Raw genomic sequence first — 61,833 nt, 5'->3', positions numbered from 1 at the left:
CATGTGACCACATTCCTGTTCTGCTTCCATTAGGCAGCATGAGGAAAGAAACCTTTTCCTTTCCTGTGTCATCTGCTGGAATTGCTCTCCTGCCCCTTCCCTGTGTCATCCCTGCAGTTCCTGTTCTGGCAAACAGCCACCATGAAGGAGCTGCACCCCAAGGTGAAATGAATATAACCATAATTAACAGCGAAGCATGCAGGGGCCCTTCTGTGCCTCCAGGAACAAACACACAAATACTTGGAACTGCCTGCTCCTTCCAGCCAGGTTTCACTGCACAGCCAGAGCCTGCCTTTGAGGAGTGAAGGGGATTAATAGCTCACACAAAATCTTCCAGGTGGCCCTGTCATCATCTCAGCTGTGCATGATGCAAATTAAAACAAGGTGCCTGGTACTTGCCTGCCTCTGTATCACACACAGGGCTGATTGATGAAAATCTCACCCAAACAGACACTTGGAGATTCTGAAAAATGTATCTCTGTTGTTTTGGAGAATCTTCAACATCCTTTAACCAAAACTGAGATTTAGAGATTGCAATAGATACAGGCATCTCTCAAAGGGAAAGAGCACTGGTGTGTGCCACTGTAGGAGCTGGTGGCTTTCCCTGCAGCAAGCAGGAATTGTTCCTGAGGGTGCATCCATCTTGCAGGCTCTACCTGAACAGCCATGATTTCAGGAGGCAGCACCAAGTCTTGCTCCCACGAGGGGATCAGCCCAGCTCTCTCCTCTAAAATGCAAATATGGTGAAGATCCACTGCCATGGACACACAGGTTTGTTAGTCCAAACGAGACATTTCCATCAAGCACTGGGCAAGCACTATCCATCAGCTGAATCAGAGGTTAGGAACCAGAGTCACACTCTGCACATTTAAGTGGAAGGACAAGTAATTAGGTCACTTAACACCAAGATAGTAGCACTTCAGAATCAGTTAACAGCTATCAAATACTTAAAATATATGCTAAAGGAGAAAATGGAGTTTGGCTCTAATTTTAGACTGATATCCATGACATTTCTCAGCTATCAAAGAAAAAATATCTCACATCCTGGCATGTGTAGAGTTCAAACCCACTATTTCAAAAGGCCTAAGAGCTGGATGACTTCAACTCCATGCAAATTGAAGTAATAGAGAATGGAAGTTCCCAGACATGTACAAACCAAGAGAGCAGATCAACAGAAAAGCAAGGAATTGTAATTGTAAAATAAATAGTAATTAGGAAGAAAGAGCACAACTGCAGGAAGATTACAGATTAGAAATGAGCTGTCTGAGTAGCCAAAGCAGCATTTTCATTATTTCCTGTACTCTTAGGGGCACCAGACCAAACTGAACTGAATTCTTTGAACTGGAAGGCAGTGAAGGCATCTTGCAGCTCATACAGTGACAATCAGAGCAGCAACTATTTGTCATTCATGATGTAATGAGTCTTACCACAATTCATAAAGATCTTCAACTTGTTCCCAAGTTACCTGCACTATAAAGAACAATTAAAGGTATCAACTACATGTGAGCAAAGCCGAGGTGAATTTCAGTACAAGTGTTTCTACTCCCTGGTACACAATCTTGTCACAGTTGCAGCTGGTGGATTTCACACCAAAAAAACCCTGAATGTGCCACAGCACTGTGTCAGATGTTCTCATCTGCAACATTAAAGGACTTGAATGACAACATTTTGCAGTCTTCTTCCAATCTTTATTGTGCATACAGAGCCAAGATCTTCATCCACTCCCTTACCAGAATAAACAAGAATTTGTTTTAAGTTTTACAAGCCTTGCTGTGCATTTGACTGTAGTGCTCCAATATGATGTTTCTGCAGCAATCCTCTTAGCTCCCAACATGGTGAATGATAGAAACATGTGTTTAAATATCTTTCAGATCCTCCAGGGAAACAGCTTTTTTATTCTGTGTAGTTACCAGGCTGAGCTGTAATGAAACACAAGCAGATGATAGCTTCTTAATAATTCTTTGTAGGATCAAAGAAACAGTAGCACTTCCATGCTGAATGTGTCATGAAGGAGAAGGAACAAGCACAGGCAGTGTGAATTTGGGATGAACAGCAGAATTTACAAGGTACTCTGTAGATGACTACTGCTTTTGTCTTACTTCAGATACCAGAGAATTCAAGATGATAGGTAGCAGGAGGACACTTTAAAAGACACCTGCAGAATAGAAACGTTTTAAACCTCTGCAAACATTAGCCTGCATTTTTTATGTTTCTGAATTACTATTATTTCAGAATGAGCTAAGATTTACAGTCATTGAGCTGACCACAATAAAACTCTAATTTCTAGGCTGCCTACTAGTCTGGCTCTAGCCTGTATTTGATACAATTTTAAAGTGAAGGTGGATAATGAAGTGAGAACATAAAGTCAGAAAGCAGCCCACAGATTAAGAACAGAAGGAATCATCACTCAATCTGATGGAATTCACATGTGAACATTCAGTCTTCTGAGGCCTAGAAGAGAATAAATACCCAGCTTCAGAAGAGTGGACATTCTTGCAGCACTACTAGAGACCTCCATTTCTCCAGCCTTTGGCAGGGACAGTGCTAGTATGCCTTTTTTTGGGGTGGACAGAAAAAGGAAGAGGCTTGGCATTGCAGCTCTGAAGTCATAGAGCAGCCAAGCCTCTGCAGTAACCTCTGCCAAGAGGGCAAGGCAGTTCTGAAGGCTGGCAGTAAGATCTGGGCAGCAGTGAAGCTTCTCAACATCAAATCTCTTTGTCATCTTTCAGAGAGAGCCTGGTGAGGAACAGCTAATTACCAATGTTTTCAGCAACAGCAAGACCTCTTCCTCTGTGGGCACTGAGGCCATGAGTTTATTCCCTAGAAATGTGACATAAGCACGTTTGGGTTTTTATGGGAAGACAGCATCTCAGAAGCATTAGAGCTAAACAGATCCACATAACGAACCCAAAGTTAAAAAAAAAATAAAAAATTCCTCTTTCAGAGCAAATTTTCAGCAGCTGAATAGACCTTGTCATGACAGAGAGCATTTAGAGCCAGGAACCACAGCTTATGTTATGACAGCTTGGCAGCTATGCCCATTTTTTCACTGCTGTTGAGAAAAAAATGCCATTTGTCCTAACGGAGCAATTTAGGTCAGCCAAACATTTCCTCTGTGCAGCTCACATGGGGTCACCCACATTAACAAGCTGTAATTTGCAAATGGTTTTCCTAAATCACTGTAAAAAAAAGCAGGAGGCAGAAAGACCATCTTTACTTAATAGGAGGCCAACTTGAGTAATGAACTTCCTTGGCAAAAAAATGAACTCAGTGTATAAACCCCCTCTGGATTTTCTTCAAGCTGCACAGCTTAAACATTATGGAAAAATTAAATACTGAGACACATACACTATCTCTCCTTTACCTTTCCAATGGCTTGGAAGAAAACAAGCATTCCCTACTCCGTCTGCACAATTGTTATCACTGCAGGATGACACAGCCAATGGTAACTGCAGTGGGACTGCACTCCAGCAGAGCTGCTCCATGCAAACAGGAGCTGCAGTTACTTCAGGGCTTTGCTGACTTGCCATTCTGAAGCTGGAAATGCCTGTACACCTTCATTCACACATTTTGAACCATGCAGGTTTAATTCATGTCAAAATGCTTTCCACAAACAAACCTACGCTGTCACAAAGCATCCTGTCAGAAGGTGACGTCCAAAATCCAAGCTTGTTGTTATGCCACCAATAATGATCATAAATTATCATCTCTCCTCAGGAATGATGGCAAGTGAGTAGTTCTGCATGTTGAGTGTGCTTAGATACCATGTTTTTTGTGAGCTCTGTACCTGTTGGGAGGCTGTGGCTGCTCTCTGTTCTGCCTGGCTCAGTCGTCTCTGAAGCCTGTTGATGTATTCCCGATATTCCATCATTAATGTCTCATCCTGTGGAAGGAGAATCTCTCATCACAATGCCAAATTCTTGTGACTGAATCTACACATTCTGTAGCACGAAAAGCTTAACACAGGAGGAACACCAGAAGGAGAATTGTTTTCCCCTTACACTAAAAGCCTGAAGACAAACTGCTGACACATTATAGAGAACTTCCAGCTCAAATGTGACATCATATGACTTCTCCAATCAATCAGAGTAATCTGCAGAGGAAGTTTTACTCCCTTCAGCATGGGGATGCATAAAAACTGGCATTTTAATTCAGGTTATTTAATCCATGCAATCTTACAACATAAATGTTTTAGCTATACTTGAAAGAGGAATATCCTGGATAACACAAATGGGATGATAAACCTGCTACAGATCTCCTCTGTTCCCTTCAAAGAGTCTGTAAAAAGCCTTTCTTGACCACCCTTTACTCACAGAAATCTGTTCTCCCATCAGCCCCATTCTTCTCCTCTAAATAACACAGCAGAACAGAAAAACAAGACTGAAGGATTTGTCCTGGATAGAGCTGGATGTTATCCCAGATTTATAAGGCTGACAAGGAAAGCCCTTTTCTAAAGTGGCCATCAATTATTGAACAGTGCACATTCCAAAACAACCCTGCACTTAATCTTTAATGGACAATGCTTTTAGCCATATGCATATATGGACACAGAATGTAATTTCTGTTGAGAAGAACTCAGTGTCTATAAGCCGCGTTATCCATACTGCCAGAGTGCCTGCTCCTGTCTAGAGGCTTGCATGGATTCACAGGCAGAAGGTAAGTTCAGAAACATTTCCTGAATTTGTCCAGAATTGCTAGATTAGTCACCTAGAAAGATCATTTTTCCTTTCACTTTTGTAATTTGAGAGTAAAGTTCATTTGTCTTCCTGCCATTGGAACATATCAGTCAGCAAGAAACAGTGAGGCTTCCCAGTTATTACTGACTACCCCTGTCAAAAATCCTTAATTTTCTCTAAACCAGCAACATAACTCACCTAAATAGGTTTCTGCTAAGATCTTAGTGTATGCACATCAGGTTGTAATGGAAAGTAGCTGTCACATCAGTCATTATCTTACCTCAGTTACCTTCTCATTTGCTATTTCCAGCTGGGAAATGAGCTGCTGGCTACGGAGTTTTTGTTGACGCAGCTCACTTCTGGGAATCAGAAGAAAAGATGCTGATTAGCAAACAGTAGTACTTTAGTTATTGGAACATAATTTCAGAGATAGTTCTGTGAATTGTGGAGGCTTTTGGTGGATTTTAATTACAGGGTTATTCTTGAAACACCGATTTCAAAAGCACCACACAGCACTTCTGCATGCTGTGCATTCAAAACTGTAATGGCAGAGGAAAAAGATGTATTTGTTGGAATCAGCAAGACTTTGTCAAGAGCACTTGACATTTTACAGGTTTTTTTTGTTTTGTTTATTGAGTCTTATTTTGGAGGCACGCTATCTAGTGTATTATAAATATAAGCTGCATTTTGCACAGTAAGTTCAATATTGAGATTAACGTTCTAATTAGTGTTCCATAACCAAACCTCAATGTAGGCATTTAAAAAGGTGCTTTGAAGTACCTAAAAATAAATCATTCTGTACTTGTGAGACAGACAACAATGTGACACTTTGTGAGGAAAAGGAAAATACCACCTACTTCAAAGTGCTCTTTTTTCATACTGAATGAGTTTCAGTGATCCTCACTTTACACAGTATTGAAGACAAAAACCATCTGGGTTTTAGCAGACAATCTTTGAGCTGGTGCTTAGAGGAAACAGTTCTTGCAGAAAGAGGGATGACTCAAGACACAACTGCAGTAATTTTAGCCAGGGACAGATGCAAACCTAAGTGAGCTGCTCTAACCTCTGACCATTCTCTACTCCATCACCTCACCTTAAATGCTCAACATATTGCTGAAACTACATGCACTGTAATGCAAGCTAAAGCCTTTATTGTTTTTGAGGGAATGGAGGTAAGGTAGGAGATACTCTAGCCTCTGATCTTCATCTTAAAAAAAACTCTGCTATTTTAATGATGACACTTGGTTCTCAACACTAATTTAGTTCTATAAACTTTTAAGCTTAGTATTTCATAGAAGCTGGAAAACTGCAATATGGCACTTGAAATACAAGGCTGCAAGGTGTCTGTACCATCAGGTCACCACTACAGCTGCTGAGGAGCTTCCACTCACCTGTTCTCAACCCACCTTCTTAACCCCTTTCCTCAGCCCCAGGCAGATAACACAAAAACAGTTCAGCAACTTTGAACTTCCATAAAAATGAAAGCACATAGGCAGATATTTAAATGATGTTAAACAGTTAAAATTATATATAGACTATACCTGGTACCACATGTGAACACTTTTATATTAAGTAAGAATTAAAGAGGGATCAAGACTGCAGGATCAAGACAGTATGTAACACTATTTTTGTAATTTGTCCTCCTGTAATCAGTATCAAGCACCAAGATGAGGCATTTTCAATATAGGAGACCAGATTTTAGGTGCCCTAAAAATTCCTAGTTACTGAAAACAGCCTGTCTCCCATGCTTGTACTGAGGTGTGGAATTAGCATGCTTAGCAGCACAGACCATAAACAGGGTTTACAGGCTCATACATAGCTGTGATCAAGAAATTATTTTCATAATGAGATCACACTGAACACATATTTAAAAGGAAACAGTTTAACCTTGTAAGCAGAAGGAAGTGTGATGGCTATTGAGCTAGACAGTTGATTCATTCTGAGTGTTAACCCTCCCCCAAACACACCTTCTGAGATCTCAATATTAGAACTGAGCAATAACCCCAAACTGCTGGGTAATTAAATCAGCCCCCACTGCACACTGTCTTTGCTAAGTGAGTAGGAAACAAAAGGTGAGCTTCTAGCATTTCAGCAGACGGGTGATAAATCCACCAGCTGCAGCAAGTCCTTTCTGCAAAGCTCTCATGACAAATATAGCATGTGCCAGCTGTTTTTTTTTTTGGTTGAGTTATACTATAATATGCTTCAGTTACTCTTAGTAATTATGAATTTTGTATACTGCCAGTACCTGCAGCTGTCTCTCATCCCGTTAATTTTTTTCTTTAATGAACATCTTAAAATAAGCAGCTATGGCTGCCAAACATTACACAAGTGCAGCCAAGAATAATGTTTTAGAAAAAAAGGCAACTTCTTCATCTCGAGATGCCATGTAATTCACTCCAAGTACTGTACAGGATGCAGGGAAAAGGAGAAAGCAGTCATGGCCAGCACTTCATATTCTGCCACCAAAGAAGGTCATTCCTCAGAGGCAGATTCTTTTCAACCACAGAACAGATAAAAACTGGGAACTCCAAACCCCACACATGCCTCCCGATGAGTCAGGGACTCTAACTGTGACAAAGAAATGTGTCAGAGGCAGAAGCTGGAACAAAGACACCCAAAATAGCTGCCATCAGATGGCTTAAGATAAGCAAAATCTTTAAATATAAAAACAATATAGCAAGGATTCCCTTTTTTAAGTACTGACAATTATAATGCAAGTGTCTATTAGGAAAATGATACCATTCAGTACAGTTGTTCAAATAAACGGGTTTATGCTACAAGTATTTTTTATTTCCCCCCCAAAAAAAGGTTATATCTTGCTACTAGACAATAATGGCAGAAGAACAGGATTATTGATTTATTAGTTGGTTCATACTGTGTATTATTATTGCATTTTATTACTTTTGAAATGAAACAGTTCAGATTTTTAAAGCTCCTCAAATGCAATGTTACATGGAAGCAAACTTACCAGCTTTATAGTTTAAACTGATGTTTATAAATTGTTTCATGTACTTTTTTGTAGAACAGACCTGTGTATAGCTATTTCTACCCCTGTTCAAGCTAAACTGTACCTAAACTGAGCAATCATCCATGTGTCTGACAGGCAAAGCAATATCCATGGCAAAGTGGAGAGAACTGCCAATTTTCAATCAAGTTTTCAAGTCAGAGGATCTACCCTTTTCCCTGTCTGCTGTTGTCCAGATCTAGTCCACCGAAGGGCATTCTGTGGTAATTCAGTCATTTGATTCAATATAAAACTTTATTTAGCCATGTGAATCTTATCCCTGCTCAACAAAAAGAAGCTCTTGGTGTTGGCCACTGGTGCAGAGTCTGCAAGGGTTTATCTGCTAACCTGCAAAATTCTGTTTACCTTAAGACTTACTTTCATTCTCAGGATAAGGACATAAAATTCGACAAAAAATACTGATGTGGCAATGAGATGGGATAAACCAGCTATTGTATCCGTGCAACATTAAGTCTAATTTGGACTTGGTTATTTAGATTACTTGAACAACATTCCTATATACTGGGGGAGGGGGGGAAAAAAAGGAAAAAAATAAAATCAAATAGTAACTCAGGTGTCAGTTAAACAGTGAACATAGAATACTTAAAATATTCACCAAGACTTAAAAGCCCTTTTTGATAGTTTTATAAAATTTCTATACTTCTGGTTTCCAATTAAACCCCTGTAAAGAATAGAAAAGATGACTTTTTTTTACAACTTTTAACAGTGATTGCTCATGTTATACTATTTTGCAACTATTTTATAATTGTAAACATTTGCTGTCTAAGTTCACTTCAGCACCTATAATTAGAACTCAGAGTACATTTAAAATGGATGAAATCAGAGGTCAGAACATTTTGGTTTCTGACTCTGCCAGACTGGATAATCTGTAGGAATAAAGGGAATAAACTTAGCAGTGAGTTTTTAGCCATGCTGCCAAGAGCAAAGTTTTTATTTGGAATGATGACCCATGTGACAAGTAGCACTGACCTTCTTTCTCAGTTACCTTCAGGGTTGACTGAAGGTAGAAAGGTCCAGAAAAGCACAGAATAATTTTCAATGAAGACTGGAAGTATCAATTTATTTATCAACATTTCTATTGACAGGTTTTTCACTGATCTACTAGATGATGTTATTCACATTACATGCTCTGCCATTACAGGCTGAAAAACTTACTTTTACTTCCTAATTTTTTATAAGATCAAAAATCAGCTAACATTCACTGATGTTGCTTCATTCCTTAGAATTATTTAATGTCTCCTTCATGCATATGGATTACACCTCACCAACAAAACACTGCAGATTTAGAACATGACAAATGAGCAGCACAGAATGTGGAAAAGTTAGCAGCTGCTGCTGGTAAGTTTAATAAAGAAGCCAAAATGTTTCAGACACCTTCCCATGGGAAATAAAAGCAATGAGGACAGAACTGGAAAACCATCATGACTTGAAGGCAAAGGAATGGGAAACACCTACACTAACAAATGGGACACTGAGTCAGTGTTTGTGAGAGCTGCACTAACAGAAACCTCCTGCTGAAATGCAATCCAAAATGCTTTCATGTCAACTAGCTCCCCCATAAACATGCATAGGACTTGGTTAGGAAGTTTATAACTTCCTAAAAAGCCACTCAGTTATAAAACACATTAGGTGTGCTGCAGGAGTAATGATTCTTGTTAAAAACTGTATTTTTGTTAAAAAATGGAATTCTGCTACATGTCACCAACACAACCTCTGCACTTGCTCATGTATTTACATGAATCCTCCTTTCTCTTGGACACCACCATGAGGCTTGGTGAGAACATTTCCTGCATTAGCCTCAAGAGACCTTTCAAACAGAGCCTTTAATTAATAATAGATTAATTCATCTATTACCAGCACCAGTCTGTTATTTTGTGTTCTTACTGAAATTTCCTTGATAAATGCATTTGCTCCAAAATTATTCTGCTTTTTAAATAATCAGGAACTTGATTGTAGTTCAGAACAGAGTTAGAAGTGATTTGCTGCTCTGTAGTTGAACTCAAAATGTTATTGTGAGAGATGAAAATAAATATGATAATTATTCATTTATAATATAAGCAAGGACTTTTGTGCTGAATAACTACTACAGTATAATTCAGAAGCTAATTTCCATACCAACTGCATTCTGCACTACATTGCTGGCTATCTGGTAATGCATATAATGTGAAAAATAAGCTGGTTTTAAAATTTCCAGATAATACTGATAAGGTTCAGTGAGGCCAATTGTCACCATAATATCAGAGCATCACTGCATAGATTTAATATTAAATTCCTGATGTCAGTGTAAATGAAACCTTCCTGTTTCTGCTGCTAGCTTCCTTCCCAGGTAGAGCAGATGCCTGATAAAGACTTCTATTTCTAGCTTATACAGTATGAAAAAGCATAACATACAACATCATATAATAAAGTAACTGCCTTAGCTTTTAGACTTGCACCAAAATATCTACTGAAGTCACATACATAGGGACATTTTCAAAATCTGCTACCCATTTTTCATCCAGGTTCACAAAGCAGGCTTCCTTGTATTTTCTATGTCAGCGTTTTGCTGCAGATAAATAAGGTCTAAATCTTTTGGTCTGCTGTGACAACATTTGAACATTGAACATTAAAGGTTTTAGAGAGAAAACAGCTGTTTCACAGACAGCTTTAATTGTTTTGGAAGTCTGCAATTTTTCCCTTTTAATTGGAACTTGCTGAACTACATCCAGGATCTAGTGATGAACCTAGATGCTCAGCTGTGAGTTTTGGTATTTTGATTTACAGAAAATAAACTACAAATTCAAGAGCTAAAATTTACCTTAGCAAAGTAAATTGCTTCAAACATATCAATTTAACAGAGATGCACAATTTAACAGAGATGAATTTTTGTTCTTAAACCCACTAAAAGATAATGCAATGATATATTCCGTTCTAACCACTTTAATTTTTAAAGAAATGAGACTTATGAAATCAGGCTTCCTGGTTTAGCAGTTACTGTGTACCAGTGTGTCAGCCTCCTCCAATTTTCAATCAGTTTTGAAGAGGAAGAGATCTTGAGGGCATAAACTTCTATGCAGTTCTAGAAAAACACCAGCCTAATTTAATCTCAAATTAATAGTCTACTTGATCTGACTAACAAAGTTTCCTGAGCCTAGAAATGAAATAAAGCATAGGGCAAAATTGTGAAACTGAAAATACTCTTATATTCTGTGCTGCAAAATACAAGTATCAGCCTAGAAACACAGATGAATTAAGAAAAAACTACAGTTTACACATTGTAGTTTACAATCTACAGTATTTTTTCTTAGGACAATCACACAACCTATTTGTATCTTTATTCATGACAGCAACTGCCCAGAAGAGAACATCAGGTGTACCTAGCAAGAGGTTTCTGTCCAGTTTATTTCAGAAATCTGAAGACTCACTCCACAACTGATATTATGGCTTTTCTGAATAGGTATAGAAGTGTTCATAATCCAAAGCTAAAATTCTCTAAATAGAGTGTGCTGTATAGTGAAAGAGAAAACCAAAAGTAATATATTCCATTTACCTTTCATCATTACAAAAACCCACACATTATCAACAAGATAATGAAACAGTGAAATTATTACTTCAGTGCTAACTTCACAGAGAACATCAAAAGTTCTCTTTACATCATTTTCTTTGCTCTGCTGTAAGCACATCTTCAAGTCTGGATGGTTTACTCCTCATGGCTTTTCACCACAGGTTTCCTGCCATACACCAAACAGCATCTGAAACACACCTTGCAGAAGAGGAACAAAACTGCACTTACTTCAGCTTATGGATCCTGGCTTCTGTAGTTGCAGCAAGATTTTTGGTTTCTTCTTTCCACCTGTTTGTTGCTTTTTGCTGAGCCACTAAGAGGCGTCTGAGCTCAGCAGTGGACTTGAGGCTGCTGTCCTCCATCTCCCTGAGTCGAGCTTCATAGCCATGTTCTTTCACTGCATGCTCATGCTCCATTGTTCTTATCTACAAAAAAACCCCACAAATCTGGTACGATCAAATCTCTCACTCTTTACCTTTTTTTGTTTCAGTTGTTTTGCAATGCCTGAGTTAAATTTATAAACAGTTGTTGAAAGCATGTAAGATACAATAATTAAACTTCTAATTATATACTGAGAGATATGTGTTCCCAAGGCCAATTTAAGCGAATAGTACAACTGACAATAAAGGATAATGAGCTGTGTATGCTTATTTTTGTAAGTAATCTTTATTCTTCTCCCTTGTGCTTTCTCCACAGAAACACGTTTGTTCTTTTTCATCTAGCTAAATGTGCTAGGAGTTTCTTAACTGCATCTGCAATCCTTTGTACATCAGAGGGAAATGAAAGCAGGCACTGAATCTTATCTGTGACTATAATGGAAGCCTGTCTGATTAAAAATGAGACAGACAAAGATTTAGTACATGTTTTATGTGCTTTATCTGCTATATATATATATATTACTACCTATCTGTTACAAGATTCTGATCCTTTGTTTAAGCAATGGGTTCTGGAGCTGGACAAGATCTCCGGTTAAATTTGACATTTTTCTTTATCTTGTAGTGCAAAGTGGAAGCCAGATTTGAGATTGTCCCCATTCATAACTTGTAAAACTGCTGACTGAGGTTGTCTTCATTGCTCCACATTCTTAGATCTCTTTTTCGGTGTCTTTACACTGCAGAGGGGAAAGTACAGCTTTATATGTTCAGAAAGCACATCAGGGATCAAAGCTGTTCCTGTCTCCAGAAGCCACAGGTACCATGAATCTGCTGAGGTTATTTCTGATTCCTCATCCCACCTGCAGTCTGCTCAGGTGCATTTAGTGAATATGTTCAAAAGGAACAAAGCAGCTTTCAGCCAATAATCTTGTTTGTAGCTAAGCATAGAGAAGAATGTTCTCTGTCCAGCAAATACAGAGCCCAAGTTTGACAGCCACACTATTAAATTATTTATTAGTTACACACTGCTCTGACAATGTGGTGGACACACAAGTAGAAGAACACTCTGGGCAGAAAGTCAGACAAAGATTTCTAACACATTAGAGCTAATAAATAAATGCAGATCGGGAATTGCAATATTATTTAATCTATTCCTCTTATTTAAAGCAACAAACATTTGGGGTCTTCTTACCAAGGAGAATCTAATACACATTAAAATACACATTAAAATTTAATTAGCAGATATTGAGTTACCCAATGGATTCTGAGGACACACAAAGCTACAATAAAATTATTTTTAAGCAGCAACCAGGAAGCATCACTGAAACTCTCAACCTTAATTTAAACATTTAATGCTCTTGTCTTAGAACTGCTGCCTTATTAACCAAATCTCAGTCTTACATTACAATAAAAATAACATATAAAACATACCTTTATTTTAGCCTTTTGTTGAGCCTCTACTGCCAGTTTTCTCAAACCCTCCATTTCTTTTTGCAATTGTTCATTCTCTTGCTGAAGTTTTAGCCTCTCTTCACTGACAAAAGCACTCTTCTCCCTTTCTGAATCCAGAGTGCTTTGCAATTTACAGATCACTTCCTGGCAGTGAGATTTCTCTTCCTCACAGCTAAAAGAGAAGGAAAGTCTTGCTGCAGAAAAACTGAACCAAAGGAAAAAAATATATAGACTGGGAGCTATGCACACCTCAGAAAGAACTTTATCATGCTGATGGAATTGATAAAATCAATCTGTTTTAGAATTATGGTATCTTGATACTATGTCTGCTACTGAATAAAAAGATTTGGCAAACCCTAACACACATTCAGCAATTTAAATAGTCTGAAATAATTTCCATTGCTTTCTCTTGTTCTGTAAACATCTGTAACATCACTTACTTCATTTCCAGTTGTTTCAGTTTATTTTGTATTGTCTGGAGACTCAGCTGAAGGTCCTCTTTGGCAGCTTCTGCAAGTAAACACTTCTGATGCAGCTGATCAAGCTTCCTACTGTCAGATTCTTGCCCTCTCTGTTCCCTGGAAATCTGAAGAGCAAACTCATATGTAAGGTTACTCCTCATGGCATCCTATTGTCCTATGAGTTAAAATAAAACTGGTTTTCTATCATTGTCGCTGCTACTTGGAGAAAAAAAGAAAGTTTCCGAAGATCTGATTGGGCATTCATTCCATTTTCTGTCTATTGATCTTAACTTGAATATGTTCCAGCATTCTTTTGGATTATGTTAAACATCTCTCTTTTAATTTTTACACTTTCCACAGAACTTCTTTTTTTTAGTTTGGTGTTGCAGCCTTAAAAGACTTTCTAGATTAAAAAAAAAAATCCAAACAACCTTAAAGTAAATATATGAAAGTTTACAATTAAGAAAAATCTACTCAAAAAATAAAATAAGAAAGTTAGGGGAAAACACATGAAAAAGGGAAAAAATATTTTCTTTCTGAAAGAGATCTGAAATGTGATATAAAAATACATACAAACGCCTTACCATTTCAAGTTCTTCTTCCACTGCTCTCTTTTCTCTAATGGCTCGTTCAATTTGGCTCTGTTTTTCTCCACATTCCTTTTTTTAAAAGTTAGTTTTTAAATAGATTTAATAAATCAAAATAAAAAATCCAAGAAGTGCTAAAGCCAAACCCCTGCCCAGCATAAACAACATTCTTGCTACTGTTATGGATGCATTTGATTATATTTACCTGCTCATTATTTTCTCTATATGATCATTCAATATACAGACTAAGACACATAAAATAAAATCTTTAAAAAATAAATTTAATGCATAAATGGATGCATAAGCACCAAATTCTTTTGATCACCTGCATCATTTATTACAAGTTCCTGGTTCATTCAAAAATATGATGACTGTGATCCACAGACTCTCTCTCAGGATACTTTATCAGCTTTCATATACTTCCTTTCTACACACATAACTACAGGTAAAGACGGAGGGCTGACTTTAGTGTATCTCTGAAAGAAGCAGAGATACTTAAGAAATGCCATCACATGGGAAATATTTCCTAGAGCACAGATCTCACTGTCAAAATGCATGTGAACTCATCTCTGGAGACGTGCAGAATGTAACATGCTACAGAGTAATACAGGACTGTCCTAAAAAATTACTCATTAATCACGTGTTAGTTGACCTACAATACTAAATTCTAGTAAAAGTATTTGATCAGCAAAAACTAGAAGTCTCAAATGTTTTGCTACTGAAGATATTTTTAACAGTCAACTCCGTACCATCTGAAGAGCTGAAACTTCTTCTGTTAGTCGAGAAACCTGCATGTTACATTGCTTCTTTGCAGTGTCGACCTGCAAGCAAAAACAAAGCAAAACTAAAAAATTAGTCCCACAAACTGTTTTTTCATCTTGCTTTTTGACATGTATGTATTTGTAGTCTGTATGTGGTGCATGTATATGAAGTATGGAAATATCTGGGACCGCAATAACTGACAAATCTTATGACCTAAATGTTAGAAGAATGATTGTTATAAATCCATACTACTTTAACTGAGGGTGTTTAGGAAGAATAAAAAGCACAAATGAAAACACCACAAGTGTGGTGTTTCACTCTGAGGAAAACCAAAACATCTTCCCATTCTTTGTAAACATTGTAACTTACTTCCTTTCTAATTCTCGCAGCGGTATCTTCTGCAAGCTGAGACATTTCATCCTTCAGTTTTTTGATCTCTTCTTCCTTTTGTTTCACCCCAAAGAGTGCCTGGAAGAAAAATAATAGAATGAAATATGACTGATATTTTGGTGTGATACAAAGAGCAGCAAGAGAAAAACCCACACACAATCACTGCTCAAAAGGCACCTTTTTTTTCCCTTTTTACTTTGGAGTAGCTGACACTGAGACTAAACAAGAAAACAACAGTAACGAAAATATGTTTCACTAAATACACGTTCTTGTAAACCACAACCACGCAAAGAGTTGGTGTCAGTAGATGCCTTTTTCTATTGGGACTTGGAGATTTTGGCTGTGCATAGAATTATACTGAAGAAAGCACAAGAACCCTGAGTAAAAGGCAAAGCTACTCTCCAGTATTCTATCTGGGGCCAGGACCTGTAATTAAAAAAATGCTGACAATGATGCATGCAGAGGTCTCTGTTAGGAAACTGAGTACCTTTATACAGACACACACTCCTACATACAGCCAAGCATTTTATACTAAACCAGTTTAATCACTCATTGGATAAAAAAGTTTCTTTTAAGGCCACTCCACATGTCTAGATTTCTTTGTTGATGACTCTGCACTTTCCTTGTTTCCTACGTCTTGTCTGAAACAGTTATCAACTCATAACAGAACTTTCCTTTTTATTTTGACACCACCAATTTGTTTGTAAGTATTTGGTAAGAAACTCTGAACTCTTGTCAAAAATTTTGGAAAATTCGTGTTCAGGTACAGTATTATCACTTGGATCACCTTTATCCAGGCACTCAACATATGGTTTGAAATGTTTACTGTATGACATGTCTGAGTGATGTGTGGTCACATCCCAGTTTGCTCTCTATGCATTACTAATCTTAGTACAACACACATAAAAGAAGCTACCTTGTGTATCCTAAATACCCTCATTTCTAAGAAATACCTTCATTACAATGACCTACCTGACTTTTTTCCAGGTTAGCTTCTTCCAAGAGCTGTATGCAATCTTGGACTTTGGCAACAGCCTCATATTTCTCACTTTCTAGACTGGCAGACTTGGCCTGAAGCTCTCTGATCTGTTCCTCCAGGGCTGCTCTTTCTGTTCTCAGCCGTTCAGCATCTTGAACAGTCACACGTAATCTACAAGACAGTAGTAATTTAGCCATATGATTGTTAATTAAGACATTAACCCATTCAAACTGAGCTATTAGGAAGTATCTGTTCATAAATTGCCCAAATTGCATTGCTTTCTGCTTGTTTTTGGGCAGAGTATTTTGAATTTGATATTAATTGAGACCTAGAAAGAAACAGAATTACAGGAGTTAACTCAGATATCTAATCTCAGGAGATCCTTAGAAGAATCCCAGTGATATCCTGGGATACATCACTGAAAATGTTCTATATTAAACCAGAACAGAACAGCCCCAGAAGAAATAAATGTTTTCCTCTGTGGAGGAAATGGAATAATTGGATGTGGGCAATGAAGTTGCAGATATAGTAGTACAGGAAGAAAACCACTGGTAATTTTGCAACAGCTCAGGAATTCTTATTGTTTATCTATGATTGTCAGTATTGGGAGGCATGAGAAAACACAAGAAAGCCTCAGGGGGATCATCAAAAAAAATCTCTTTGTTACTTTCTAACATGTTTGTCATAAAACATACCAAGACAGACAACCACTCTCTGTTTGCATGTGTCCTGTTTGTTGGAAACACACAATGAGCTCTCTTTACCTTATTTCTAATTGTTTTATACTAGACTGCATTTGCTGCAAGCGTTTGTCACATGCTGTTTCTCTCTCCTGGGCAGATATCCTGTCTTCTTCCTGGAAAGAACAAAAGTATTATCCAGACATGACCTGAGCTTCCCTGAACAAAATAAAAATACACTCACATCAAACAAGCTAGGTAAGAACTTGGAATTAATTTACCATCAGCATTCACAAAGTGACTGTCCATTCAATTGCAACAGAAATTACTCCTTTCTCTACAATACCTTTCTCTCCACTTCGCTCTGAAGCTTCTCTTTCAATTTCATTATTTCTTCAAGCTTAGCATTTGCTGCCTGCCCATCTATTTTGGCTTGCCTGTGTATAAACAAAACAATTATTATAGAGGGGAAAAAAAACCAACTTTATTACAACTTGGGTGAAATAACTGTGAAGGGCAGGCAAATTTCAGAATACTGTTCTTAAAGGGCAGAAGAGGTTTCCTCCTTCTCACTCTGTGGCACAGAGAGAGGAAAACCAAATTCCAAAGTCCTGTGGAAATGACTTCCTAAAGACAGATTATGAGGAAGTTGTATGCATTGATTAAAGAAGGAGGACTAGGCAATCAAAAACTTGAAGTGATTCTATAACTTAAGTATAATTAGTCACAGATACTTAGTAGAGAAGTCTCTTGCAGAATTAGATTTCACTTTTTAAAGCAACAGGACTAGGAGTTTAAGAAATCATTATACACTTCTAAATAATTTAGCTGACGTGCTTTGTAATCTGAATGGTTTTTGCAGGCTGAAGGAGAAGAGGAAAAAAACCCATGGATTAGTTAGTAAATCATGTTAATGACTAGTGGTTCTTCATCCTCAATAGAAAAGTCTGTTGAAATAAGCAACTCTCCTGCTCTTCTGGCTTGGGAGCAGAAAGACACAGAGAGCCTCCACCTGAGGTGTAACCCAATTATTGAGGCTGCACATTAGGCTAAATTTAAAAACCAGACTAACTCTATGATCAAGTTAAAAGAGAGCAAACATGTATTAGATTAGCTCATGCAAACTGAAATAGTCACATTCTTTCATAGTCATGAAAGAAGCTATAAAATATTTAATACTTCTAACAATCAACTTCAAGGAAATATTGCTTAGAGAAACACTGATTTTGAATTAAGGGCATAGAAGTCAAGCACACTGTACCTACGTGAAAATCTTAAGCGAAATATACATAATCCAAGCAGTTTTACAGCAAATACTTGATTTCAGCCCAATTAATTGGAAAAGTTAACATGGTTACAATTTCTTTAACAAGCAAAAACTACAATAAAAACATTATTCCTAAACACACAGACTTCACTGCAGGTCCAAATCTTTGGCCTTACTCCATCTGAAACACTGCATCTTTCCCCTTCAAGAAGTACTGTTAAATTCAGAAAGACACTGAACTGCCTCCTGCCAAATATTTTAGAAGTATTGTAAAACAAAGTAAAAATTCAAAAGTCAGCATAAGAAGGGAAAAATAAGAAAAACATTAAAAGGTCATAAAAATCAGGACACTTTAAGTCTTAAAAATGCATTTTAACAACCAAATTCAGATTCAGATTGAATTCAGAGGTATGCATTTTACAGGCAACAAACTGATTCTAAAGATGCAGTTGTATTTTACACTGTACAATATATCTTTAACCTAATCTTGGTATGTTATCTCTTTTTAGGAGGTTTAAGATTCTGAAATGCAGATCCATGCCCTAACAATGCCAAGTTTCTTAATTTGTGTGTTTTATCCAGGCCATACAAACTAAATTTAAACCTAAATTCTCTAACACACAAGTTGTTTGGGGTTTTTTTAAATCTACTTTTGAATTCCTGACTTAGTACTCTATTGCCATAAATCATGTAAAGGAATTAAAAGGATCCCAAAGGATTAGAATTGTCTGCATTATATGCCAAATAACCCCCACAGACTATGTCTTCATGTTACAGAAGCAATTGGTGAAAATATTCCAGACTTCTTGGAGAACCACTGCAGCACTTTGGGACTAGATAGAGCTGCTTCTATTGACTTTGGGAGTAAAAAAGAGCATTGTTTTTAGGAGTGCAAGGACTCCTCTCTGACCTGAGAGGAAAGCAAGCATAATCAGTGCCTGTAATTAGTGATGGATAATGACTGAATTTATCTTTTTACTCTCAGTCCATAAATCCACTGCTGAATGAAACAAAATTTTAATTTGACGTCAACCATTGCTAATTAAAAGAGAGAACAAACATAGTAAACTGGCATTGAATAGACTTCAGCTGTAAACACAGCAATTAAATTGTCATAGATGTTATTTCTCCTTTTCCTTGATATGCTTTAGGAATGTAATTAACACTTCTTCTACCTTTAATTTTCACAGAACCTATGGTTTAGAGCTCTTTATTGTTAAGGGGTGAAAGCAAATTTTATTAAAAAATTAAAACTAGGAAGCTTGTTTGAACATTCAAATTTCAGAGCTGTAATGAGTAACCATATAACTGGCTTTTGAGTGAACTGTATTCTAATGAAAACCTATTTTCAGAATCAATTGTGTTGTGATACTGATACTCTTTTTCTTTCAAATCACAGGTCAGATGTTGACTATTTCAGGGAAAAGCTCCACCAAACATTAACTGGAAATATGTTACCATAACACTAATGATGTACACATCTTACAAAATTCAGAGACAGTTACTGAAACCATTGTAACTATGAGCATGAAATTAGCTTGCAGTACAAACAAGGCCCATGATACAGCAGCAAGGTAGGTAAAACCATAGAAAAGATCTTAAGTATTTTTTGTAACTGCTTGGTTTATACCTCAGTTTTTTTCGTAGCTCCTCTAGTTCCACATTCTGTTCTGTCACAGTTTTCAGCAACTGCTGATTGGTCTGTGAAATAAAGACATATTTGCAACATGTTCATTATAGTATTGAAAATGTTATACATTCAGAATTGTTAGAGGACATTTCCACAGAATATAATATCATAAAAAGAGCCAGCAAGGTCTATTTAATGCTGCAGCTGGTCTTCAAGTGGCAAGGTTTATGGAAAGTATTTTAGAAAGGGGAAAGCAGAGGGATGTTCCTCCCCTTCTTTCTCCATACTCTGGGAACTTCATGAGGTAAAAACTGTAGTAGCTCAGACCTGTCATTTGCACTTCCATCTACTATAGGTGTCTGGAATCCCCTGTGACACTGAGCACCACAGCAGACCATGCACTGCTGCAAAGAATTCGTGTGTTTTAGGGCCAAGGAACAATAAGCAACCGTTCATCCTTCATTCTTTCCCATGCAAACCATAGTGTTGGAAGTGTAATTCTCCTTCAACCATCTTCCACTTAAGAATCATTTAATATTTTTATGAAAACTAGCCTTTTCTAAAGTTTGCATATGCCTCACGCTGAGATATTAAAGATGACCACAACGGCAGGCAGCATTCAAAATGCACAATATTCTCCTTTCCCCCTCCACTCTCCTATTAATTGCTATGTTCGGATCGCTTTTTTGACTGTTGCTAGAATTGTTTTCAAGCACTTCCTCCTTCTAAAATACCTACTCTGAGTGGTAACAGTTAATTTCAAGACCATCATGGAGTACCCAAAGTAAAAACCCGATCTTGCCCACATTTATTATTTTGGTTTTATTAATATCAGTGAAATGTCAGATAAAATGAACTCAGATAATCAATGAGATGTCTGCAAATTTCTGCAGTTTACTTCAGTTTTTACTACCCTTACATGTTTTAACATCAGCAGGGAACACTGGTGCCTCAATACTGAATCTCATTTCCACAACATGCATAAATATGCTGAACAATTCCAACCTGAGCACATCTAGGAAACACAGCTGTTCTATCACAATAAAAAACATGACTAAGTAATGTGTCTCTTCACTTCCTATTTTTCAGTTTGTTAATTCAAACAAAAGACTTTATCCCACGACATCTTTATGTATCTTTGGTAACAGATGGTGCCAAATGTTTTTTGTATCATGCAAACAAATGGATTATCTTTATCTTAAATATTGTCTTAACTCTTTTCTTAGATGTGAGGAGAAAAGGTTTCAGTGATAAAAACTAAAGAGTAGACTGCTAGAGTAGGTTAGGAGCCTTTTTGCACTGCCAGTATTCAAAAAAACCAAAAATCACACAGGAATCATGTCTTTCAAAGACAAAGCCGCTCAGCCAAAAACTTCCCCCCCTTTTTCACCACAATTTTTTTTACAATATTAAAACTGTTTGTCAATTTTGGAAGTCCTAGGCTAAAGCTTAGTGACTAAGAAGTCACACAGTCTGCGGATAAAGCACTGGAATATTATTAGAGCACAGAAAAACGTGCAAAAAGGTGACAAAGACACTGAACACAGCAGTACCAAAATAAGAACGGATAAACACGTGCCTGAGCTAGCATATGCAAGAGGGCACAATTTAAAAAATGTTTCCTTTGTGAAGCTGTTTTTGAATGTGTAAGTGAAGTACACTAACCACAAACTGAGTGTAAGCTTACCACTGAATTGTAGAAGGAAGAGCTCACAGAAAATTTAAAGCTGACCTCTCAACCACCTTGGCCTGGTGTTTGGAGTTCAGGAATAAAACCATCACTTATTTTCTGGAGTTTGGAAATTTGAGTGGCACAATTTCTTTTTCAACCAGGTATATATGAAGGACTTTTCACTTTGGTTTTATACTTAGGGGGTCTAGTAGGAAAATAAATAAATGAATAGCTAGTTCACTCTTCAGAAGGTTTTACTCACCAACTCTATTTTCTCCTTTTCTATGTGCAGTTGCCGAGTCAACTGCTGAAAACGAGTCAGTTGATTCTAAAAAAAGAATTCAGAGTTTCTTATTATAATCATAAAGAATGCATAATTAGAAAGCTACATAGTCAATTGAAAACATTTTCAAAAAAACTATACACGTAGCAGGAAATTCCGTGTGTCTTTATAGATTTCAGCTAGATTGTTTTTAGCTGCTGACCTCATAATCCACAAAATTAATTTCCTACTGAATAATGTATCTAATTTTCACTCAGTTACAAATTGCCTCCTTCCAAAACTCACATGCACTTACTGTCAAAACATAAAAGTACACATGAGCAGTGCCTTTAAAAAGCCACACAGGCTGTGATGATACTACAAGCATTTTTGCTAAGCAAAAACCTAACAGACATGTTCCCCTTAATTCAAACATGCCCATTATGGACATTTTAATTTGCTGTTTGCCATACAGAATGTCTTGTGTCCATACAAAAAAGAGGCTAAATTAAGCTCTTGAGTCCCTGAACATGAACTCTGCCATCCTAGGAGATCTTGCATAACACAGAAAAACCTTCTGCAGCATGCCAAGTGCCTTCAGAGCACAGAGAGGACTGAAGTCCCTAAGCTGAAATATCTAATCGTGCTCATTAGAAATATCTAATCGTGTTCATTTAACAGTCTCAAGACCAAGTACATTATAGAAACCTATTCCTACCACTCCCTTACCTACTATATCCAGTCCTTATGAAATCCTCTCTCCTCTCTGCTGTCTGTCAATTCTAATTCTACTTCTAACTGACAATACAGCATGAGAAACAATCTAATAGAAGAAACAGGAGCAGAAGGCTGGAACTACACAAAGAGTCCTCTTAGCTTTTCCTCGCAATAATCATGAAACCTGACAGAGTACAATAGCTGCACAGATACTCATTCTGTTTCTCAGGAAAATCACATTGCTAAGGTGAACTTAATACCACAAAAACCAAAAAATCAGTAAAAACTATTTCTGAGGTGAGCTGTAACCTCAGGAAGTTACAGTGACTGTCTGTAAGCCAAGTGTATTTGAAAACAGAGAGAAAATATTAAAAGAATTTGTACGTTCTTTTTACAGGCCTGGAAATGCATGCAGCAAGGTAACATACAGACACCAAGTTCTTAGTTCTTCACACACTGAGCATCTTTACATAGCTCATCAAAGCGGAACAGCTTTTCTAAGATTTCCTGAAAGGCTTTCCCCAGACACAGCAGAACAGAAACAGACTGCTGACCACAAACTAGCATTAGAAAAATACTAGAGAACTTGATTTTTCATCTGTTTGCACATCCTTCCTTCATGAAAAACAGCAGGAAATGGAGACTACTTGCCCAGCTATTCAAACACAGGAGAACAGATAAAGAAAAACTTTCACCTCAGAAGTCAGAAATCTTAAGCAACTTTTTCAGGTGTTTTTCCGTGCCAAGGATTTCCAGCCATGCAATTCAAACACAGGATTATTTATATGCACATGCATATTTTGTGCACATGTATATATATAATATATATATGAAAAAAAAGAACAAAAAATAAATGGAAATTACATTCTGCCTTTTCCTTTCAGCCACATGAATCTGAGTTTCAGTCAGGCGCTCCTGGTACTGCTGCTGAAGTCGATCGTGCTCTTGCAAAAATGTCTGCCAGAGCTCAACTGCTTGGTCTTTTTCCTAAGGCACAGAACAATATTCTGTTAGAGCACATTTATCTTCATGTATCCTTCTCTAAAAGGACACGTCTTAACTTTTATTTTGAAGAAATGCCATTACCTATACTTTTCTCTGCACATATTTTTTTAATTTAAATTCAAGTGCAGAAAAACAGGTGCTTGCAAGTTCAAATTTCACTTCCAGTTTTCTGCTTTTTTTTTTTTTTAAAGAGCTCAAACTTTTACAGGTCTTTAAGGTAGGCCTACAGTGAAGATAATATTCAAATATCAATATTCAGCTGTCAAATTAACTTAATCATACAGAACAAGATTAATATATTGCAATCAGCTGAACAAAATTTGCTTGCATTTTCAGATTTAGATATTTTCTATAGCTCACATACACTTCCCTCCTCATATTACATTACAATAGTTTTGATTAAAATGACAAGCTACTACAAAAAACTTGAACAAAATATTTTATTGAGTTGCTGATCATGAATTCAACATAAGGATCAAGTCAACTAGGTAAAATTACTGACATGAATTGATACTAAAAAATTATTTTATGAATCCAGGAAAGGAGTTTCTTCAGGTCTTTAAGTTCAAGAGGGCCTCAAAACAGTCTCAATGAACTCTGAGCAAATGATTTCAGAATCAAGAAATAAAACAACTTACCCCAGTCTGCCAAGGCACAAGAAGAGAAATAAAACAATATAAATATTTAATCTCACGTACTTGCTTTGCCAGCCGTAGTTGTTCTTGAAGGGTTCTCACTATGCTTTCATCTGCAGGAATATCAGTTTCCAGATGCATAAAAGGGAGAGCATCCAGTTGCTTCTCAAGAGGCTCTTTCAACTCTGCATGCAGTCTGAAATTCAAAGAACTAAGTTCAGCAAAGTATTTCTTTAATAGGGATTTTTTAACAACTGAAACATACTGTACCTTCCACCTTTACACATTACTTCCTTCTAAGCCAAATTTAAATCAATTAATTTATGTTCTATGAACACAATGGACAGTTTGGAATAGTTTCACATCTAGTTGTTTCAGTGACATGGTAAAACTCCTATACCTGGTGCTGTAATCTGCATTAAGCACCTAAAGACTCTAACATTAAGATCCTGGATTTACTTAGTAGCTGAAGATTTCAAAGATTTCAAGGTCCTAGAAAACAAACTTTATACTGTTTAGAAATAATGAGAAACAGCAGCAGTAACATGGGAATGCAATTATTTACCTTTCATTTTCCTTGATGACTTCTTCCAATTTTAGTTTCATCTCACTCATTTGTGCCTGACACAAAGATATGCAAGAGTAAGCACTCATTTAAGTTACACAAACTGTGGTAATACTTTCATCCTGTATTTCTGACTGATACTGTAAAAGATGGACAGTTTAATTAAGCATAATACAATAAATGAAAGTCAATTGCTTTTTTAAGGCAAGTCACAGGATGACACTTAAATTTAACAGCTGCCAAGTCCTGTTATACATCAGCATTCAGAGATTATTATGGACATTAAACTTAACCTTTTGAAAGTCTCATGGCTCTTACAGATAGATTTTTAATTAACTCAAGTTCTTTTAGGGGTAGAGTGCATAACTCATCTTTTATGCTGTAAGCATTTGAGAAAGGTTTAGGAATTAACTGAGGAGAAACTTCAGTTTTATGAATCAAACTGGCTGCTTTGTTTACTAGTGCAAGAAAGCCGTAGTGCTTCTATTGCCTTCTGAAATTGGTCAAGCTGGAAGACTATTTGCAAAATCATTGTGATGGACAGATCAAACAAATCAAGTGCATCAAACCAAAACCAGTGTGTAACTTCTGTATGCAAGCCACAAGTAAAAATTGTTTCCTGTATGCCACAGGTTTTAACATCACTTCGGTTTTCACTCGTGAAGCATTAAAAAGTTTCATTTAGTGCTGCCAAAAGGAGGATGGTTCCCTTGCAGCTCAACCCTGATTACACTGTTGCAATTTGGACAATCTCCCAACCCTTTCACAGACAGCTCTTCATTCCCCTCGTTGAGACAGCCTGCCGTTCAGCACCTTTGTCAAGCAAGACAAAAACTAGTGGCCTACATGTTCAGACCACTAAGAAGATGCAGTCTGAAATGTTAGGAATATCCCTACCTGATAAAGCTGCAGCTGTTCTCTCATTTCCTCCACGTGTTTCTCATACTCTGTGATTAAAGTTGACATGCTAAGGAGTCGAAACACATGCTTAGAATGAGCTTTGTAAATGCTGAAATGCTCTGGTAATTAACTCCTTTTAAAGAATTAATTAATTAATTTCTTAGTCTGGAGACCAGAATATAACAGTCACTTTTCTTGAGTTCCAAGCTCAACATTCCCCAGAATGAAATGAACAAATTGAATTACTACTTTAAAATAATGATCATTAACAGCAGAAGTCCTACATAACAGAAATAGAAGATACAATAGCACATTATAAATTACCGTTAATATGACATTAATATTTCATAGATTCACACAAAATCCCAAATATTAGAAGACTAGACTTCCTTGCTGCTTTCACATGCAATAGTAAAGTGGCCTAGAAGACAATGCAGAACACCGTAGTTCTAGATTTTTTCTGTCCTAATATTTTCATAATTGATACCAATCCTCTGGAAAGTCTGTATTAAAAGCTAACATGAAAAGTTAGCTTATTTTTCAAGAGGAAATTACTGTGATCATGAAACCATTTACTGATAAACAACTCTAAGATTGTCAAATTATAATTTTAAAAAACATCCACCTGATCTCAACAGACAGCAGGCACCTGTGTTACCTAGATCAGTACAGTCTTACCAGAACTTTTGTTCATTATCTCAGAATTTACACTAGAGAATTCCTTCATTCATCTCTCACCCTTTATTTTACAGATTGTGGAAGCAAAGTCAGTAACTTAATTTACTGAGTAAACACAATACCACCCAAAAACTATTTTTACAGTAACACCTCTACAAACACATGTATACAAGACCTGGTTCATGGAAGTGTAAATATTTACCTGGGTATTTACACTTCCATGAGCACATGACAATTTCCTTCAAATACACTGTAGCATTCCCACTTATCAGTTACCTTTGGTCCATCATCCTGGATCCTGATGGGCCATCACCACCAGGGGCATTTTGCTGTAATGGAATAATTTATTTATTGGTACTTGTACATAACTGTATGGAGTTTTAAACTTTTACATGAAACCCAAAACTGCACACTGTATTCTGCACACAATATGCCACAGAATCCCTTTCTGGCTTATGTTCAAAAGCCCTCAAGTGCTGGCCCAACATGAAAAAATAATGATTCTTTTTCCTGGAGATACGCTGATCTAAAGTATTATTTCATCTGAGGGAACTTGATCTTAAAAGAACAATCATAAGTTTGTGTAAGTGGCTCATTTCCAGGCATCTCAGCATCAGGAAAGTGGTGAAGAACTTCTGCACAAGCTTTCAGACAGGCTTATGGCACCCAGCACAAAAAGTTACCTCACCATGAGACCAATCTCTGTGGAAAAGGAAGTCTACAAAAGTGAAAAAGTGTACTAAATTACAACTCAAGTGATCTTTAAAACGTTTAAAAATGCACCAAAAATGCCATAATTCACTGTTAGGGCAGTTTTGTTCTGCTGTTGCTGGATTGTATAATGGACCCAAAACAGGGCCAGACAACACTGAAGCTGTGCTCTATATTTGCAAAGCTGCTTATCACGAAACCTCATTAAAGAAAAAAAATCTTACTACTTACACCCCTGAGTTCACATACCTGCTCAGAAGTAACTTGCGGAATCTCATAGGTTTCATGGTGTTCATGTGCCATTTTTAGCTGTTAATCTGAAAAACACCATGTTTGAGAATCATGGCTACAACATAGACCTTTATCTACATAAACGCGACTGGCAGTCAGAAATACATTTAACAATATAGTGCTTCAAGGGCAAGAAAAGAGCTTCTAAAATTCTTCTATTTAGCACAGCTGTCAAAAAAACCCCAGGACTTGAAAAAGCCTACAGAAACTGTAAAAGTAATAATTTTTACATTATTATTTTTACATTCCTTTCATATTCTGTTTTCTTTAAGAAATATTTCTGTTCTGTTTTGTAAGAATCTGAGTAGCACTTTTGTAACTGGAAAGAGTAACAGAGAAGAAAAAGGATGTTGGGAAGGCAATAGCTATATTCTGATTTAAATAACTTCTTGCCCATTTTTCTTGATACATATCCCACGGCTCTTTTTCTAGTCCTAAGGTAACAGCAAAGGAATGCCAGGGAACAGGAAGGGGAAAGTTACTGCCCTTACCGGTCAAAGGATGGAAGTCTAGAGATATATAAAATAAGCTGCAGCCACACTAAACACATATGAAAAGGCAATATTCCAATATTTGAAAAAACACAATTTGTTCATGTCACAGCTTAATAAATACCCTTGCAAAGCTCAAGGAAGACACAGACTTTTGAACCAGAACGACTCTGTTATCTCAGACAGAAGCTCTTCTGCTACTGAAATCCTTGAGCCAAAAGCTGGTCTGTCACCTTAGGCCACCCAAAACTGTCACAGGAAACTTGGTAGGCACTGAAGTTCTGAGGTTTGAGTGATAAACACTGTTTGCACCGTGACTGTCTGTTTGTAAAGCCACATTCATCTCACTCCCTTCAATCCCTCCTCTTCCTATTTTCTCACTAATTGTCTTTACAGAAAGTTTTGATTCCCATTGACTGAATTTCTTCTTGCTGAACTTTCTTTGGTTTGGGGATTGTTCTCAGTGAGCTCATTCTGTGTCCTTTTGCAGCCCCTGGTCTTTGCTGCTGCTCTGCCAAGTTTCCCTGCAGCACTAACTGGGGACAGTGACAGTCCCTAGCAGGGACAAAGCATCCTCTCCATCTGCTTACAGGAATAAAAACTCTGCAAAAGCAATCTTCCTAGGGCGGTTTTCTACTTTGTTGGTAAGTAATTGAGGTGTACTCTGAATTAGTCGTGTTAAACCCATCAAAATTGTATCAAATAACACATAATTAAGATAGTTATTTTAGCCTGCAAAGCAAATTTCACGAGTAACTGGCAAGAGAGCTCGTGAGCAAAGCCTAGGAAACGCCGTGGTTTCATAACTAAAGAAGTATTCATAGAAAAACGCACGTGTTCTTGGCCATTACCCTCATTAGAGGCTTCTAATTAATTTAGCTGCCTAAAACTACTGCCCACGCTGTTACTTACTGCAGCCAACACCGGGAAAGCCACGGAATACAAACCTTCACTCCCAGCGCTCACCTGGCTTGGCGGTGTCCCAGCTTTCCCTCGGGAAACCCCGCAGGCAGGCAGGCAGGCAGGCAGGCAGGCAGGCAGTCCGGCCGGGGCGGAGGCAGCGGCTCGGCGGCGGGAAGCGCTGCCCTCACAGCCCGTGCCCTGAGGCGGCGGCAGCGGGGAGAGCCGCCCCTCCGCTCGCTCCCTGAGCGCAGCCCGGGGGCCGGGAAGGACACAACCCCGATGCAAGCGGAGCCACGGGCACCTCCGGAGTGGTGTGACGGAGCCCCAGAGGCGGTGAGGGCCGAGGCGGGGCCGGTGTGTCTGTGCCCGCCCTCAGCGCCGGGCCCGGCCGCTGTCTGTGCCCGCCCTCAGCGCCGTGACGTGAGGGGCTGACATGGCGCGGCGCTGAGGCGCAGCGGAGGGAAAGCCCTCGGTAAACTTTCCTGAGGGGTTGATGGGGCTAAAGATGGGCACTAGCGGGTTTAAACTTCCCTTCAGGGAAAAAAAAAGAATCAGTCTGTGGCTGGAGTAGCATGGGGGAGCGGTGCGGAGCCCTCAGGGAGCTGCCGGCCCTCCGAGGTTTAGCCAGGCGGGATCGGCCCTTCTTCTGGAGGGGACACAGCCTGAGGCACCGTGAGGGGTGGCGAGGCTCAGGTTGGACCTTAGGAAGAATTTCTTTGTAGAAAGGCTGGTTGGACTTTGGAACGAGCTGTCCAGGGAGTTGGTGGAGTCACTGTCCCTCAGGTGTTTGAGGAAAGGTTGGTTGGCCATGAGGGCAAAGGTTTCTTCATTGTCTTGTGTCTCAAACATCAAAGGTTGTTCCCTCAGTCTGTTTTTCTGATGTTACTAAATCCTCTAAGATCATGTAGTGGAGATTGTTTTGTTTATCTGTTCTTTTGGTAAGTACTTGTGGTGGTTTTGTAAGGTATTTATTCTGATATATGGTTGGAAAGCCTTAAGTTTAATGAGATTTCAGAGTCATTTGTAGTCCCACAGGCATAAAAACCTATGAGAAGCGGCGTTTACGTAACTGTTAATTTAGGTTTTTTTACAAAGCTAATTCGTTCTTATGTCTAAAAACATTCGATTACTGACTTTATACCAAAGTGTATTTTTTTTTCCCCTTGGGCAAACAAACAGTGCAATTCACGCTAAGATGGAATCGGAGATTTTCTTTGACAGAACTTTCCTCTTTCATTTGCCTAGTATCAGAAGATGGAATTTCGAATTCGTCACACGTGGGATGGTTTGCCTGTGAGCCATGAGCCGATTGCAGTCGGGCTGAGGCCAGACAGTGCAGGGCTGCTGATGGAAGTTCGTGCTCCTTTCTTTAATGACCCTCCGGCACCGCCTGGGGAGCCAGGGAAACCCTTTGGTGGGCTGTGGGACTATGAGGGTAAGCCTAACTCTTCTGCTGCAGATATATCTCATTTCTGTAGACACTGATGTTCCTCTGTTTAATACGCCTGGTCTTTTGTTAAGAGTCTGAGATGGTTGTTTTTTTCAAAATACCCCAAAACTGGAGTTCAGGTTGATTTCAGTAATGTTGAAATTGACTTCGTGATCATGTCAATAGTATGTGCACTCCAACTTAGTTTTTGGTTACTGATATAACTTGGGAACTACCAAGAGGCTTGACATGTTTGAATATAGAAATAATTTTGTGGCATATATATTTAAATGCCTCTGTGGAAGGAGAAGTGAATCCTAAAGAGAGATTCTACTTTTGCTTTAACAAGTAAAGTGTTTTAATCATTTATCCGAAGTTCCTTTGAGGAGTGGGAAGGTGTGAAACACCAAAATTACACGTCATGAAATGCAATTAAAAATTGTACCCAAATGGAATCAGGAAGATTCTCATAGTAATGCTTTTTTCTCCTTTCCTGTCCATACTGCCACTTTTACCCATTGCTTTGAATAATGCAAGAATTGAACATTTCCAGCAGTTCTTTACTTCCTGATTATTGAGATTGTATATTAATCTTCTGGTTCAGGCTCTACTAAAACAGTGTTAGCACCTCACTGATATTATTATAACAAATATTCTTAAGTGAAAATAAAGATATCAGTCATATCGTAGTTCTAATTAAAGTTTTCTGATAATGTCATTGTTGTGAAAAGCATCATTGTAATTTTATTTGTGAAACACCATTGCGGTCATTGTAATTTTGCATGAGGAACACCACTGTAGTTCTACTTTGTGTTCCTGAAATGTGATTCAGCTGTAATATGTGGCTTTCAAGTACACCCGGAACAGTAATCCTCTGTCCAAAATACCTATCTATAGGCAAAAAAAAAAATTTAAGAGCTAAATTCTTTCTTACTGTTTCTGAGATTTAACAGTTTTAGATATGGGGTGTGTGCTCTGCTGTGAAAGTATGATCTTTTTTCCCTTATTTTCCTGCTGCATCGGGGTGTGTTTTCGAAACTGGAGTTGGTGAAGCTATTAAAGTTAGTACAGGACTTTATGAAGCTCTTTGTGATCATAGGAATTAAAAATAAAAAGCTCCAGAAGTTAGGATTATGGCACAACATTTGGAATAGTTAGGTATAGTTACTGTGTACATGTCAGTAGTGAGTCAAGCTCTGGCATGGCACAGGCCAAAAATGAGAAAAATAGAGTTGTATTAATGGGATATGAAGATTTCAGGATATTACAAAATAGTTAATATAAAATACTGACAGTTTGGAGGGTTTTTTTGGGTTTTTTTCAGTTGTAGAAGCATTCTTTCTGAGTGACAGAACTGAGCAGTATTTAGAAGTTGAGCTTTGTCCGTGAGTACAACACTGAAAAAGTCACAAATGCTAATTTACACATCCAGTTGCTATGCTTGTGAGATACATGTATGAAGAAGAACAGACACATAAATTGTTTCAATATGGGGAATGTACATATTTGTGGTTGTATAATACACTAGTAACTTGACATAATTTCAGGAAAACTGTGCTCTGATTCTTTGACAGCCATGGGCAGTACTTACTGCTGCTGCTTTCTGGCAGAAGAAAAATATGGAAAGTAAGTGGTCAAGTACATTCATAGTGATTTTTATTTACCTATTTTCTGATCAGAAGATGGCCAATACTTCTTTTTTTCCACCTCCTTTAACAGGAAGAACTTCCTTTGGAGTTTGAGGTGACCAGAATGAAAAGCAAGTGGGAGGGTAAAGCTCTTCTTCCTTGGAGTTATTTCCCACCATGCACTGACAAGTTCAATGCGTTTGCAATTCATGGCTCGGGAGAAGAGAGAAAATATGAAGCACTTTATCCTGTGCCTCAACACGAACTGCAGGAAGGACAGAAACCAGATTTGTAAGCATGAAATGACTACTTCTGTAATTTGGTTGCACTGTTGTTGTAATACATTAAAAAGCTAATCTGGTTTTTGGGTTGAGTGCCATTAGTATTTTATTATACTACCTAGCTCTGGGTGCATTGGTGCTGTACTTGGTATGAAGCACGGTGGCAGAGAGCTGTAATTAGTGTTTGATTTCCATGTAAAATTATACATTCAATACCATTGGTATCTGCTTTATCACCTTCCTCATCTAAATCTTGGATAGGTTCTACTTTTCCTTCTTGACTTCAGCACCTCCTGAAGTGCCATTTAGTGATAATTTCACCAGATTCATTTCCAGTAAATCTCTTTTGCTTCTCCCCTGGTGTTCCATATTATGGAAAAAATTGAAAAAGCAGACTAAACTAAAAAAGTATGATTAAAGGATACCCAGTATTAATAGAAAAAACTAGAGAATTTGGATTTTTTAAATTGTGCTTTGGGCCTGTTTATTTTTTTTGGGTGTGAAGCTGAGATGATCTGATAAAACCTGTTACTTCATTTTGTATTAATGAACCAGCTCTAGAGGACACACTGTAGTTCTTAGGCAGACTTGTCACATCACATGCAATGATGGTCAGGTAGGGTTAATTTTAGATAAATTACCCTTTATTGCCTTTATTTAAGAAAAACTTGGCTTCTTAACTTCATTTTAAAATTTTCAATGCTATTGCTAATAAAATATATTATTGGTGTTCTGTGAGAAATAGATATTTTTATTTCTCTGTAGTAGACTGGAGAATGCCTGTAATACTTTTCAAGAAGGAATTCTTTTTAAAGTACCCCTTTCAAAAAAACCCCTTGTCGTTTTCAGATGTCTGTAGCAGATGCAGTTATGTGAGGAGGCTGTTCTTTGCTGCACTTATTACTCTTAGTTTGTTTTTGTTCTTATAAATTACTTCCTAATAAAAGAATTTCACGATTTTAAATGATTAATGTAGGGTCAGATACATAGTAGTGGTTTTTATTTGTAAACTGAAGTTTTGGAAGAGTAACATGTGGAATGCTGGTTACATTCCTGTCCGAGAAAACCTGAAAACAAAGATGTATTAAACATATTGAGGATACTGCCTTTTATTAAGACACATGCTACAAGACTTACAACTATTTTTTGTTTATTTCTTCTGTCTTTGCAGTCATCGTCTGGAATTTTTCAGAGACTTAAACCTGAAAGAGCTAATAGGAGAAGACTGGAAGCAGCCTGAATCAGATATATGGAAATCTCTCACTGAGTGAATGGATTCAGGCATAAATTTTTGTAACATTGAAGTTAGATGAATCTGTATGGAAATAACTTCCTCATTCTGAGCAGAGTTTGTAAATGCCAGATTAGCAGGGCTTTCCTTGACACCCAAAGCATGGATCAGCTTTAATTTCAGCTGCCAAGGACGTGGATCTGTTGATTTTAAATGTATGAATGCCTTGTGTTTCAGTTCATCTGGTTATGGAGTATTTCATCTGTGTGAGAGATGAATCTGCTGCTACCAGTGAAGGAGAAAAAATGTGCAAAAATTACAGTTGTGTTTTCGTGAGAGCTCTGAAGTTTGACAAGGCCAATACCTGGGTTGCAATCTTTTGGTTTCCAGTAGTTGCTGCATTTCTGCTGTATTTTCACTGCTGCTTGTTTGTTTCTTGATTGCTGAATGAGATCCTTATGTGCCTAAATTGTTTGATTACAATCAGGTGGGAGAATGCCTCCTTCAGCAACAGAGAGGAATGTAACTGATGAATTTTGGAGGCTCAGGACCTGCCCTGCAAGAGGTATAACACTACCCTTTCGTGAATGTTCCTATCCATTAAGTTTTCCCTTTTTTAATGCTGAAGGGGGAACTTAGTTGATATCACAGAGCCCTGTGTGGAGTTTCTAATGGTGTTTAGGTGCAGAGGATAGATTTACAAAAGATTTTATGTATTTCAGGTAAAGTTTCTGGGACAAATCGTGTTTAGTAAAATCTTTTGATGTGGTTGTGTGCATGTAAAAGCTGTTTTGTTCTAAGACTTGTCACATCACTTCAAGGATTCAACTCAGCTTGAGAATTTTTTTAGCATGCCACTGAGTGTTGGAAATACTCTAGGTGTATGTGCCTGTATTTTCTATGTATGGGCATGAGTAATTTTAACAATAGTGAATATTTTCAGATTATATGTTCCTTTTTTTTTTTTTTTTTTTGTCCAGCATAGCAATTGCTACTTGGTTGTGTCTGCTGACTTAATCTTATATGAATTAACTTAGGAAATGGGAAGCTTGCCTACTAACCAGATCCTTGCTTTGCAGTAATAACCACAGTCTGATGCTCATATTTTCTTTGCACTCTTTCAATTTAACTCTAGCTGTAAGTTCTTCCTTCTTCCTGAGAAGCAGAGAAGATGGAAATAACCCACCTTCATGAAGAACATCTCAGTGTGGTTAATATCTGAGGTAGAATGTTAGTTCAGAGCTTTTGTTTGCCTTTAGATTCCCTCTTTCATACTTCCAGTTTTATAGAGCTGTTCTCTCAAATTTGAGGATATTGGGCTTTTTCTGTTGCAGACTTTGGCATGTCAATGCACTCAGCCATCCAATTGCTTTGCTCTTTTTCAATTAGACAATACAGATTCCTTGCTATAAAGTGCCATCTGTTGAAAATTGTAAGTATTGTACGTTCAGTTGTTTGGCTTCTTTTCTGCCTTCAATCCATGTACAGTTTTCTGAAGAATGACATCAGTCTGAAATACTGAATAATCCAATAAAGGTTGATTAAAATACCATCTAGAAATGGACATCTCAGCTGCTTTGGAAATTCCAGTCAAAACCAGAACAGCATTTCACTGAACTTCTAGACTTCATTTTAAACATTTTGTCAAAAAAGTGTGTGCAGAGATTCAAAATGAATGTACTGCTTTTCTCACAAAGGTTGTTTTTGTATGAGAAATGATACTTTTTATGTAAAGGACAGTAATTAAAACTTGTTACTCATCTCATGTTTATTCCTACTTCAAACTGACTGCTTCAGATTTGACTTTGGGTGTAAATTGTCAACTTGGAGAGAAATAGATTACGTTTCCTAAATAAGTAATTTAAAGTAAAATCGTTGTTTTTGCAATACAAAATGCAATGCTAGGTGCTCCTGAAAATGGAAATTCTCACACAGACTTTATTCAAGGCCCATGCTACTCTGTGCTGCCATCAGTTGGTTCCCTTGTGTGTCTGTGAGCTTTAAGTGTCTGAACTGTGAGTACTGGAGGCCAGTTGTGTGCTGTCTTTCCTGAACTCTCTCATTTTTTTTGATGACAGGAGGAAAAACCAAACTCTGTTCTGTGTGGTAGTGATAGCATGTTTATTGTGAACTTAAACATGAGAACTGGAATTGTTCGTGGCTCAATCCTCCTTATAATGTCAATAAATCTTTTTAGAGTTGGTGTTTGAAAACAAACATTTGTACTCCCAAATACCTTGTTCTTTATGCTTCTTGCCACTAGGTGGAAGAAGAAGGTTGTCTAAACTATGCCTTGGTGCTGCCAGCCTAGTTATCCTTAACCAGATCCATTCTTTCTTGCTGTGTCCTTGATTTTAGAAAAAGGATATTTCAATCAAGCTGATAGTGGCTTATTTTCATTTAGTTGAGTCATCTTCATCATAAGAAACACTGTCGTGCTGTGTAGTTACAGTTCTAATGTTTGCTTTCCTGCAGGGCTATTTTCAAAAATAATTGAGACAAAATCAACAGATGATAAATTCCATGAGGTGTTAGTCAATCTGTAATATAAAAGACAGCTTTTTGATGTTCACATGATTATTTTCATTTTTTTTTTTTTGCAAATGTCTTGGATAGTCTCTTGCAAACTTTCCAAAAAGGCCATTTAGAATTCTGAAGGAATTAATTTTTTTAATACAGTCTGATTTGTAAGAGATGGTGCACCCCTTCAAGGGTGAGGCTTCAGAGGTTTGAAAAGTCTGCCGTGATGCTTAATGAAACAATGGGAAAACTGTGCCTCAGTGGGACAGAAAATTCTTTCTCCAGTGCAAAATTTCAAACCAATATTTTTCTTTAAAGAAAACTTGAATGGTAATGTGTGCTACTGGTAGAAGTGATTTTTATCTTCAATACAAAGCTGGAGCAATTGAAGCTGTCAGGTAACATCTAATATTTTGTGTAGTGATCCTGCACAGTGGGCTTTTTTTTAATGCAAAAGCTCTAACTGGAGTAAAATTTTGCTCATGTTTCTGTATTCTTTTAAATATATTATTCTGATATGCCAGGTCAGATATTAGAGCTAGAGAGCTCTGATTTCATGCAGAAATATATACATTTTGACTGCTCTGGCTTATATAGCTACTGTATTATCTGTTCTAGTTATTAGATACATGAGTCATTGAAAATTTGTACTGCCTAGCACCATGATGATAAGTTACTGCTGAATGTGATAAGTACTATGTTGCTGGCAGTTTCTTTTCACCAGGCTGAGCTGTTCTGTGCCTTTGGAAGGCACAGGACAGAATGTTTGTTGTGTTTTAAATTCTGACAGTGTAAAATTCTTTTCTAAACCTGAATGGCACACTGCATAGTTTGCTTCACGTAAAATTTAAAAGTGTCTTTCTTGCTACCAGAGCAATCTCTAAAGTAGAATTCATTGCATTTAATTTTGGTACTGGAATAATGCTACTGGAATTTGGTAGTTAACCTGCAGCTGTTTTGTTGGTGATTCCTTCCTTTTGCTTTTGGTGAGTGCTTTAGTTTGCTGCAGTGTCTCTGAGCAGCACTTCAGCCAAAAGTGCAGGGAGGTGCTTTAAGCCTGATTGTTTGCACAGGTTGTATAAACAACTGTGCACATGCTCTTACAAACAGCCTCAGTGAGACCAAAGCAACACTTACCATAAACTGTATTGCAGTCATGCCTTTTTCCATCTACTTGTCTCCCTGTTGAAATTAGCATTATCAGGAGAATTCACTTCTATCCAAGCTTAGCAATGCTTGTTTTCTTTATTCTGTTTTTAAACAAGTAAAAGCCTTGGCTGCAGGGGGTCTGTGGGAGAGTTCTCAGTGATGGATCAGGAGGCACTGCTTGTGTCTGCACTGTCTATGAACATACCAAAATATATTCTTGTTTCATTTTCAGAAATTATGCTGTAGACTGTCACGGTGTGCGTGTTATGTAGTGTATTTGCAAATACAAATGTATTTTTACACAGGATAGGCCAGAACTGACTACATAGTGTTAAAATAGTGCTGAAGTAAAATTAAGTTACCATGCCCTCACTGCTGTTTTAAAACCAGCCCAGCCAGACTAGTTCCGTGGCTTTCTTGGAATATGCAACAGATTCTTGTCAGGGGAGAAAAAAAAGAGTTTTCAGATCCTACATTTTTGAAATACAGAGGTTTCCTCTTTAGAGCACCTTTGTTGCCAATTTAATCTTGTCTTTCATTTCATGAGTTAGTTCTCTTGAACTCAGTCTCTGCAGGCAATGAAGTTTATATCTTGGTGCCCATAGTAACTGTCATAAAATTATTCATCTCAAATTCTAGGCAGTGTAATGGGTTCACTTCTTACTGCTGAGTTTGCTTCCTTCAGCAAATTAAACAGTTTAGAAACTGGTGCTTTCTCAGTGCTTTATAGCTTGTACAAGCCATGGCATTTATATTTAATTGTGTCTGGCACTTTAAATAATCGGTTCTTGTTTTAAAATTGCATATTGCTTTGCTAAATGTTAATAGGGTGTGCTGTAACCTCTTATGCCAAGTATCTGCTTTGAATCTTTTGAATTTCAGCAAAATATTTAGTGGTTTCAGAGGAAGGGTAGATGTAAGAAGACAAAACTGTGGTCTTGTACCTCCTTAAATTCTTCGGATTGCTAGAATGAAACCCTGAGACTGAATGAGAGGTCCATATTGTCAGGAGCCTTTTGTAATTTCTGTGACACAGCTTTTCAGAAACTTCAGAGGAGCTTTTTGCAGCTTAAGAGGTGGATTCTCTAAAGATTCTGCTGGGAGTGGGAATCCACCCCTACCAGTTAGAATTGCCAGAGTTTGACTTTTTCAGTGGGAAGTGTTCTTTTCTGCCTTGCAGTGACACGTTATGTGATGGGAAATGCCCTTTTATTGTGAGCACCTGCTGTTAAGGCTGGGGCTGTGCTCAGCTACCCTCAGAGCAGAGGAACGTGGGATTTCTCTTAACACTGTGTTGCCACTGTGTGTTTGAGAAGTTTCTTTGGACTCAGTGGGAGACTGGGAAAGGTATGTGGAAGAAAGATGAAGTGATGGGTTTAAAGTATATAAAATCAGATTAAAGAAATCCTCTCAGCATAAAACAATTGGAGTTTGGGAGTGTAATAAGATAAGCATATGCTCTTTCTTACACTTTTTTAGGCATCTACCTATATAAAAAGCTCACTGTGCTGGATGGATTGTTGGCCTAAAACACTGCAGCTATTCTTGTAGCTGGAAACCCAATGGAAGGAATTGTTTTGTAATTCCCTGCAGTGGTTTCACATTACTTACAAGTTACACTAGAACTGTGTGTTAATAGCTGGGGGCAAAGCAGAGCTCCTTGCCGTTGTTCTCAAAAATCTCTTGCTGAACAAAGGTAATGGGAAGTGGAAGAAGAAAGCTGCCCGAGTTCAGGAAATTCGGAAGCTCAGACTTTGCTGTTTTGAGCTAAGTGCAGAGCGTGAAATGAAGAGGGGATGGGAAATGGGAAATCTCCAGAAGTCTTGCTGGTAACAGATTCATTCTCTTCATGCCCTCTATAATGTGAAGTAAGAGTACAGCATAAATCATAGAATTGTTAAGCCTCAGATTGAGTCCAGCTATAAAGCTAACACTACCATGTTCACCACTTAGACCATATCCTCAAGTGCCATGTTCACACATTTTTTTAACACTTATGTGGATAATGGTGATTTCACCACTTTCCTGGATAGCCTTTTTCAGTTTCTTGAGCTGGGCACACAGTTCTGGTTCCTGTCTTATCACCCTTTCAGTGAAGTTCACATGATGTGTGTCCTTCAATGGAGTGTAGGATCATATAAATAATATCATATAAACTAAATATAAAATGTATAAGGCTGCAGAGTACTTGGTCCCTTCTGAACTCTTGAGTAGTTGGTGCAACAATGCCTTTCTATCCTTCTTTATATTCTAGGATGGATCCCTTCAATCACCTCTACAGGCTCTTTTGTTCTGAAGACAATAGGTAAAGTGCTACCAGCCTGTGTATCACAAATCACTGTTCAAACTAGTGTCAGTTGTGTTTCCTTTCGTTGTTAAACAGATCTGACTGTCTTATTTGTATTTTTAAATTGTTGATATAAACTGTGTACAGAGCAAAAGAGTTAAATCTTCCTTTAAGGTATCGCCCGTCAAGCTCTGTCAGATTATTGTAGTAATATGGTTGAGTAGAAAGTGGAGATTATATTTTATCTGCTCAGCTACTATTGATGTGGTGGCCATTAGTGAAGTCTTTGGCATGAAAGATGCTTTTGGAGGTTAAGTGCAGGATGCTGCCTAAAAGGAAACATCTTTATCCTACCAGTGTTTTTGGCTTGATACGCCTTTTTGAGCTCACAGAGGAATTTTTTGAGTCACAAAGTGAGTGATTGTAGACCAGGAGAATTCTTTTATATACTGGAGTTTCCTTCAGACATCAGTCCATTTCTACCTGCTGCATCTCTGAAGTGTCAAGACTTACTGAGATTTAATATTGATGGATTGGAAAAGAATGTCTGAGCTAATGAGAAGTGGATTTTTTTTTTCTTTGTATTTTTGCACCTGCTTAGTTATAATAGAGGAGTAAATAGACTGTTTTCCGTATCAGTTAGCCGGTGTATTTGATGCTTGTGTGAGGCCCTCCAGATTAATTAGCAGGTTTAGTAAATGATACAGGAAAGACTAATCACATTCTGCATGTGTTAGCTTCAGAGTGCCAAGTCTTTATTTTCATCCTCCTGAGTCTACAATGCCTGAAGTGCTTAAAATCCTGATGGCATTGCTTATGTGTAATTTATCTGTTAGAATGAGGACTATTGCGCAGATTCTGTCACAAGCACTGACTGACTGTTTGTGTCCACTGTGATGCAATATGCTGAGCTAATAACCTCTTCGGTTATTAACACCTTCTCCCTCTGATTCTTAGATGTATTCTGAAAGTCCTCTATTGTTTTCAATGTCTGTTTTTTTTTTTTTCTGATGAAATCTATTTTTTCCTGATTAGCAAGGCTTCAAAAACCTCCTTAGAGAAGAATTTTGTCCAGAGATCTGCACAGCTTCTCTCCTTTCTCGCTGTAGCTTGTCTATCAACATTTACACCTCAAAATACTGGTTTAGCCAATACAACCCTTAAAAATTACATTTTAGTCAGAATTCTCTGCTCCACATAAACTTAATGAAACATCTGTGGTTTTTTTTTTTTCCTCCACTCATGGAAAGATCATTTAATTAAAAATTGATAGTGCTAATTGACAAATGAGATGATTCCTTTAAACTATTAAATATACTGCTATTAAAATCAGTCATTTATAAGTACAAGTTAATGGCTAGTTTATTAGGACTACTAATTGCCTAGTCTTTCAGCAGGTGTAATGAATCTAATTATGGTCATGAGGACTGGATTGTTTAAAATAAATTGTAGCTATTACACAAGATGAGTTTTTGGTTTTCAGTAGGCCACACAGTGGGAGACACTTTAGTGAACCAGTAGAAAATAGGGAATGTTTTTCCATTGCCTCTTTGAAGATTAAGGTTTGAAAGTTGAAGTGTTAAACTGCCTCTGTCTTCTGACTTAGCTGTGATGTTCCCACAGCCATATCAAGAGTAGAATTAATTGTGGATGATTGTGTGTCTTTTCAGCATCTAATTAGAACATCCTAATTAAAAGCTGTTTTGTGAAGCCTAGTTTCCATTGGATTTGTGTCCCATGTTCCCTGAGCCCTTCTACTGCATTAGAAGTCACTGAAGCATCTTAGGTCTTTTTAGAAGAGTTTGTGATTGCTGTCAGACTGATTTTGCTGAGTACTCAATGCCAGCTTTTCGCAAATGGAGACAACAGGAGTATGTTCAGTATATTTAAAAAAAAAGATTAATTTTCTTTGCTTGCATGCATATTTGCACCTTACAGTAGGCTCTCTGTGCTTGCATTTGACATCTTGGCAGGTTTCTTGTAGCAGAAGATAGTCTGAAGCTTTTCACATTTGCTTAAGCTCCATTAGCATTGGTATTGGAGGATATTTTCATATCTTGTGGTCAAAGGTTGGCAGAGTCTCAAGTGATGTGTGGATCTGAAAGGTGGGGTGTTAAAGGACATTGCCCACTGGAAGTGCTGTAATTTTGAGAAAACAAATGATGCTCCCTGTTACCCAATACTATTGTGCAGTAGTTAATACTTGTGATTAGCTGTGTGAGGCCCTAAGTTGCAGCGAGCAGCTCTGTGCAGCACAGCCCTTTGGAATCCAGCACTCTTGAGTGCAAGGGAATTTGAAAACTGAAACCAGAAAAGTCACACCAAATTTTGTGTGGGGCGTGGGAGGGAATCTGTGGTAGATGATGAGATTTGTAATTTCAAATGTCTGTTTCAGCTTTGTTAAATCAGCTCTGTTCCCAGGAGACACTGTTAGACCTTGCTATAATGATTTGCCTATTGATTTGAAGTCTGCAAGCATCTGTAGTCTAAATCAAATTTGGGCCAAATTCTGAGATTTGCTGGGCATCACCTGCAAGCTTGCTGTTTGTAAGAAGTCCAGTCTCGTATTCTAGTAATTGTGGACTTTTTAATCATGTAAAAATAGGTGAGAACCATAATGGTAAAATCAATTTCTCTAATAGCTCTTCTTTTAATGTTTTCCCCAGTTTTTCATTAACAGAGAGGTTTTCCAATTGGCAATTACTCTTTTTACCATCTTCTCCTCTGTGATCTTTATTTCTATCTGGTTCCTAAAACCTGTAAATTTCATTTAATTTGTTTTACTGTGCTAAAATAAAGCACTGAAATAATGCCGTTCAGGTGACAACAGGATACCTCTGTATCCCTTGTAAATTGGCTTAGGTTATCCAGTAAATCACAAAACTGTTCTGTGAGTCTTTCTTTATATTCAAGTTTACACTTAAGCTCTATGAAATATAAAGCTGATTTTTCCCTATTCTCTGGAATTCCAACCTCACTGTACCATAGAACACAAACATGTTTTTTTCACTAGCTCAGACTTTGTTAACTGCACACTTAATGTTTTCAGAGTAGTAGAATGTCTGTAATGTGTGAAACCTTTGGCAGGCAGCTTTCTGTGCCTTAGTGAAGAGTGTAACTTTAGACAAGTTGCCGGGATGGTTAGTGTGCCATCAAGAGTGCAGAAACTTTAGTTGATCAGAGTCTTTTGTTATACTTTCAAGAGTGTAATCTGGGTCCTGTTGAATTAAATAGCAAAACTCAGAGTATTTCAACCTGTGTGATCAAAATGCTTCTTTTACCTAAGCAGCAATGGGTCCATGCCTAGGTTTGGTTGTTTGCTTCTGTTGAGGTAAGGACTTGGCATGGTAGTTACCCCAAGATGAGTTACTAACTTCATGGTTTCTTTTGTAATTTAACAAAATTTCTTATCTTCATTTGGGCAGGTGAGTTAGTTACACTTTTGTCATCTGCTCATCATCTGAGGCTTTCTTAGCTATTCCTCTCTGATTTGGAACATAAGGGGAGAGAGGCAAATACTACTCCTCAATTTCTGCTTGTGGCCTTTGCCTTTTCCAGCAAAGTGCTTGAGCTCATCTGAAGGGGTTTTTGTATCCTTCAGCCCGAGATTTATGTGGAGGCACTTCTATGCATGTATGCAGCATCTTTGTGCAAGCACATAAAGTGAATAAAAGTGAGGCCCATTGCTCTTAGAAGCACATAAATATTCTTTGTCATCCACCACTTTCTGTCCTAATGGGTAGCACTTATGTTGCTGCAGGTATTGTAACACCTAATCATGCAGTAACCAAGGCTAAAGAAGAGAGCAATTTTCCTGATTTATCTTAATGTTTTATATTTGTCTGTGGTTAGACAACATGCTTGGACAACTTAATGATTGTCCTTTATTTTTAATGAGTCTTTGAGAGAGCTGTAGAGGAAAAAGGTATTACCTTTATCAGCACTGTCCACAGGAAGAGTGAATTAAACACTTAAAAGCAGTTATCCTTCAGGGTGGTAGTGGTTTAGACATGGCTGTCTTTACCCACAATGTCCACACACGCTGTTTTGTAAGATTAATACCTAGAAACTAATTTATACTCTTGCATCAGTGTTTGATTGAAAAATCGGTGGTTTTCAATTTGAAAAGTTCAAAGGGAAATTAAAAAAATGGAAAAAACTGATGGTACCACTTAGTGGTTTAATTGAAGGCCTGCGCTATTCTGTGTGTGTATAGACAGGGCAGATTTAGATTAGATGGAAGGAAGGAATTGTTCATTTGGAGGTGGTGAAGCACTGACACAGCTTGCCCAGAGAAGTTCTGGAGGCCCCAGCCCTGGAAGTGTTTAAGGCCACATGGAACTGGGCTTTGAACTACCTGGTCTAGTGGAAGGTGGTTCTGTCTGTGACAGAGGTGTTGGAATGAGGTGGTCTTTAAGATCCCTCCCAGCCAAAACCATTCTGTGATTTTATTTGCATGTGTTCATTGAAAGCATTTGCCACCTAAGAAGAATGATTTCTACATCATTTGAGTGGAAGAATATATCATCATTATATCCAATACTTTAAGAAGGCGTTGAACTGAGTCAGGGGCATGATTTGTGAGTAGGAACAGTTTCTTTTTGTCAATAAAGCAAGATTGGGCTTTAAGGCCAACATAAGGTTTTTTTTTCTTTGGACTTGAAGATATTTTGGATTAAATTCATAATGGAATGTCATCTGCAATAGGACCTTTCATCTAATGAGAACACAGAGCATCCTTTGTAAGTTGATTATTTGCATACAATTACAAGGAATGAATGTTTTACAGGAAGCACAACAGTTTTATATGAACAATTGGCAGAGAATGTATATTTAGTTGTATTCCTTCCATGTGGGAACACGTTGACTTCCAAGGGGGCTGACTTATAGTGCCCAGTGGCCCTGGTTTCAGAACTTGAGCAGAATGTTTTTGGAAAAAAAACTACTGTAGCAGCTTCTCCCTCATTTCAGGCTTGGTGGTTCTGTAGTACCTTGGAATTTTCTGGCTGCCTGAAGGGCCCTAGGTGGTCTCTGGTTAACTCTATTGGAACACCATTTCCTACTCATTCCCAGTCAAAAAAACGTATTTATGCTGCTTAAAAAAATTAGTATTTTGATGTGTAGCTACCTGATTGGTGGGACTATAATAGCATTCACCTTCTTAATGTTATACAATTGTTACTTCACAATACTGGTTTGGTTAATGCCAAATGATAATTACTTGCTTAACTAACTCAAAATCTCATTGCATTTGAAGCAAAATTGAATTTTGCCAGCCTGAAATGTGTGTCCAATACACAGCGGTATCTGAGAAAATACATGAGGCCTAGAGTTAGAGCATGTTAAACTTCCAAGTGGCTTCTTCATATGAAAGCCAGAGACTATGAATCCTGGTTTCATCACATCCAAGAGAATTTAATTTTTAACTGTAAATCGTTAGTGAGACTCATAGCATTTACTTGCACACTGTTTTCCTGTTCTTTAGTTTCACCACTGGTTACCATTTGGTGTATTTCAAAACATTAAGTCAAAAATGTAATGTGGGAGAGATCTGGGAACCAACTGCCTTACTATTGTAGGTATGGAGAAGTCAGTTCCTACTGTCAAGTAATGACTAAAACTACTTGAACAGCTTGTTAAATTGTGTTGTCTTATGTTGAAAATCACAGGCAAATGTACAAGTTCTGTCATCTAAGGGAGTACACTTCAGTACTTTTGTTTTGCATTGATTGTTATAAATTCTGACTGCAGAGGGATTACAGGGGCTTTAAACTTCTCTTCCTGGGCACAAAGAACCTTCCTGAAACATCCCCTTAATGGAAAATGTTAGAAATTGTTTTTTCCCGATCTTCTAAGTAGTGATGGTATTAGTATTAAAAAATCTATAGCCTAATCTCTCAAATTCAGAGACTTGGTTGTTCGTGTTCTGTTACTACCATCTCTAAAACCATGGCTTTTCTGTCTATTTGGAAGATTTCTTTATATATAAAATAACTGCTACCAGCTTACCTTTTCTTCAGCTCCAGAGTAAAATAATTTTCCAGAACATCAAAACATTTTGCCAAATGTGAATTTGGTTTTTTCACTAGTCAAAAAAGCTGCTACAACTTATCCTCTTGTAGTAAAGGACTCAGACCTTTATAACAGCTACAGTTTAATTATAGCCATGGTGTATCTGTTCCTTTTTGATACAGATTTTGACTGTACAGATTTTCATGCAGTGTATTTCAGAGTGACTCTTGGGAATGATCTTGTGAAGCTGCTAAAATTGGATTATTTCCAGTGGCCGAAGTGGAATTCTCTCTAATGAGATTTTCAGAATCATGGAGAGACTGCAGAGGTTCTTCACTGTTTGTAATACGCAGGTAGGAATATAATGGAAAATAGAGCAACAATGTTTATGAACTGTTAATTCTGGACAGTCCATACTTTGATGGTCCATACAGTCCATCAAAGAAAAGTTAGCTTTTCTTTGATCCATATGGATTTTACAGGATTTTTGTATTCTGGAGTGTTTCAACTTCTTTGCACTAAATAGAACCTTTAAGATGAAAATCAGTAAAGAGTATACTGATTCATAAACCATAAACTATTACCCCCTGTCGTGGTCTAGGAGTAGTACTCTCCAATTAAGTGCTCCCACTGAGACTCTCCAGGCCTCAAGCCACTCATTTTATTAACATAGTGTTAGGGAGTGATTTTTGTAGGTGGCTGAAAAGAGTGGTTAACAGTCGCGCTTCTTTAAAAGCCATTAAAACCAAAAATACCTGTTTAATATGAGGCTTAATCTTGCTGGATGTTACTTTATCAAAAAATCAGACATTGGTATCATTACAAGTCGTGAACCAGCTGATGGTCATCTGTTTTGCTGTAGTTTAGTGGCACCTTTTCACTGTGTCTCTTGATCTTTACCCTGTCCTGGTAGTGGAGTTCCTGCAATGCATAGGTCACTTCCAAGAAAACCCAAGAATTGTAATATATTTAGACATTACTGCATTATCTTGTGCACTGTGGTTTGGGCCAGACCTTGTTGTGGGTTCAGCACACCTGTTTTCAAGTCAGACGTGTGATTGAGTGTATCCTGAGGTCTTTAAAAACATGCTGTGAAATTCTGTATAGTGCCACTTTAAATGTAAGTTTAGGAACTTTAAATGAAAGCGTGTTAAGTTTTCTTTGCAGAGTGTTAAACTAAAGGGATTCTGGATTAATTTAGCAGCCAGGTCTGTTCTTTCAGCCATAAGCCATGCTGTCAGGGAAACTTAATTACACTTTAAGTGGGATGCAAATGAGTTGTGACACTACATCATTTCACATGAAAGGTTCATTACTTACATTAACTGCACAATACTTTCTCCTAAGCATAGGGCTCATTGCAATTTCTCTATTTTTTAACGTGGTTACATCTGACTATGGCTTTTACTTTTAATATGTCTTTTCCCACTACGTGTCCTTACTTTAATCGTTTAAGCTTTAAGCTGTTGAATTTATTAAATGACTTGAACCTGAGCAGCATAGAGGATACTAAAATAAAGTCTTTAAAGTCTTCCAAAACTCTCACTTTGAAATTGTATTCTACTTAGTTTTCATGTGTGGCATATACTTTGATACGACGCATGTCCTTTAGTAGGAATGTACATTTCTTGCTTCTTTCCCAGAAAAACTGGAATAAAATTTATGTCATTATTCTTAGCAGTTTACCACATTTGTCAAGTCACGGTAAAGAATGATGATGGAACGAAATGTCTTTAGGATGTCTCAAAATGCTGGAATTTCAATTCATAGTTGGTCATTCTCAAGTGAGAAAATAAGATGTAGTGGTATGTCTTTAACTGCTAGCTCCATAGTTCCTTGGTAGGTTTCTGCCATCTCCCAGTTGTTCCTATACTGGTGAAACAGGTCAAAGGGACAGCAGGTGGATGGAAACTTGAGTGGTCTTGGGGCTTATTCTGTTATCAGTAAACTTACTTTGTTTGCAAGTTCACACTAAACTAGGTTCTAGTTAAACCCTTTGTTGCTGCTTAGGGTCTTGAAGGCAGGACTCTCAACACTTGGCTGCTAATTTAAAAATTGCCAACTATTTTAGTAAACCCCATTCCATTTCACTGAATTCAGTGCTTGTGAAAAATATTAATGTAATACCCTCGGAAATATCTGGCAAGTGTGTTTATTGCCAGTTCCTGTGGCTCCTGAGGAGCACACTGTAACCCTGGCTGCAGAGGGTAAACCAGTGATTCTCTGTCAGTGCTTAAACAGGCTGTTGTCAAAAGCAGAGCTTCAGCTAATCCTCTGGTAGCATATCTAAAGCAGTAGGGTCACGATGGAATGGAGTGGGACTATTCCTTGGAATCAGTGGGCCTTCCCTCGGTCTTAGTTTCATTATGACTTTGGGAAAAGTGATACCTGAGCAAGTCCTAATGAAAGATTGATTAGGTCTGCAGTCTACCTCAGTCCTAATTTTATGCACTTCTGAAGTATGGCTCATTAAGTGCACTGCTGCAATTTTAAGAAGGGTATCCAAGTTCACAAATGCTGTTTGGCATGCTGCTATGGCCCTAGCAACAAAATAACTTGCTTTTCCTTAGGGAGACTTTGGGTATCCTCATGCAGTTTCTCAATTTCATCTCATTCCCGTCTGTTAAATTAGAACAGAAGGGAGATCTTATTACCTTCCCACTAAGTTTGAAACAATGTGGTTTTGTGAAACGTGTGAGAATGATTTCCCAAAATTAATGTGCTGCATTGTTTCAAATGTAAATGTACCTATAACTAATTCCCGGGCTGAAAACTGGCTCATGTCTAAGTACTGTACTGTCACCAAACGTTGATCTTGCTGCTTCTTTGAAAATTTGTCATTCTGTGAATACACCTTTAGTTTTAAAAGGTAGAACACATTAAAAAGTGAAAACTTTTCTGAGTTACTTAGTCTCTCTGATTAGGTTATATGTTTGTGGATGTGCATACTCCCACACCCAGCAAGAGGACAGACTTAGCAGTCTTAAGTGAAGCTGAGTGAGTGGAGAATACGATGTTAGGAACTTCACAGTTGTAACTTAGTCTTCAAAGAAGTCACACGTGATGCAGTCATGTGAATTATCCAGGCTAAGGCAAGAGCTGGTTCAGAAGCTGTGTTGAAATGTTCCACAGGTTTTATTTGGATTTTACGAGGAAAATAGAGACCTGCAGCCACAGTCAGCTAAGGCTCAGGATTTGTGACACTAACTCCTTCCTGCAGTGCAGTAAAACAGAGTTCACGTGGAATCACTGAACAAAACAAAACAAGGAATAGGATTTTTAGGTCGTGGAGAACTTGTTTCACACAATTGTACAATGTTTTGGTACTTGTGGTGAACTGGAGTTTTGAAAGCTTTCCTTTTTTTTTACAGGTTGATGCATTTTTCAGAAATTTTTGAAAGCTTGCTGAAATAAAATGAAATTTCAGTTTCCTTTAATAACATCCCTTAAGAGCTGAAATATTCTGAAATACCAAAATTTGCATTTAGAAGCTTTCCAGACATTGCCTAGGTTTTTTTTTTTTTGTTGGTTTTTTTTTGCAGTGAAAAGGGAATCGGGCTTGATGGTTATTTTAATTTTTGGTGTTATCTAGCATCTTCTTAACTTTAAATAATCAACAAGTTTGACTCTGAAACCAGAATGCTGTTTACGGTGCATTCCCATTTCTGGGAGCAACCTGGCTTCAATGGCTGATACATAGCAGGCTGGACTGAAAATGGGATAGTCCAAAGTCCATTATTTTCCCCTGAAGTAAGAAGGAAAAGAACAGAAAAGACTTAGAAGGCAGAGGCTTAAGGAGTGAATATGATACATGGGAGTTTTGGGGAACATCCTCTCCCTTCCCATTAAAGAAGTTCAGTTCTTGAATTCTATTTTGTGGTAAATTGAGATTTTTTTGTTCATTACACATCAGGTTATTTTTAATTGTGGTTAAGGTAGCAAAAATGCCTTTCCAGTATCTGTGAGAACAGAATTATTCCAGGCAGTGCAACTTTCCCAGTGCATTAACAATACTTCAATGTAAAACATTTGCCCCATTACTTATTATTTCTCTGCAAATCATTGGACTTTCTGGAATATCATGGGAGGCTAATTGCTAAGAACTTTTCGAAAAATATAGATAGTTTAAAAAATAACTGGGAAATAGGTCGGTATAATCTTGAATCTCTGAACTTGTTTACTTATATTCAGCTAGATAGTGTCCTGGAGGCCATCTGAAGTGTTTTATATGCTAACCTGCATGGTCATGCAGCGAAATATTGATGGAGAAGTATTCCAGTCTCATTTGATTGTGTGTAAACTTGAAGGGGGGGGGACAAGACACATCTAACAAATAAAACATCTGCTATGAAAAACAAAATTCAGGACTCTCAGAGCAGCTGAGCTGTAATAATATTCCTGAGGAAGCATGTATTGGGTAGAAAATGGACTGTGCTCATATAAAATTAAGCACTACTCTCTAGCACTGGTCTAGCACTCTAGAACTAAAACGTCTAGCACTACTGTTTAAATGTAGAATTGCACAGAACTAGAAATTCAGTGCAGTTGTGGAGAAATGTAACACCTAAACAAGTTCTGGGGGAATAAAAAGCAAACCGCTAAATCACCTGTCATTGTAAATAATAAAATACTGCATCTTTTTCTCTTAGCTAAAGTACAGGTTCTACACAACTGCTTTCTCAAGCAGTGTGGTCTTACTGGAATATTCAGCATTGACTTCCATGGTTGCTGAGGGCCAGAATTCCAGGGAGTAAGGGATCTTCAGGGCACTCTCCTGCATGGTTCTGTTTCTCAGCTGCCTGTTCCTGCTGTTTCTTGTGCTTTTGCTGAGTGAGGTGAGTTGAGAGAAGTGGGAAATGACACTCAAATTTTAGCTTTTGCTGTAGTGGCCTTTCTAACTCGTACTGGGGAGGGAGTGGCAAATGGGAAGAATGAACCTATTACTGATAAAAGGTAGCAAGGACATAATTACAATTATTTCAGGCCCAGCAGTTATGAACTGGCCAATTTCTTATTTACAATGTGCTTTTGAGATTGAAATATTTTTCCTTTTCCTGCAGTTGTTACAATTTCTGAAAGAGATGCCATAGTATTTAGCAGCAATACTGATAAGATTTGAAAGACAAAGAAGTTTAAACTAAGGGGGAAAAGATTACTTTCCTTGAAAAAATGTTGACTGTAAATATTATTCAAAGTGTTCTACTGCAAATGTTATTCAAAGCATTCTGAATAAAGGAAGTGTGGTAAATTAATAACTTGTCTTGCTTTGAATAGTAAGCTGTTAAGATCACAAATATTTACATTTGAATAGAAGAACTAGGGTACTTCAATGTCTTTACAACTAATTGTCTGTAACTGGAAAAGCTATTTTAAAGTAGCCTTTATAACTATTATTTTTCTGCCATGAAATTGCACAGAAGGTGGGGAACGTTACAGATTAAAAGTAAATTGCAGGAGACAGTTGAGACTGGATATTGCCACCATTGCATCGAGCGGTATTTTATGCTAAATTAGTTTAAATAGGACTGTCTTGGGACTCTCATCTCAATAAGATTTAGCCTGAAATAGAAGTTGCGCTATGCGCACAGTGGTCACTAATTTAATTTTTTCCTTTGTGGCTTATCTTGATCTGGATTTTTTCCCATTTTCTTTGATGTTGTGATTTTTATGCCTGTGTTCAGAGAATTTAGAGACTCTGACCACCTCTGCTGTAATAGTGTGAAATTATAAATGATACCTCCTTGGGTTTTTTGTAGTTGCTGTAATCTTACGAACATTATTTATAAAGCAAGGCTAAGGAAGGATTAACTCCATCTTTTAGCACAAAGCAATACTCTTTCCACTCAACCTCATGTGATGAGGAAGAGGTTTAAAGGTGGCAGAAATTGGGATTAATTCTCCACACAGGAGACTGGAATGCTTTCTCTTATCTACATTAGCAGTCCCATCACAAAAGCACCGTAAAATATAAAATAAACAGGTTGCATTTTTATATTAAAAAAGAGAGCTTATCTGAAAAAGAGGACATTGATGGTACTACATGGTAATGGAGTGAATAAACTCTGTTAGGGACGTATATTCCTGAAAGCCTGTTACCCTTTAATCAGGATGGCAGAAGCATCTTGATGTACTTAGAGAATGTAATTGCCTTTGGCCCTTGCAGCCATGGCCACTCATCTCGTGGTGAGCTCGTTTGGAGCAGCTCATTGCATCTGTGTTGTGAGGTCCCTGACAGTATCATCTCCCTGCAGACATACAAGTGAAAGCATAAGAAATCAATGGAGCTAACAAATAAACAGTGTGTGGCTGATGCATGACCTGTCAGCTAGAAAACAGAGTGTGCAGGTCATATTGATGGTGTCTGCTGAAGAGCCACACGGAATATTGACAGCAGGAGTCTGCCTGTGGTGAACATCTAATTGGGATTGTGTTTACATGGGAAACTAGAGCAAGGGTACAATAGTGAGAAAAAAGTCATTCAGCTTTCTGGATCACTATATCACAAAAATGATAAAGCATTATAACAGTAATGGGGTTAATTATGTATTCTCGAAACCTATTTTAAAACTCAATGGGCTATGTGAGCCTTTTATTTCTGTTCCAGATAGGAAGAAGAAGTTCATGTAAATATCAGAAAGTTGTCTTTTCTTAGGAAGTCTTGGTTTATGTACTATATTTATTTTAATTTCTACCTTTTCTTGATTTACAGGATTTTTTTTCAGTGTAAATTCTAGCATTTAAAGAGCCTGTAAAAGGCAAACAGAAAAAAGGTAGAGGAAAATGATCCCATGAATTCTTGTTACTACTTGAGTTTCTTTTAGCAGATGCACTCTTTTCCCAATGTGCCATGTTGATGAAGTGCTGGTATGATGTGAATTAGCTCAGGTTTTCCTTTTGAACAAAACAAATAAATGTTACATTTTAGTATCTTCACGATATGAAAGAAAGTCAGTCTTTTAAAAGGGATTTTCAGGAAATGATTATGTTAGTCCAAGGTCCCAGAGTAGTATTTCAATATAAGGTACTGTGGATTGATTTCCCAGGCACCTGAGTCCTTACTCTGAGTGCAGTTCTTTTATTTTGGCATAATTTCTGTAGTGGTACTGAAATAATCTGAAATATTTTTAAATATTGACATATAATGCACTGTTTTCTGGATTGAGAGTTAAATTTTATCCAGTTATGTACAAATATTCCACTGAATTTTTTATCTTTTATTCCTCTCAGACTGCTCTCTTCAACTATAAAGGAATATTACATTTACTGTGTACAAATTAATAGCTACTTCAGATTCAGGTCACATTGGAAAGCAAGTGAATTCTATCTAAAATAGAGGAAAAGTAATTGAGCCTTTTGACTTCCAAAAGGTAAGTGTAGTTCAGCATTATTGTAAACCCAGTGAGAACCTATTCTATGCATTTTTATGGCTCTGATAAATCTGTAATGACTGCTACAGGAAATCAATGGAAGTCATATTATATACTTTTTCTGGCAGGATTATTGCAAAGCAGTTTTAGAACCCAGTGAGCACACACCTCATCTTAAGCAACAGCAGCTATTATTTAATAAATGTGAGAATAAAGTAAAAATTGAGACAATTAATGTAAATACCTAATTTTTACTGATGCTTGGCAAAGCTCTTGAGCTACGCCATGCAGGGATGTTTGTGTTTGCATTGCAGCTTGCCATCTCCACAGCCTTTGGCAAAAGCCAGGCAAAATGTGGTTTGTGCCAGTAAGGTAAATCCTGCAAAAGTCTGACAAATTATGGAGCCTGCTTAAATGTCACTGAACTTGTTCAGTGTGTGATATGTTCATTTTCCCCTTGCCACCTTTAATCAGGCACAAATAAACCTGGAATGTAGATGTTAGCCAATGACACTAAGCTTCCTCCTCTACTTTTGAGATAGGAAAGTTCATAATAAAAATGAAAGCTCTTGTAGGGTATGACCTTGTTTTTACTGAATCTTATTTTTAGATAAAAATTAATTCATCTCTTTGGTGAGCTTTCCTTCAATGCTGTGATTACTTCAAAATCTTATGGTTTTGAAGATACCAAAAAAAAAGTAGATAGTATATCTAGAACCAGAACATAATATTAGCCTTAGCAAGTTCTGAATCCTTTTGCATTACTTATATTAAGTGGATATTACTAATTGTACAGTGTCTTAAAAATTTCCTCTAATATTAGTCTTAGTTTTAGGACAAATTTTCCATAGCCCATTGTGTACAGCTCTTCACTGTGACACTGAACACCTCATTATGGCTTTTGGAAGGATGAATTTCTTAATGATACCTGATACTCCATCCACTTGAACCTGATCCTCTCATTAATTAAGGAGGAGAAAGATACCACTACTACCTTCTCATTGTAAAGGATTTTGAACCTTTTTTTTTATTGCAATTATTTCCTGCTTCTAAGGGGCTAGGAGTGTGCCTTGAATAACCTAACCCAGCTTTAAAAAAGAAAAAAAATCTCTACCTTGTAAAATACTTCCAGTTAAGAATTGTCTGTTTACTTTTTCTTTTCCTGGAATTAGGTGCAATAATAATCACAGAAGATTCTGCAATGAATGCATGCCATAAATTCCTTTTTTATAGGGTTTTCCCTGTAATTTAGCATGATGCTAACAGGCTATTATTTTAAAGCAGCATTTTGCTTTTCCAAGGAAGAAACCTGCACCTTTGGCATCTGTAAGCTATCCTGGCACCCGTGCTTGTGAATAGTGTCTGCAAAGAGATTTTTGATGGTTTCCTTTTAAAATGAAACTAAACCCATGTTTACAATTTGAAATATTGCACCTCAGACTCAGAGCAAAATAGTTTTTGGGTGGTGACAAGGTTTTTAAACTTCTAGGCTAAAATCCACTGTGTCCTGGAGGTGGCAGCAAAGTACACGTGAGGGAAGTAAGGAGATCACTAATGCACAAACAAGTGAGAGATTAATGTTGCTCTGCAGTACTGATGATGTCTTTGATTCAATGCATCGGTCTCTTCTAGCTTCAAATGACAGCGCAGGTAAATACAAGGTTGATGTATTTATCTATTATTTTAAAATGATACTGGGTTTACTCCAAGTGCACTGAATTCCTACTTCAACATATCCATTTTTAGCAGAAGATGGAATTTTGCGTATTTTTCCCTTTCTTTTTCAATATCATTACAAGCAACTAAGACAAAAAGCCCTTTTGATTAAAATTTTTCAGTTTTGTGTGCCAATCTGGCACAGTTCAAACCCTATCTTCACTAGTCTGCCTGCATTTTTTCAAAGAGCTTTCCTTAATCTGGACATATAGGTATTTCAATCCCTCTTGGTTTTTAATGCCTTCAGCATTCATAATAGTGTGATTAACTGGCAAGGTGATTCATGCTCTTATAATGGATTGCAAAGGACATCATATTAGACGTCCTAAGAGGCCTCTTTTCTCCAAAGTATACACACAATAACGCCCCAGAGACATGAGTTATGGCTGCTGCAGCTTGAATAACAAGAGCTGTGAGTGCTGGGCAGAAACGTTATTAAAATGAGAGACAGAAAACCCGTGGCTGCCAAATTGCAACTGTTGGTTTCAATGTTAAACTTGTTTGTCAAAACACTGTTTTGTGGAATTGATAAAAGCTGCAGCCAGAATGTTCTACAGGGTAGCAGGCTAAAGCAGGAAAGTTCATTTTAAATCTGTCTAATATTTTTTTTTAAAGGAATATAGTCTGACTTTTTGCAAATGTACAGCTGTTTGGTTTTTTTTTTTTGGTTTTAAAAAAAGTCCTGGCAGCACAGAGCCGTTTATTCACAGACACAATGTAGGCAGAGGTGGAGCAACTTCTCAGTTCCCACATCACTTGTGTGTGTAAATCCCAGCTTGTGTGAGAGGCTTCAGGGGATCAAAAAATGTCATGTTCAGGAGAAATTTGGTGTTTGGTCTCTGTGAAACAATAAGCGCACTAAAACTCTGTATTGAGTGGTTACTGAGAAAGGGAAAGAGGGATGTGCCTGCCTAACATGAGAAAGCAAGCTTTGAAGCCTTGCTTTGCTTCCCTCTCATCTCAGTGGTGGATGCTGGACTAATAACTTCATGGAAGCTGTGAGTAACAGGGAAAGGGGGTGTGCCCTACAACTGTGACATCTTTGCTGGAGCTTCTGGGAAGGTCTGTGGGGAAGCCTGAAAGCAGAGCCTCTTCTCTGCAATGCAGGGATTCAGTGTCCTTTTCCAATGTCCATTTTAACATGTCCAGAGGAATTCCTAACACCTGTTTGAAGAGGAAGGAAGCAGGAAGCCTGGCAGCTTTCTGAGGTTAGTTAGGAATGTGTCATGGAAAGGCTGAGCAATTGTGGAAGTTACTGGCAGGCAGTGTTTCTTTCCTGCTGAGTTAAAGAATGTACAGAATTGGATCTCCATTCTTGCAGAGTGTGTGTGGCTGCAGCAGTGACTGATGATTCTAGATTGTCCCTTTTGTGGCAGCTATGACTGAAGTAGCATCTCTCTGCTGCTTTTTACCCATATATAGCTTCATGCACTATTTCTTATTTTGTCCACCCACTGTTTCATCAAAAACTGGCATTTTTGTCAAACAAAGGAATCCTAAGTGCTGTTAATACTGTTGTAACATAAAATGGTGGGGTTGAATAGCCACCACAGTATAACATGTAAAAATGTTGTAGCTAGTGTGCAATGAGCAGTTAGAAATCCCTCAATTTAAAAATACCAAGGGAAAGCTGTTAGAAAAAATATTTTAGATCTCCTTGGAAGATTTTAGTTTTCATTTAGATGATGTCACAGGTGGAGTGGTAGCTTCAGATGAAGTTTATTAAAGAAGCCCTGCTGCTGAGTCATGAAGTGCCAAGAAAACCACATTGCTTAAAAGGTTTAAGGTTGCCTAAGGTTGAAGTTTTCAGCTTTGTCCTTCAAGTTTTAGTGATGGCAAGTCAGATATATTTATGAAAGATGAATTATTTATTAAGACAAGTGAAAAGACAGAAGAGCTTAATCAGAATTACTTAGTACACAGTATAAAAGCTGAAGCCACTAGTTGACTATAACATAAAATGGCAAAAGGCCCTTTATTAAAGCAATAACCTTAGAACAATAATATATTAAAGTTAGCAAAAGAAGCATGGAGTAGAGGTTTTGATTTATCTCACCACAATCAATTTCATGGACTACATCTTGATTATTCCATCTTCTTCATAAGAAACTGTTAATCAGTGTTTGAAAAAACCAAACCAACGCTACTTGAATTTTTCCTGAAATATGTATTTCAGGTAAATTGTTCGTCTCCGGGCGACCTCTGCTGAAGTCCTGAAAAATTGTTATTTACAATTACCATTTAGTTTAGCTTATGTGATGTTTAAGATCACTTAGAGCTTTTATATTAAGCAGTTCACATTACTTTTGTTAAACCCACTTGGAAGTAAGATTCAAATTAATCTCAGACAATATTTTAGTGAAGATTAAAAGGTATTTCCTGTCCAGACTTGAAAAGAGGGGAGGAGAAAAATACCAAATTTGTCTCAGATGTAAAGTTGTGCTGTTTAACATATTAGTAAACAGAACTCAGGAATGTGTTCAACACACCAGAAGTTTCAAGTAGTATTTCTCTTTGTTACTAGAAGCTATTCATGTATCCTCTGCATGAATTCAGGGTTTCTTTTCCATTTGTTTAAAGGTGAACTTAATGGTAGATTTCAGCTTCAAATGCTTTTAAATCCATTGGGTTAACTCACGTCTTGTAATATTTGAAGAAGACAGCTTTCTGTTTTCTCCCGTTTGAAACTTTTGCTGGCAACAGTGTATGTCAGAATTACCTTAACCATTTCCAGGCTGGAGTTTGAGATGCAGCCCATGAAGTTACTCTTTCACATCCATCTGCCTCTTATGAAGACCCTGTGACACTGTTCCTTGCTGATACATCTCATCATTATTTTGAAATCCATGAGATTCAGTTCCTCTCTTAATTTCTTGGCAATGAAAGTTGCTTCACTGGAGTTTTATGCCTTATTCTGTTGATATGTCAGGCATCTAAGGAGGTTCAAGTAATATTGAGAAGATGATATGTCTCAGATCAAATGTGATGCATAAGGAATTCAGATGGCTGCAGCAAATCTCTTTCATGGTGCCAATCTCTGGTATTTGTACCATCTTTCTAAGCAACATGGCATGTGGTAAAAATATGTCTCAGTCATACTTTGGAACATATTATCTACCCAGCTTTCCTTCAAAGAAATTCACTCAAAAATTTGTCATCCTCAAGTTTCCATGACAGTGACTATCAATCAAAGTCACTTCCTCTTGATTATCAGTGCACCCTTTGAATAGAGTAGAGAAATTTGTGATTGCTATTAAATACTTGCCAGACATGGACATAGGGGGAAAATATGGTTAGTCAGGGTGCAGTTCTGGTGTAGACACTGAATTGTAATCAAAGGCCACTTGAGAAAAGCAAATGAAACAAAATAAAAGTAGTTAATTTGAAAAGCAGAGATTATACACAGGGGGGAAAAGAAGATTTGACGGGAGAGCAGAGACTGCTTTACGGCCCTGTGTGCAAGCTCCTTTCCACCTTGTGATCTAATATCTGTGCTTGTAATTACACTGATGGTATATAAGAAGGGAGGCCTACAAAAAAAATATATTTTTAGATTACGTTTTTTTGGAACATTATGGTTGCAAATGAAGACAGTTCTCAGACTCTCCTTTTCATTAGCATTCTTTGCCCTTTTGTCTTTTCAGGTGGAAGTACTTTGGATTGCATAAGTAGGATCAGGTTGAGGCAAAAGCTGTGTTTAAACCAAAATACAGCTTTTGTGTGTTGAGGTTTGGTTTTGTTTCATTTTTTTTTTAGCCCCTTTATTTAATAAGAAATTCCAGAGGTATTTGGAAATTAGGAAAATAGATCAAGTTTAGTATTTAAGGCTCTCAGTGGTGTTTCTTCTCAAAGGCTGGTGAGCTGCTAGGACCTGTGCAGGTAAGGTGTGACCCAAAGACCCAACAAATGGGTTCTGCTGAGGCATTCTAGGGTCAGAACAGCTGGTTTTGCCCTGGGAGCTCATGGAGACATGCTGCTGGGATACAGGGAGCCGTGCCAAGAGCAGCTCAGGTGAGCTAGGGGCCCCTCTTTGGCAAATGCTAACACCAGGTTTTGTGTTAGTGTCGTCTTTACATCTCAAATACTTTTGCTACAGCTTTTATCCCTTGAATCAGGTCCTACAACACAGCCCTACTCTGCAGCTGAGTTGGATTTTAATCTCCTGTTTGAGAGGAGTTGATTTCCATCCTCTACCTCCTTTGCAGCCGTGAGGAAAACCTGTGGGATAGATAGACAGGGATTCTGGGGATGTGTGACTTTTCAACCACAGTTGTGTTTCACATGCAGGTGTTAGGGTTTTTTACTTCTGTTTTCTGTGTAACTTCTGCATGTCTAAGCATTTAGCTTAAATTGGATGTCTAGATGCTCAAAAGAATTGGAAAAACAAATACTGAATGAAGTTATAGGAAAACAGCAAAAATGGACAAGATGTTTCTTGAAAACAAAAATATATCATCTGCCCATTCATAGAGTGCTGCTGAGGTAGCTGTTGAATGCTACAAATAACCATTTTATAGTTCTTGTTGAGAAGGAGATATTAAATGTAATTTAAAAATAACTGAGAGATATCTAAGACTTTTCTCTTTTGCAGCTTGGAGCAAAACCAGATCTTGAGTTGTAAAAGAAGTCCATAAGCATAATTCACTGATATGAAAGGGTGATAAAAGACCTTTTGCTTTCGTTTTCCTAGGATAAATTGCACTCAAATGTACATGAATGTCCCTTTCTAGTTGGAGAGTAAATGGATTTGTATAATAAACATTTCTGTAACATTCAGCTACTTTAGCCCAGACAGCTCAATTAGGACTGTGCAGTAAAATACAGCTTCTGTGCACTTTGTGAGCACTTAATGTGACTGAAAGCCTGTTAGCAAGGAATCTCATAGAAAATAGGTCCTGTCAAGTGTTTAAGGAAATTGAATTGCCATATATTTAACTCATAGATCTGGAAAGCAAGAGATTTTTGGATGCTTGGTAATTTAATTATATTGTCATATTTGACTTCTCCCATTAGAGTCTCCTTTATTCATTATTTTTAATATATTAAAAGCTGTGCAAAAGGGGTGGGAGTTACTCACACAAGCTGACAAAGGTAGAAAATACAAAATTAAGCTTGACAACATTTTTTCCCTTTCATAGTCATCCATAAAATCCAGTCTCTCAGGTAAGTGATGGGCTAATGCTTTTCAGCCAAGGATTTCAGCCAAGTTTTTGAAAAAGCACACATTTTCCTTCATAAAGCATTTAAAAGAGTGTTCTGATAGTAGAGAAGAAAATATTCAGTTACATTTATGTAGCGTTTTATCTTTAGCAGAATGTAAATATCTGTAGCATAGTTATACTCAATCATAACACATCCTCTGTTTTTCTCTGAAACACTCTAGTTGTTGATGTACAATTTAGGCCAGGAGTTGCTGGTTCTCTCTAGCCACCATTCCACAACTGCAGGTTCAGGTTTGCTTTTACTGATGTATTATATGGTTTGCTTTGCACAAAGACATTCTCTGAGATGACTTCCTCACCTTTAGTTACCTGGAAAAAAAAAAATCTGTCTCATTTATTCAGTGCTGAACAGGTAGGTGACTGCAATTCTGTATTGTGACATTTGTTGTGGAATGGGATGGAGTGCCATCTGGAGATGCTTATTTCTCAATATTGGTTCCAATAACAGCCTAGAAGTCTTGCTTGGCCCTTGGATCTAACTTCTGGTAGTCAAAGTGAGGAAAATCAGCCCTCTCTTCTCATTTTTCACCATGAAAACTCAGTGTTTGATGTGGAAAAATACAGATAATGCTGAAGAGATGCTTTCAGGCATAACTAAGGATTTGGCCCTTTATTTATAGAATAAGTATTTCAAAATAAGAGTCAGATTGAACCTTTAAACGAAAATAAACTACATCATAGTACCAATCCTAAGAAGACTGCTTTGCCTAGTTCAGTTATTTCCCTGGTCAAAATGAAGATGAGATTGATAAATTGGTACCACTTGTGTGCCTGTCAGCTGGCAGGCAGGAAATCAGGTGATTATTTTGTGTCACTTGGTTGACTTAAATGGACATTTAATTCTGAAGAAAGGTTAGGGCAGGCAGGCTATTGTTACTCTTCTAGATGAGATTTATTCCAAATATTTTGACTGATAAAAATTGAAGTGATAGTTTGGAGTATCCTTACTATGGTGATGGGTTACTATCAAGAGACTGCAGAGTTAAAGAGATAAGAAGGCTGTTATCTGTCTTCCATGAATTTTACACCAGTGAAAATAAAGAACAAGAGGACCCATTTTTGTTATGAATCAAAGAGCCATCTGCAGGCAGCCCATGTTACTCCTATAATTGCCATTGTAGCACAAACATGTTAGGAGCTGAATCCAACATGAGATGGATGCTCAGCAAGTGCTGGTGATGGTTCATGCTGGTGTGGTTTGAGCACACCAGATCTGTCTTGTCACAGTGAGGAATTGCTCTTTGCTTCAGGGCAGAAAGCAGAGAGAAAAATCAAAGTTTGAGATGCTGTTTTGAAGCAGTAGCCTTTCCAAATGTGTTTGCAATTTACATTTTCTATTTCACAAACAATAGGAATGCAGAGAATATTTTGGCAAATATAATTTTTTAGAAGGAAGGTCAAGTGATTATGAATGCACTTGTAATTTTTCTCTTTTATTGCACAGCAGGGAAACCATCAGGAATTCTGAGTGCAAGTAAATATTGAAATGCTGCAATTTGCTTTTGAAGAACCAGTCAAATATTTACTGTTGTATGTAGTGCCCGGTTTTCCATTACTTGCCTCATTTATTGAATTCCTCAGTTATACACTGAGGAAGGTGATTTTGTGTTGCAGTAAGCAGTTTTAACCTCGTGCTGTTGGAAACAATAGTTGAAGTTTTAAAGAAAGGGATTTTAAAACGGGATCAAATAAGCCAGCCTGCTGTCTGGTAGTGCTGCTCTGAGTCACAAATGCTGCTGTTTTGCTAATGAAGCTTGGTTGATTTATAATAATCATTCTGTTTCCTTACAAGGGTGTGGACACCACCACTTTTTCTTCTTAATGAGTCCACTTCACCATGAATGTCAAGTGGCATTAATGATTGTAATGATCTTATTACAATTAAGTACATTTGATCTTGTTCAGCATGTTCCTGAATAAACACTTGGGGAAGTCATCACTCCTTTTACATGCAAGTCATAAGGGCAAAGGTTTTAAGGCAAACCTAGGGGGCCATTTTACTGCTGCTCCTTTACATCCAGATGTAGGTATTTAAATGAAGTTTAGAACTGTTACATAATATAAGAATTGTATAACTGTTATGATGAGCTCTACAAAGAGTAGGGGAGCTCGAAATGAGGTTAGGATAAACAGTTGTTGGCTGTCGTGCAGTTTGTAGCTCTTCTACATGCAGATGATGTTAATTAGCTGGTAAAGTCCTTGTGTTTGACCCCCTGATATGTTTGATGCTGAAAGAGAAATGTGTGTACCCATGTTTTTTTTATCTGGTGGAACACTGTTTGATAATCAGAAAGAGCTTGAGCCTCCTGCTACTTAAGTTTCAGCACTATG

General features: G+C 37.6%; 2 protein-coding genes and 1 long non-coding RNA gene across 10 annotated transcripts; 2 read left to right on the top strand and 1 right to left on the bottom strand.

Moving 5' to 3' along the window:
- Positions 1–1,666: 1,666 nt before the first annotated feature.
- SCLT1 (sodium channel and clathrin linker 1) lies at positions 1,667–28,831 on the bottom strand. 3 transcript variants are annotated; one of them, XM_085057683.1, is made up of 21 exons: positions 28,724–28,815; positions 27,225–27,292; positions 26,541–26,593; positions 25,584–25,653; positions 24,687–24,742; positions 24,185–24,317; positions 23,346–23,468; positions 21,765–21,830; positions 19,831–19,901; positions 17,280–17,370; positions 17,018–17,109; positions 16,247–16,424; positions 15,254–15,352; positions 14,872–14,943; positions 14,120–14,194; positions 13,515–13,660; positions 13,054–13,246; positions 11,477–11,673; positions 4,957–5,035; positions 3,788–3,883; positions 1,667–1,919 (listed from the first exon to the last, which is right to left on the bottom strand). In XM_085057683.1, exons 2-21 carry the CDS (start codon positions 27,276–27,278, stop codon positions 1,857–1,859), a joined length of 2,007 nt encoding a protein of 668 aa, XP_084913809.1. In that variant the 5' UTR covers positions 27,279–27,292; positions 28,724–28,815; the 3' UTR covers positions 1,667–1,856. The 3 variants fall into 3 exon arrangements, with proteins under 3 accessions (XP_084913809.1, XP_084913811.1, XP_084913810.1); XM_085057684.1 differs by lacking the exon at positions 1,667–1,919 and adding an exon at positions 1,973–2,155 and having other exon boundaries at positions 28,724–28,831; XM_085057685.1 differs by lacking the exons at positions 27,225–27,292; positions 28,724–28,815 and having other exon boundaries at positions 26,467–26,542.
- Positions 28,832–28,833: 2 nt separating this feature from the next.
- On the top strand, positions 28,834–33,465 carry C4H4orf33 (chromosome 4 C4orf33 homolog). 5 transcript variants are annotated; one of them, XM_085057686.1, is made up of 6 exons: positions 28,834–28,993; positions 29,906–30,095; positions 31,414–31,474; positions 31,664–31,715; positions 31,809–32,008; positions 33,170–33,465. In XM_085057686.1, exons 1-6 carry the CDS (start codon positions 28,940–28,942, stop codon positions 33,267–33,269), a joined length of 657 nt encoding a protein of 218 aa, XP_084913812.1. In that variant the 5' UTR covers positions 28,834–28,939; the 3' UTR covers positions 33,270–33,465. The 5 variants fall into 5 exon arrangements, with proteins under 5 accessions (XP_084913812.1, XP_084913817.1, XP_084913813.1 ...); XM_085057687.1 differs by lacking the exon at positions 28,834–28,993 and adding an exon at positions 29,036–29,132; XM_085057689.1 differs by lacking the exon at positions 28,834–28,993 and adding an exon at positions 29,205–29,457.
- Positions 33,466–49,120: 15,655 nt separating this feature from the next.
- On the top strand, positions 49,121–54,131 carry LOC146437748 (uncharacterized). Of its 2 annotated transcripts, none has more exons than XR_014851977.1 (3): positions 49,121–50,032; positions 52,425–52,564; positions 54,054–54,131. It is a non-coding gene; the product is annotated as an uncharacterized LOC146437748 (long non-coding RNA). The 2 variants fall into 2 exon arrangements; XR_014851975.1 differs by lacking the exon at positions 54,054–54,131 and adding an exon at positions 52,693–52,791.
- The last annotated feature ends 7,702 nt before the right edge of the window (positions 54,132–61,833 follow it).

Source organism: Lichenostomus cassidix, chromosome 4, assembly GCF_008360975.1.
Source record: "Lichenostomus cassidix isolate B80296 chromosome 4, HeHo_3.0, whole genome shotgun sequence".
NCBI lineage: Eukaryota > Metazoa > Chordata > Aves > Passeriformes > Meliphagidae > Lichenostomus > Lichenostomus cassidix.
Note: the sequence above shows the minus strand (reverse complement) of the source record. Positions and strands in the feature narration are given on the sequence as shown.

Bases quoted from the DNA above. Each gene is read 5' to 3' on its own strand.
- SCLT1 (XM_085057683.1), bottom strand. From the start codon at position 27,278: ATGGCACATGAACACCATGAAACCTATGAGATTCCGCAAGTTACTTCT. The intron at 19,902-21,764 runs GTGAGTAAAACC...TTTATTTCACAG, and splicing joins AAAAGGAGAAAATAGAGTTG to ACCAATCAGCAGTTGCTGAA. The intron at 1,920-3,787 runs GTACAGAGCTCA...GTTTCATTACAG, and splicing joins CAGCCACAGCCTCCCAACAG to CTCAGCCTGGTAACTACACA.
- C4H4orf33 (XM_085057686.1), top strand. From the start codon at position 28,940: ATGCAAGCGGAGCCACGGGCACCTCCGGAGTGGTGTGACGGAGCCCCA. The intron at 31,475-31,663 runs GTGAGTACAACA...ATTCTTTGACAG, and splicing joins TTAGAAGTTGAGCTTTGTCC to CCATGGGCAGTACTTACTGC. The intron at 32,009-33,169 runs GTAAGCATGAAA...CTGTCTTTGCAG, and splicing joins GAAGGACAGAAACCAGATTT to TCATCGTCTGGAATTTTTCA.